The sequence below is a fragment of the Amblyomma americanum genome, chromosome 8 (assembly GCF_052857255.1).
Source record: "Amblyomma americanum isolate KBUSLIRL-KWMA chromosome 8, ASM5285725v1, whole genome shotgun sequence".
NCBI classification, from domain to species: Eukaryota; Metazoa; Arthropoda; class Arachnida; order Ixodida; family Ixodidae; genus Amblyomma; species Amblyomma americanum.
Window position 1 is genome coordinate 26,056,690 of NC_135504.1, and position 53,581 is coordinate 26,110,270.

Sequence of the window (53,581 nt, forward strand, 5' to 3'; positions counted from 1 at the left end):
CAGGAAGATCTCAGATAAGGTCGAGCAATGGATGGCTGGTCGACATCTTGGATTTACTTACTATTCATATATGCGATTTCCCAATTTAATTCCCCGGTGATTGGAAAAGAGTTCCGTGCAATAAGATTTGTCAGAAAAATTTTTTTTGAAGCACAAAAAATTTTTTTGATCCTGGAGTGGACTCTCAGCACACAGGCGTACCATCCAGTGTTGTTTCCAGCATTGTTGTGATTATCTAAAAATATCACGCGGAGAGGCCTCATCTACGATTCTCTTGCGCCCAGTCATTTCGCAAACTTTGCAAATTTCGTTTTTTATTCTAATTTTCTAAACTTTGCGCACCGAAAGTCCGAAAGCCGCAAACGTTTAAGCCTGAATTTATATGAACTCCTCTTGTAATCTAAGACTCACCGATATATTTTTCACAAATAAGAAAAATGTATGGCATAAACTGCAAGAAAGCGCGGAATCAAGGAATTTGGATGCTTGTTACGAATAATAGTATATCTTCTATGCCATGCTTTTCCGAGCTTCTGCATGTAAAGGTGGTCGAGAGCCTCTCAAGCTGTGTATTGCAATGAAAATCAATAAAGAAAAAAAGAACCGCCAGAGGAGTGCACAATATCTGGACACAATATAAAAAAATTCAAAAATTATGCTTTTGTTTAATCGCCATCCAATGTTCTTGTGATTCTGTGCTTTCTAGAAGTTTGCATGGTAACTTTTCTCTATTCGTTAAAGATCTCAGTTAATTTTATATTGGTCAGCAGATAAGTGCGTTGAACGCAGCGATAATTGTTTCTATTTATAGCTTTTTTTTCTCTTAGATAAAAGCAAAAAAAAATTGGGCAATTATTGCGAACTTCAAATTAGAGGAATGAATTTTTCAAATCGTTTAAATTACCTGCACACACTCTAGGCAGTTGTAGACCAACTGTTCAAATTTTCAGTCATCTTCTATTTATGACCCGCCGCGGTGGCTCAGTGGCTAGGGCGCTCGGCTACTGATCCGGAGTTCCCGGGTTCGAACCCGACCGCGGCGGCTGCGTTTCGATGGAGGCGAAACGCTAAGGCGCCCGTGGGCTGTGCGATGTCAATGCATGTTAAAGATCCCCAGGTGGTCTAAATTATTCCGGAGCCCTCCACTACGGCACCTCTTTCTTCCTTTCTTCTTTCACTCCCTCCTTTATCCCTTCCCTTACGGCGCGGTTCAGGTGTCCGCCAATATGCGAGACAGATTCTGCGCCATTTCCTTTCCACAAAACCCAATTATTATTGTTATTATTATTATTATTATTCTGTATTTTCAATTATTGACAACCAAAGTTGCCGGCAAACAGCAGTGCGCGTGAGTGCGGGAGTCCATCTCTTTGAGGTTAGGAATTTTTTGTGCTTTGAAATATTTTTATTGACAGAACTATTAGCAGGTGCCTTCCGTCAAATGATCAGGCAGTGAACTACAAAAATGTTAGATAAATTCAAGTTGTCGACTAGGCACGCATTGCAATAATCTTGTCTGAAATCGCCCCACAACAGGTGCATAGGCAAGCGTGCCTTCCAGAAGGCTCAGTGAAAAGAAATTCAATTAAACTCCTTGAACAGCATTCTGCAGGCCTCCATTTACATTTCGATAATAAGGAAGCGAAACACGTACAGTGATAAAGACAAAAAGCTCACGCATGCTTTAATTCTCAAATGTTTCGTGCTCACCGCTTCTAGTCTGTGCCCGTGTGCTGTGCGATGTGCAGTGCATGTTAAAGACCCCCAGGTGGTAAAAATAATTCCGAAGCTCGTCAGTGCGAACACCTCTTTCTCTCTTCGTTATTTCACTCCCTCGTGCATCCCTTTCCCTCTTGGTGCAGTCCAAGTGTCCATCAAGAAGCCAGGACCCGTCTTTCCTTTCCTCATACAACGTTGCTCTAGGCGAGTTATTTTAGTTTGTTAATTAGCACTTTAATGGCGCAGGGGCTAGTAGGGCCAAAGAGTGCCAGAACAATGTTTTTTAAAGTATGTCTGATATTAAATGGTTTGGTTTATGGGGGTTTAACGTCCCAAAGCGACTCAGCCTATGAGGGACGCCGTAGTGAAGGGCTCCGGAAATTTTGACCACCTGGGCTTCTTTAACGTGCACTGGCATCGCACAGCACACGGGCCTCTAGAATTTCGCCTCCATCGAAATTCGACCACCGCGGCCGGGATCGAACCCACGTCTTTCGGGCCACCAGCCGAGCGCCATAACCACTCAGCCACCGCGGCGGCCTTGTCTGATATTAAATGAAATTGGAGAGATCGTAATATGCCGCGTAATAAAAAACTAAAACGTCCTGTGTAAACAGTCGGAATAAATAAATATATTGTAAATACGGACAATAAATATTGTCCGTTGTAAACACGGGCAAAATTTGAATTGAAAAGACGGGGTTTAAAAGGAAGCTGGGTTTTGCCAGAGACAAGAGGGCGAGGAGTTTCTTTCCACGGTGCTTGGCTACGGGACCCTCTTTTCTGTGCCAGGGTAACCTTTTGGAGGTACCCTCTCCAAAAAATAAAATCAAACTTTATATACGCGTTAAAATTGCAATGGTGTTTTAATAATGCATGACGTCGTCGAATGGTATAGAGTGGTGTTATCTCCTAATACAAGTGAAAGATGTAACGGCATGTGGTATTGATAAAATTTTTCAAAATGAATTCGGCGATGAGTTTCATAAAATAGAGAGTTAACGAGAATATGTATCACTGAAAGCGGGGCGCTACAATTCAGGTGGCTCTGCTCCTGAAAGCAAGTATTTGTGTGTTAGGTGCGTGTGCCCAAACGTAACCTTGCGGGTATTACTTCACAAACTCGATTTTTACATTGCCGATTCTTCCATTCTTTTGTTTGGTTTGATGAGGAGCAAGTTATTATTTTGTACACGGCTCCATTCCGCCCGATATTTGGATATCAGTGCTCGCTTAACTGTCCCTTTGTAGTCCCGGTAGAGAATTTTCATTTTGCAAGGATCGCGCTCGTTGCGTTACCTGCCAAGGAGTCGCCATACTTGTTCCCTGCAATCCCAACATGTCTGGCACGTTGTACCCGTGTATCGCAAGTGTATGTAGCTGTTGGAGGATATGCAGTAAAATAGGGTTTTTTATCAATGCGAAAGCATTGCATGGCTACATAGGCGGTTTCTGTGTGGACTAGATAATCTCGGTCCTATAATGGAGGAACTCGTTGGTATATCGGAAAAAGAATGGTATCGTCGGATAGAGCATCGAAAGAGGATGAGCAAGTGACAAAATAGTAATGTTGAGTTAATTCGGTAATTAATTAGAGGCGAAAATGTCCAAAAGGGGGCGGGACCGGAGAAAAAAAACGGCGCCAAATCTGAAAACACCGGAAGCAGGCGGAGCTAAACAGTGGCGCCAAATTTGAAAAACCTGAAGTGTGGACGGAGCGAACAGAGCCGACCAATTTGAAAACGAAGCATGGCGCCAAGCCTGGAAACTCAAAGTGGGCATTGATGGAAATTGATTAATTTCGGCAAATAGGGAAAAATACGGGTGCGGAGGTGTCACTGCCTCCGCATTCCTCCAATGGGGGTGCCGCAGTCATCTCATAATTTTTTTTGTTTAGACATAACTGCGGTCATGGCACTTCTCGAGTCTGTGGAAATTGCCGTATTTTTACTGTTTTCATTGGTGCTTTTATCAACCGCCGTTTTTATGCATACAATTCGTCGGAGTACACGCTTGCTTTTGGATTAATTATAATGGCATGACTGCTTGAACCCTTCCGTACAGCAGCTGCACTCAGTCACGTGTTTCAGAGCCATCAGTGTAGAAAACTGCAAAACCACTGAAATTTTGTTGTTTCAAAGAACTTACCTTTGAGCATATCTAGCTCTAGGCTAGTTTGTCTGCGATTTTTATGGAAACAGGTAAGCGCCAACATACCACAAACAACAGAGAAAGGAACGAATGTAATAGGTATACTAAAACTGCTTTATTCCTCCGGAAACACACATACTGGGTGTTTCACCTACAGTGTTCTGCAATTTTTTAACTTGGACTTATTGAGTTAGAACAGCGCTTTTTTTGTATATAACATTGTTCATATGACCGGTGTCCGCTTCTTCCTCGAGGTGGGACCGTTTCCGAGGTCGGCTCCGCGAAGAAACCGCCAGGCCCTTCTTCATCCTTGATGTACTGAAGAAAATCCCCCCAGAGCCGGATTGCGTCCGATGGTCCGATGTGCGATGGCGGATCGATCCATGCCTACACGCTTCCAGGTCGGTGCGCGCCCAGGGACTGAAGTGCTCTCTCCCGCACCGCCGCAAAGGAAGGGCAAAGCCAAAGAACGCCTGTGCCCTCCGTTCCAGAGGTCGATTTGTTAGTGTGTGGCGCGTTATTAAAGCCACAGAAGATGTTCGGCTGTGCCTCTGGGCGGGCGCGCTGGGCAATGAAGGGTCGGGTACGAGTGCGGTTTTATGAGGTGCAACTTTGGTGATGACAGAGGCTGACCAGTTTGGACTCGGCGAAGAAAGTATCGCCTCTACCCTTCGTAATGCGTTAGGTGGGCAGGCGATATAGTCGTTCAGGGTTAGCAAAGTGGTGAAGAACGCTGCGGCGATAGGGTTGTGCGCGATGCCATGTCTCGGCCCTATCCATAGGGGGCGACGACGGATGTGCAACGTCGGCAGGGGCCCAAGAAGCGGAAACAGATGTGGATCCTGGCAAAGGGGCGGAAAGAGCTGCAGCGCGCTGCCTGGTGTGCCTTTTCGTTTCCAGTGATTCCTTCGCGTGCAGGAATCCATTTGATAACTACAGTGCTGCCCTCCTCTCGCAGGCGACGGGCTTGTGTTCAAATAGTGTTAAGAACGGCATAATATTGTCCCCCTGCCCGACAGGTGGTGTACGCTGCTTGGGAATCATTGTGAATCAGGTAGGTGCAAGGAGCCGGATGCTGTCTTTCTACTATTCGAGCAATGGCAAGGAGTATTATGGCAATGACCTCGAGATTACTGACAGTGTGTTCCTCGGAAAGCCGTTCAACTGCAGTGGTACCTGTCTCAGAGTCGTGACAAGCTATGGCAGCGCAATGTTGAAAATGAGCGGCGTCTGTGCATAGCTGGATGGCCCTTTCCTGGGCTATAGCTTGTGTGACATCTTCTCGTGACGTTTAGCGGCAGCTATGAGCCTTTGGAGATTAGCTGAACTCTTATTCTTTGGTAATGACATACCATCTACTAAATCGATTAGTTCCCATCATGCGGCAGGAGACGAGAGCGGATGTAAATTGCCAACTTTGTAGCCTAATGCCCGCAGGATCTGACGGCCAGCCGCCGTAGTGGAGAGACGGGCACGCTGGGTTTGCAATTGCTGCTCTGCCACATCCTGCAGGGCATTGATTTTGCTGTATGCGTGTAGGTACACTATTGAGAAGTACTGCGGCAAACCAGTAACCAGGCTTACATTCGCAGCGCCAAGACGAGCACGGACGCGAGGGGAGACACCACAAAGCGCCAACTTCAACAACGTTTACTGCTGCGCGTAGCGAATACATATAGAGTACAGCGGGCATGCGCAGCAACGAAAAGGAAAGTCATGTAAGATCGATAGCAGCGCCAAAGCGCAAGGAAACACATCATCATAGGTACAAGAAAGAAAACAAAGTTATATCCTAAAATGCAGGACGCAAACAAGAACAAAAAATATAATACTCTACTTAGAAATTCCTAGACACGACGCTCCTTATCACTTAACGCCGATGGGGTGCTGATACAGTAATCTCCTCTTTCTGCGATCTCACCAGCCTCAGCTATCTGAAGAACGACGTTCTGGCGGGCTAGTGGGTTCCTAATGAAGAGAATGAGTACAAACTGCGCGAACAAGACGGGACGTAAGGCACACAAAAGGACAGGACAGTTGGAAGTCTGCACTTTGTCTGTCCTTTTGTCTTCGTAAAAGTTTGTACTCATTCTCCTCAGCCATCTCCCTGGCTGTTTTGCTGACAAACTTATGAAGGACTGTTGTTCTTTTCAAAAAGGGACCACGTTACTTACACTGTTGGCAATCACGGCAGTGTATGCCTAGATGACGGGATGCCCCGATGACGCTATTGCTGTGTTCCTGGTCTTACATGCCTTTCCTTTCGTTGCTGCGCATGCCCGCTGTACTATATATATATATATATATATATATATGTATATTCGCTGCGCGCAGCAATAAACGTTGCTGAAGTCGGAGCTTTGTGGTGTCTACTCTCGCGTCCGTGTTCGTCTTTGTGCTGTGAATGTAAGCACGAAATACCAATGCAACTGATTTCAGTAACTAGGCGCATCACCTTGCGATTGACTCGATCAAGTTGAAGGTGTTGGGTCGCCTTAAGCCGCATGTACGAATATGCTTACAGGATTTGTGATGTTATAAGTGCCAGGGCATCCAGGGCTATCTTACAGAGCCCCACATCTTGGATTGCCCACGCACCGGTAGAGACGCGGAGCATAAGGTGTAAAGCTTGATGGCAACTAAGCATCGTCCTACGAAGCCAGCTTTTGGCTCCTCCATCCTCGTCAATAAGCATGCCGAGTATACGGTTTGTTTCCGCAAAATAACTGAGTCCCCTAAATTAAGAGAGAGAAGGTTCCGTTCGACCTAGGCTCGCAGCCGCGGACTGTTTATGAGAGACACGTACTCGGTTACTTCCGGAGGAATTTTCATGCCGCATTCCTTGATGTAGTCGTGGACGGCATTGATGCCTGTCTGTAGGGCTAGTCCTTGCTCTGCTGGGGACCCCGAATTGGTCCACAGTGTTATATCGTCCGCATACACGGCAGAATTAAGACCGGGCATCGACGTTAGCACTGGCGGGAGACCTGTCATAGAAATGTTCAAAACGGCCAGTGATATGACAGCGCCTTGGAGGACGCCGATTTGGTGAAGCTGTCATTCATCCTGAGTATCTAGAACCATTACTGTGAAAGTTCTGTCTTCAAGAACGGCTTTCGCGAAGCGGTAGAAGTTCCCGCCTATCCCCAATTCCTTGAGCCGGTGAGTCGAGGAGGGCACGGAATCAAACGCCTTCTTGACGTCTACCCCAACAACCCGGAGCTATGCGCAGCTAGGGTAAGCGAGAATGTCGTTATGAAGCCTTCTGAGAATATCCGGCGCACAGAGCCTTCGACGAAAGCCTATTTGCATAGGGGACAGGACATTGTACTCGTCTAAGTACCATTCAAGTCTTCTTAGAGCCATACATTTGATGACCTTAGGACCTTAGGGGTGCAGGAAGGTTTGTACCCTATTAGATTGAGCCTGTTTGTGCCAGTCTCCTAAAGTAGGATAGCTAGAGGAAGTACCGGCGTGATGGACATTCTCCTCTGAAGTTGTGCTAGTTTGCGATGGATTCCACGGCAGTTCCATTGCAAAAACCACATAGGAGAGTTCCGAAGCAAAAATGTCATGAGGCTTCGCGCAATAGATAGATAAAGGGGAGGAGGGAAAAGCAGGGATGTTAACCAGAAAGGGGTTCCGGTTGGCTACCCTGCACTGGGGAAGAGGAAAGATGCACACTAACGCTCCACACAATCTGATAGCATTAGTCTAAGGATTGCCGCTCTTTAATAATGGCGCCAATGCGCGACATGATTAAACTGGGCGCGGAACTGAAGATGATGCGTGCCCGATTCCGGGCTCTTGATTCAGAGAAACCGGTGGCATTCCTAAAAGTGGAAGCGTGTGCTTGATCACCTCGGCAGTGTGCTTGAGCTGGTATTCATCTAAGTGCACCGTGCGCGAGCGATCTTTCGCAAGATGCGTTTCTGCGCCGTGTTGTGTAGCACGGAGAGTTTGAGCATAAGCCCGATTTATCAATGCTTGCTTTGGTGCCGTCGCCGGATGCTCAAAAGATGTCAGGCATGAAGGAGCGGCAATCCTCAGACTAATGCTATCAGATTGTGTGCAGCGTTATTGCGCATCTTGCCTTTTAGTTTTAAGTTATATATGCCTTTTGTCTTCGGTAACGGCTGACTTTGTATTCGAGGGAAGTCCTCATTAACAAGCACAATCGGCTCCGAGGCTGGTTGATGTGTACTGGCAGGGCTCTTGTGCGCAGAGATCGACAACGTTTGGTTGCCAGGTAGAAGCTCGGCTTGATGCTTGCACTCCTTTCGTCGCGATACTCGGATACGACGGACAGTGTCGTTCCTCAGGGTTTTGGTACCCTGTAGCCGAGCAGGGCACTTATGGTCTGTGGCTACGTGGTAACCTTTGCAATTTCGGCATAGTGGTTCTGTCGGACAAACGTCGAAGTTGCCGTGTGCGAAGCGACCGCAGAAGGAGCATCGACGTTGGTCGACTAGTGGACATGAATTTGTCCTGTGCCCGATTTTGTGACAGGTCTCACATATGACAGATTTCGGGGGATAAGATGTTACCGGTAGGAGTATGCTGCATAGATGGACTTTGCGGGGAAGTCTGGAGCTCTCAATTGTGATGAGAGCTGTTCCATTCTTGCCCAAGGGCCTGGCGTTAATTATCTAGCACGAGTAGCACGTGAGGTTGGTCATTAGCTGTTCGCTTGTTAACCCGTTGGCACGATAGATGACACCGCGGATCACCCTTACAAAAATTTCTTTACAGTCTATAGACTGTCCATAAACTTCTGTCTATAAAGTCTATAGACTCTCTAAAGACAAAGCCTAGAGAACAGTCTATAGGCAATAGAAATCCGGTAGACAGTCTATAGACAATCTCTAGATTTATAACCATACACTTTTTGTAGACTTTTGTCTATAGACAGTTCATAGACTATGAATAGACAAAGATAAAGATCTACAGGAAGGCAACAAAGTCGATAAGAACTCTATAGACTGTCTATAGACCATTTTTGTAAGGGCTGGCAGGGGCAGAATGGTTTCATAAGCGTTTGTAGGCGTCGCCTATCCAGATACTAAGAGAGAATGTAGTCCGAGAAGATCCCTGGCATGCGTGTGCGATATGTAGGCTGAAAACTGTTTGCTTAGTTCGAAAGGCTGTACTTAAAAGCCTGAGTAAAAATGAATGTTTTGAAGCTCATCGGCAATGGCTCCGCGCAGCCAGTGTGTGCCTAGTTGTCCAGGTGAGGTTAGCTTAAGTATCAGTGTATTTAACACTGATTCGATTGGCAGCTGTAGCTTTGTTCTTTCTCCTAACAGGCTGTCAATCATCCTCTTCACAATGGTCATTATAAGCAAAGTGATCGATTCTGCCCGACGTGGCTACCATGGGCGCCAAGGCAGAGCCCCGGGATCGAAAATGCGCATCTGTGCATCGAGCACTTATAGCTGTCAGCGAGCCGCCGAGTTTTACGCCTTGTCATTTTTCGCAAAGCTAGCGTTTTCTAGAGCTATCTGGGAAGTGCCTAACCACATCCTAGGTTGCTTGGCAAATTTTGAAAATGAAAAAGTGCAAGATCCTACCTGAGGAGGGTTGGTTCAAGGCATGTTTTCCGTGGAAAGGCAGGTATCGCAGCAACCACTTGGCAGGAATCCTCATCCGCCATGCTTGCGTCGGCGTCAAGCACAGCGATAAATTGCGCCGCGTTATCTGTGCCTCTGCGCAGCGATGCTGTCGCAGCGTCTTGCCGAGGCTGTCCGGGAGCCATGTTGGCGGCATCGGCGGTGGGCGTATCCGATGTATCGGGATGGTTTCCTGGGGTAGTGTTCGTAACGGAAGCGTTGAAACTGTGTTCCACAGCTGGCGAGGAACACGGTGGTGGTGGAACATTAATTTTTGGGCGCCTAAGCCAAAAGCGTCCGGGCCAAAAAGCTTAAAACGTCGGAGCGGTGCGAATGTGCGTCTGGTCGAGACAGCTGCTTGCAGCGCCTCTCTTCTAAGATTATTTTAGCATCATATACGCAATTTCAGGGCAGGTACAAATGAAGAGTTTTAACTGAAAAATTCCGTTAGTTGTTGTGCATCATTGCTCGACGAGAAATTATAAAAATGCCTGAGGCAGTGCTTAAAAAAGTTACTGCTCTGATGTCTTCACGTATAATCTTTCTTTTTTTCTTCAAGAAAGTTAAAGCAAAAAACACAAAAAATTGATGTTGCGAGTGTGGTCCAAGAAAATTAATGCGAACATCCATCAAAATTTATGATGACGGTCTGGTACAAAATCTTAATGCAAAAACTCATTAGGAATTTATGATGGGCTGACCAAAAACACAACGTATGTGGGCTTTGAGATTAATTGTTGATGACTCGCCACGATTTTATCATCATTATATCAAAAATTCAATATCCATATCTTCTCGCGGCAGCCACCTTTCGGTTGTCCATTCCTACGCTCTCGCGATGACAGGTGGCGTTTCGCTCTGCTACGACATGCCAACACGCCACCTGTCAGGCTTAAAGCTGTGCTTTAAAAGCCTATTTTTAAAATTTTTTTTAAAGAATAGCTTAGGTGAAACACCCGGAATATCTATACAATGCACTGAACACGCATGCGCAAACACAATCAACAAAAAGCCCTTGTAATGCACCCCAAAAATAGAAAGCTAACGATGTCTCGGCTCAAGAAATCACACTCGACTGCGCAAACAGAATTTGTACTGCTAATGGACTCTTACTTCTTACCCTGGAAAGTGCCTCCAAGGTCAGCCGGTAGTGTTCGTTTTTACTTCCGCCAAGAACCGACGTCTTTAGTCACAACGCACTGCACAATTGTGGCGAGCCGCTCGTAAATGCATCGACTTGTTTGCCCGATGTATATCTTTAGACATGATAGAGGGAAGGAACACACCACTAAGACGGAGCAAGGGGGACAGTTTGTCTGGTGACTCATTTCGCAAAAACGCCTGCTATCACGCGAGTGCAGAGGCAAAGCTTTGCAAGCTTATGTGGTGCAGAAAACGCAATATAGATGGCGTGCCTGCTTGCAACTCTATGCGAAGGCAATATATTAAGAGTAATGAAGTGGATTCCTAGGGATGGCAGGCGTAACATATGGCGGCAGAAAGTTAGGTAATCTTATAAATTTATGTTATATCTGAAACATTAGTTTAATTTTGAAAGTAAACATTTTTATAATCCTGGACTTCTAAATGTTATTATCATGTTAAAAATTGATAAATAATGTTTTTAGTTGTGTCATAAACATTTTTTAACGTTTCAAGTATACATTGTTTTAATATAGCCTTTTAACATTTTTATAATGTTTGAATCAGAACTGCAACACAAAATAACCAATATACTTTAGCCACTGGGTTCCAAAACTTTTCCTACTGTTTTTACGGTGAACCTGTTCTTGAACATGCACCACTTTGCGACCAAAAAACTTAGATTGTACCCGCCATAGATTGCGTGCACAGCCCCATCATTCTGTTGGAAAAACTTTGCTTACTATTCGTTCACCACTATCACTCATGATCGACACACCGTTTAGTAAGTGATATATAGGCTTGACTCCATTGCAACCTTTCGGAGGTGAGTGTATACCATGTACGAGCTGCATGTTGTGCTGTATTGTGGAGATGAACTGTCGCCCTCATTTCTGGTGCTTGGAAAGCGCTGATGAAATTGTGTACCGTACCACTGGCGGGTCTGCATGCCCGTGCAGTGTTGCTTCACCATTTTCGAGAGTGTTACATTTATGTTTTTTTTAAATGTTTAATTGATGTAAGGAAAATATTAGCTCAAGATTCATTTGTAACAACACAAAAGCGTTAAAGAAAGGACATTAAGAACATTAAAAAATATTTGAACAAACCAAAAACGTAACTTTGTTGTAATTTTTGGGTGCTTCCTGGGCTAAGTGGTAAGAGATAAAATCGCTGACAGCAGTGTCTTTGATATTTATTTTAAATGAATTAAACTGGCCGCCTCTGGTCATCCTATAGTTTCGATATTAGTTGCTTCGGCTAAGATAACCAGAAGAAAATGTTATATTCAAGTATAAGACCAACCCAGGATGTTTAGGCCAGTAACATAAATCAGTAGTCTGAAGTTTGAAAAGAGCGTCGAAGGGCGAAAAGCATGGCAAGAGCTTTAATTCTTGTGTGATCGAGAAACCTGCCTGCTCCAGTTTGCGGCAATCTTGTGTTCTAAATGCTACTATAAAGTCATAAATAACGCTATATGCCGTACCACAAACATTAGCTCAACACTCAAAGCAAACAAAGTGGTAATGCTCTGATATAATGTCATTAGTGTTAAAAATCGCAGTGTTGTATCCCGTATTATAAACATGAGTTTAACGTTCAAACTACGCATTGTTATAATACTGCGTGTTAGTTTCGCAATTATATTTTAAGCGTTGCGTCCGAGCCGTTTTCCCACCGGTCTTGCGATAAATGTTTTTCAGCTTGCAGTACTTTGCAATATATCTCTTAGAATTGCCTGCCATTGACTGCATGCACAGTGGCATTATTTTGTTAGAAATCTTTACTCATTACCCATTCACCACTACCTCTCATGGGACACATTTATATAGTGAGTCTTGTCGCCATATGCTATCTTTCATGAGGTGAATGAGCTGCATGCATTGGTTGTTGTGTGTCGCAAAACACAAGTGTCGCCCTCGTTAGCGGACTTGAGAAAGCGTTGATGAAGTGATGTACCAACCCAAATGGCGGGCCTACATGCTTTTGCAATCTCACTGCACCATTTTATAGAAAGTTGCATTTGCGTACGTTGTTTGAATTTTTAATTAGCGTTAGGGTAAGGTTACTCCGACGTTTATTTGTAACATTTCAGAAGCATTGGACAAAAATCTGGAGGTAAGGACATTTCATAAACGTTTGATCGAAACGAAAATGTGACATTTTCGTAACATATCTATCTTACTCGGGCTGTAACCACCGCGGCTCTAACGGATAATTAGTATATGCTGTATCAATTCATTGTATAGCTGGTGTATTTGTGCTGAAATTTCGCAGAGGTGGTATTTGTCCGGCGAATGAGCTTATAAGTATGACTTGGTGAGGTGCTTAAACCAATCTGTCAGAATGAATTGTGAATCAACGTAATCTACGGTGATGCCGGAAGAGAAATAATTTTTCGCAACAACCTGGACACAAATCAACTGCCGACATTCAGGCGCCATACGCCAACTGTACTAGCAGCGCCATCTATCGATGACGGCAGTACAGGGAAAGTAGACGCGCCAAATAGTACGAGTCCTCCCCTCTCTTTGCTTCAGCCGGGGAGGCGACGCTGCCACCACAATTACGGTAAACATTTTTTTTAATACAGCACTCATTTTGACCTAATCAGGCAAATGCCCCAGCCGAGCGTAGTAGTAAACAAAACAGACCACTCAAGGTCGCTTCACTAATGAGCGACGCTACAGTTAGTAATTCACCCAGCTGCTGCTTTTCATGAAAGATTGAGGACTATGGTATGGATATCGGCATCTAGTGAAGACATCAGCGAGCATGGTCTTTTCTTTTTTTTTTCATTAACGATATGGAATAATGCAAATCTTGCAGAGTATTAACGACGCTTACCTTTAGTTTGGTTCGTACTGCTTACACCGCAATACATTTCATAGGTGTGTTTCTTGTCGCACGTTATGTTAAAGGTGTCGCAGAACGTCTTTGCAAAAGTTTGACTTTGATTGAAGGTGCATTAAGTATCAAAAGGGACGGGGACAGAGGCCGAGTCGCCTCACAGACACCGCGCCCGGAGTTTCGCCTCGCACAGCGCGCCTGTCTAAGACCTGTGGTCACGCCGGAAGCGCCTCGATCCGGGGGTCTATCACGTGGCGGCGAGGGGCCTCTTCACGAGGCCCGCAGAACCCCGCGCGGCTTTTTAGGGCCCCAGGGGCAAAGTGACCCCGTCCCTCCCAGGGGCAGAGGTCCGCTTGACAAACCCGGCGCCTCGGGCAGCGGACCCCCCTGTACCCGCGTTTTAACGCGCCGGGTGAACGCGCGGCCGGGACTCGACAACGCACCGCACTTGCCGCGCGAGCGGGGAGTCGAACCCACGACCTCCCGATGCCGAGGCGGACGCTTCAACCCTCTAGGCCACGGCAACGGTGAGAGCTGAGCCGGTTCCTAGCCGTTGTCATATCTGAGTATCCCTCACCACCCTCTCCGAATGCCTTCCTTCTCTCTTGTTTACGCAGCGCCCCGCCCACAGCCCATCGTATTCCTTGTAGTGCGGTCATATCTCTCGGGAAAAAGCTGGCCCACTGTGTGAGCTGCAGTGTGCCGACAACTTTCAAGCTGTTTTATTATTGTCTGGAGCGACTAGAAAACGCTTTCAGGGTGTATACTCATCGCATTATGCTACTATCGTTTCGGACGCAATGTCTTCGCTGAATTTCGTGTGCCAAGCGCGATGTTTCGATGGTGCTTACGGTGGCACAGCTCGCTTGTGTAACAAAACGCCAGGGAAAACCAACGCTATTCCAAGGTCTATTTTTATGTCCAATCGAGTGGTGATAGCTGGGTCCTCCTCATTCTTCACTCAACATCCAACAATGCAGAGTAAGACGCAAATCAACGTTGGGAACCGACCTACAGACCCATCGGTAGCCGCTGCCTCAAACACCGGCGCGCCGCTTTCAACAGTTGCAATTCGCGCGCTCACCAGCGCTCGGCCAATCGCTGCACAAATGACACCTAGAGCACTCTCAGACGGCCAGTGACGCAATGCCATACTTGAAAGGCCGGCGGCGATGACAGCGTACCTGCGAGCAAACCGTCGCAGATCGTTGAAGCAGAGCAACTCGCTTCCCGACAATTTCCGACTTCAAGCCGTCGGACCCGTGTCGCCTCCCTGTGGTCAAAATTTAAACTGCTATTTGTTCAGTTTTGAACTTAGTCGCTAGGAGGGCTGAAGTCGTTTGCTCTCGTGAAGTGAAGGTGTCGGTAATAAGGTTGAAATTGCATGGGACGGGATAAGTACCACTGTTGAGGTACACGAAGGATTAAGGTGGGGTTGTTCTCTATCACCGCAGCTGTTCATAATTTCTTTGATAAATATTGCCACGTGTGGTGACGATGGTTTGGCAAGCAAGAAGACAAAGCTTCGTTGTGAAGAATTCTCCTGCTCAAACTACTGGCCGATTTCGTCTCACACGCTGACGACAAGGTAACTTATGGAGGTCTACGTTTGTTGATAAGTAATTTGATATTGAAACTTCCCAGCATTGTCCGGAACCGGCGAGAAACTGCAGTCGACTGCGTCAGAATTTTTGCCGGAGAGAGCGGAGCAGCCAATGTGAAAGGCTGTGCCACCTGGCGACCTCTGCCGCAACCAAAATCCGAGCTCGGAGGGAGGGGGGGGGGGGGGGGGCGTTCTTGCGGTTCCCCAGATGGCGCAGGCCCTCAAATCGGCTGCTCCACTCGCCTCAGGGCATGGAGGAAGGGAAAATTAGAAACTTTATTTGCCACAGCTGTCTGGAATTAAGGCGCTCGCCTCAGCAGAGATTCTACCGCAGCTAACAGCAGATTTTAGTGCCTCGGTGAGTAGTGTTTCGCCGATTCCGCAAAATACAAGCAGGTTTTGACGTGAAATTGCTTATCAAAAACGTAGACGAGTAAAAACTGCCTTGTGGTCGATGTTTGAGCCCAAATGGGCCAGTACTTTGAGCATAAGAATTTGCTAGAAACTGGACCAATAAATACGGAACGCGCTGTATGCACAACAATTGGGGTTTGCACGGTGCCGCTCTGATACCAAGTCTCTCTTGGGTCAAGTTCCCCGATTCGGCAGATGATCTTGTACGGGCCGAAGTAGCGGCGCAAAAGGTTTCCGCGCAGTCCGCGGCGGCGAATGGGTGTTCACAACCGTACACGGTCACCGGACTTGTATTCCATGTTGCGTCGGCTAAGATTGTCGCATCGCGAGGCGGTCCGCTGCTGGTAATCCGTAATCGGTCGCTGTCGTGCTTCTTCTGCAGGCTGAGGATAGGCGTCGACGTCAATGTTGTCGCCATCGATGACGTTCGGCAGCATGGCGTCTAGATTGGTCGTTGCCTTCATGCTGTGAACGAGCCTATAAAAGCGTAGGCGGCCTCTTGCATTGAAGTGTTATAGGCGAAGATGATGATGTCCTGAGGCTCATCATGAAGTCAACACAAATAAAGTTTGCTCTTAGCTGCTTGATCAATTATTCGCACGAAAATGAACATTTATCCACACGAGGCATTAAAATGCGTATGCATCAAATCGCCTCCACGAAATCTCCACTTCTGCTTCACAGCATGCAGTTCGTAACGCACGAAGGGGTAGGAAACTCCGGTTAGTTTCGGTTTCTAATTGACCCGCCGCGGTGGCTCAGTGGTTAGGGCGCTCGACTACTGATCCGGAGTTCCCGGGTTCGAACCTGACCGCGGCGGCTGCGTTTTTATGGAGGAAAAACGCTAAGGCGCCCGTGTGCTGTGCGATGTCAGTGCATGTTAAAGATACCCAGGTGGTCGAAATTATTCCGGAGCCCTCCACTACGGCACCTCTTCTTCCTTTATTCTTTCACTCCCTCCTTTATCCCTTCCTTTACGGCGCTGTTCGGGTGTCCAACGATATATGAGACAGATACTGCGCCATTTCCTTTCCACCAAAAACCAATTATTATTATTGCTACTTCATCGCCCTTGGTGACTGGGAGAACACGCATATAGCTCGATAAGGCTGCGGCGGTGGCTGAATTGTCGGAGGGACCGGGATACAAAGCTCCTTTTTTTTTTCGCCTGCGGTAGATGAAAGTTCACTCTCGGGGATGAAGATTTTTTTCACCTGAATACCGTTGTCATGACAACGATAAGACGCTCCAGCTGGTTTTCCTGCTGCCGTCAAACACGCAGGAGCACGGAACAGTCGACTCGATTGCCACCTGCCGGATGAAGAGGCAACCGACGACGCTGTTAGGTGGATAGGCGAGTTGCGCGGCTACTTTCAAAATTAGTGTCTATTCTTTCGGTGTTTTTTGTTCAATTACAGGAGTGTTGCCGACAAAAAAAAAACTTTTTCGTAGAGCGTAGAGCTGGGGACAAATTTAAATCATGCTCCAGAAGCACCCACCTGTTCCACCAAATATCTATTCGGTGAGTAACAGCTAACAAATGGAGCGAGGTGGCTTATATTTCGAAATTTATCGTTCTTTTCGTTGTGCCATTACCTTGTAAAGAAATACCGCTTTGGAAAGACATTACCCCCCAAAGGTGGGCACTTAATTGCCGATAAAGAGACACAAAGAGATAGCATAGCCGCTCGCCATAGACACCCATAGTGTGACATGCTCCCATAGGCGCCCTTGCATGCCTTTGTTCGACTCTTGACCAAAGGCAGGTGCATCTGGCGACTAGCCATTCTGTGCTATATCTCACGCCAATTTGAACGCGATCAGACCCGTACCCGTCTGACAATTCGGGGGCCGATAATCTTTGCCCCAGAAACCACCACCTTACCGAGAGTAACGGCGACACAACAGCAACACAGGGAAAACGACTCAGCGGGCTCCCTATGCAGTAAGCAAAGAGGTAAACTCTTTGCTTACTGCATATCGCATTTCACTTTGGGTCTAATGCACCAAAGTTTACCGTCTTCGTTTTGCTAAGGAACCGACGATGCTAGGGAATTCAGAATATGTTTTGCACCTTTTGAATTCTATCACTAAATCAGCTTTTTCTATGCTGAAGAACGTTTCCCTGAGAACGTTTTTATTAACTCAATAGCGCTAAAGAGCTTGCGTCGCAGAATAGTCGACGTCGATTACCGCGAGCAAAAATTCCAACAAAAACCCCAGAGAAGCAAGCTAGACGGCAGGTGGGCCTCCTAAGTCCTGTGAGCTTGTGGCATCATCAGAACCTGCCCACTTTATTGTGAGCAAACTGCTCACTGTGGCAGGTGGCAGTTAAATCAATAACTGGTGGCGAGAGGTGGCTCGGGGAGAGCAACCTGCTTCGCACAAGCCCCACCTATGGCAGCACCTGCCATCAGTGGCGCGTCGCTTAACAGCTGCATCACTGCGCCAGGAGTGGTATATGAGGACTTCCAGGGATCTGTGCATTTAAAGGGACACTGCATGAGGAGAAATTGAAGTTGGCTTGTATCCATAGAATAGCAGCTCCTGATCACAACAAGATCACTCTTCCTGAAAACAAAGCTCTTGTAAGGTAGAAAATAGCAAGAACCAAAATACAGGTATCGCCGCCACAGGCCAATCTCGCAAGTTCAAGCGTGATGACTTCCTAGGACAAGAGGCGCCACCTTGGAGGAATTTTCTTTACTTCATGGAATAACGAATCTCTGAGGCTTGCAAAGGAAGGTTGCACACCGCACCGCTAGCCGTCGGAAATCACGGAGTCTGCGTTTACGTCACGATTCACGTCACTCCGTTCTGTGACGTCATAAGAGTTGCCGTGGCGTCCTAAGAGTTCCCTGAGTTTGAATCAGAGGGGCGGGAAAAACTTTTTCAACTTCGAATCCAAATTTCTTTGAAATAAATGCATCTTTCGCGCCCGGACAAGCGGCAACAAAACCATGAAATGCCGAACTATCAGATTTTGCTAACAAAAAAAAATTGATAGAGTTCTCCTCAGTGTCCCTTTAAAGTAGAGAATTACCAATTTCGCATATATGGCCAGTACCCTGTTAATGTAATCGCGTTATACTCTTAACGGGGAAGCATAAGTGACCCCTCCAATTTATTTCTTCGCTTGTTTTAGCTCTTATCTCTCGGACTGTTATATGAATGCATTTTTGTCACTGCACCTGTTTCATTGTTTGGTTACCAGGCGGTCGCACGTTTATCAGAAATTTCTAAATTTTCAACTTTAACATATAGTTACTGACCACGAGCGTTGTGACATTCCTCTACCTTCCGTATTCCAGACTATCCGGACTCCTGTTTTCCATAGCATGAACTTTATGTTTTCCATAGCATGAACTTTATGGAAAAATCAAGTTTCCAACAACAACAACAAATATGGAAATTTTAGCAAATGGTAAGATCCAAAAGCTCTTGGAGTGTTCAGTTTGCTTAGCCCATGCCAGGTTCAGCCTATGGAAAGGCAGAACTTTAATATATAATAGTAGACAGGTTACAACTTAGGCACTGTATTTTATTAGTATTTCGTATTTCAAACGCAGCAGTGCGGACAATAGGCACAATATTTCCTCACAGCACTACCTTATAGTTCACCTTACAACGAAAACATGCCGTGTCTGAAGTAATACGTCTAACTCAATGACGACACATTGTGCACAGCCTTCACAAGCACTCATTTTCTTGCACAAATCACAACTTATAAATTAAATTAAATATAAATTAAATTTTAATTGACTGCAGCCTGGTGGTTAGTTTTCATAGCTCTTGCGCAGTTTACTGAAGTTTTCTATTAATCAGTGCCTACGAAGTCAGTATACTGTCCTCTACACGTGAACGGCTAGAGAAGAGGCTGCAAGATCTTTCTCTGGTTGATGTAAAGCGCATAACTTTCTTATCCAGCTGCGAGACAACAAAACCAGTCGTCCAGGCGTCAGCTACTTGGCAAGACGTAATGGTTAAAGCCAAGGCGCGTTTTTTTATCGAATCTTGCTTACCCCTGGAGAGTCAGGGTGGTTCCAGTCAATGCGTCTTGCGAAGTACCCGAAACCTCAATAACAAGAATGGCCATAAAATGAAGAGCATGCCCTGCAAAAGGATCGATGCTACGGTTTCCGGTGCAGTGCAAGAGGCTCAGAGCGCATAATTCAGCTGCAGTGGTCACGTGGCATTCTCTATCCAGATTGAACTCGAGCGTCGATGCCGGCAGACTTATGGTTCATTATTCACATCGAAAGCCTCGTGATTTCAGATCGGGGCTCATTAAAGCACCGTTTGTACTGCCGGCCAGCTGCTGCGGAAAGGCTCTACCTACGAGGCCTAGTTGAAGGGTTAGAGAACGGATTCTGTTCTGCGCCATGCGAAAGTTTAGTGGGCTGTCTCAATAATATAGGACTACAGGTGTACTTTACTAAACAAAATGTGCAAAAATAGAAAATAAAGTGGAATGCCATTCTTGCTAAAGAAGTCTTGAAGAAAAATAAATACTAAGCTCTTCATGGCGCCGCCATATTGATTTCCTGACTATTATGTTCATCTTCTGGTAACATGTATAAAGCTGCAACGCGAGCCCTCTGAACCGGTTTGCAACAGCCCAGAGAGCAGGTATTTCGAAACCTGAGAGTACAGGGTGGAAAAGTCTATATTTTAGTACGGAAGCGAATGTGTTCCGAGTTCCACGTGGAATGTAATGGCTGTCCGTCTTTCTGGCGAGGCGCAGTTCTTCTAAACTTCGGCTTACAAACTACATTTCTTGCTTGTATGCTGCAACCCACAGCAGAACCACGACATGCCAATTGCTAGGGACATTCTTGACAGTATACAACCACCCGCGACATAAATCTCTGGCTTCGTAGCCCACAAGGGCATCATGTGTTGCCTCCCTTTAATTGCTTAGTTCTTATCCTATTAACACGCGGCCACTCAGAAGGATGGGCCTTCCTCACGGAAGGCGCGTCGCTGACGTCACTCATTCGCTCCGCAGCTCATGCTCGGTCATCCGTTGGCTCTTTTCGTCAGCCCAGGTTGGCGGCCCTCCAACCTGGAACGAGAAAAGACTTCGTCCACAGAAACAACCTAATGGCAGGCATGAAGCTTGCGCTTGGTCATGTAGTTTCTCAAAATTCCCTGGAGGAAAAAAGTGGCGCTGCAGTAGTTCTTCAGCAGGAGAGGAATGCCCAGGAAAGGCGGAAAGGTGCGATTTCGCTATTGGATTGGATATTGTTGGGTAGAAATCATGGATGCAGTCGTACTGGCACTACTATTCTTAGAATGCTGTGAAAGATCCCATACCAGCTTAACTTGAGCTTTGACTTGCGCTAAATTTAACTAAGAAGTAAAAAAATACACTCATAAAATAATCTAATCTCAGCATTTAGGGGAGCATCGAGGCGCAGCTACAGATTACGATGCAGACTCCACGTTTTAGGAAGAGCACTAATCCAAGCCAAAGACGAAACTACATCTTCCAGGCATTCGCGCGGTGGATGAAGTGCTTTTGAAGAAACTCGCACAGACTGTGAGGCTCTAGGTAGGTTTGAGAAACTGCATGCAGTTAGCACCTTTATCTTTATCAATCACTGTGCTTGGTTCCACAATCACGAACTAATTACGGTACAGTGATGACTCAACATATGTCCCCAACATTACCAAATCACTTCGCGCACAACAAACTGATACTGAAATACTGTCACACAAAACAGCATTGAGCTCTTCATAGGAAAATAACCTTCCGCTATTAATGCACCAAGATTAGCATATTATCTTTTTTTGTTACCTAGATTACGGATTTCCGGTGAAGTATTTCTGCACTGTAGGTTGTTTTCATAGCAGGCAACCAATGATGGTTAATGGGGGCTTAGTAACGCCGCGAAACGGCGGCTTGTTGAAAATGGAAAATGGCGTAGTTTCTGTCTCATATATCGTTGGACACCTGAACCGCGCCTTAAGGGAAGGAATAAAGCAGGGAGTGAAAGAGGAAAGAGGTGCCGTAGTGGAGGGCTCCGGAATAATTTCGACCATCTGGGGATCTTTAACGTGTGCTGTGCGATGTCAGCGCACGTTAAAGATCCCCAGGTGGTCGAAATTATTCCGGAGCCCTCCACTACGGCACCTCTTCCTTTCTTCTTTCACTCCCTCCTTTATTCCTTCCCTTAAGGCGCGGTTCAGCTGTCCAACGATATATGAGACAGTAACTACGCCATTTCATTTCCCCAAAAACCAATTATATGAAAGGAAATGGCGCAGTATCTGTCTCACGTATCGGCGGACACCCGAACCACGCCGTAAGGGAAGAGATAAAGGCGGTTCTTGATCTGTTTTTGGTTTACGGTAACACGGTACACGGTATGCTGAAGATATGTCTAATACCGCTGACGGGCACGGATATTGCGGATGCTCACCATCAGTCTCCTCCAGCCCTGAGACAGCTTGACGAGCAGCTCGTCGGACTCCATGACGTAGGCGAGGCTGCCCACGGGCTGCGACGCAGACGACCGCAGGAACGAGGCGGCGTCCCTCCAGGCCACCGTCTGCCTCGACATGGGGCCCATCTCGGGAGGCGCGGCTGCTTCGTCTCCGTAGTCGGGTTCGTCGTCTGCGCACGAAAAAAAACGCTCGGGTGCTGACCGCCTCACACGGCGCCGTACTTATTTTATTATTACTGCTTATACATACTATCATCATCATCATCATCATCATCATCATCAGACTGACTACACCCACTGCAGGACGAAGGCCTCTCCCACGTCACTCCAATTAACCCGGTCCTTTGCCAGCTGCGCCCACCCTATGCCTGCGAAATTCCTAATCTCATCCGCCCGCCTAACCTTCTGCCACCTCCTGCTACGCTTGCCTTCTCTTGGAATTCACTTCGTTACCCTTAAGGACCAGCGGTTGTCTTGCCTTCTCATTACATGCCCTGCCTAAGCTCATTTCTTCCTCTTCATTTCGACTAGGATGTCATTAACCCGCGTTTGTTCCCTCACCATAACAGGCCGGTTGCGTATGTAGAAGCACACATACTTGAACAGAGACAAAGCAATATGAAAGTTTATTTTCTGTGCTCTTCAAACACGGTTGGCGATTCCTGTGAAACTGCGTCGCAAGACTATTTCAGTCAACTGTAGTTGGTGGCAAATCATCATCATCATCATCAGCCTGACTACGCCCACTGAAGGACAAAGGCCTGTCCCATATCTCTCCAATTAACCCTGTCCTGTGCCAGCTGCGGCCACTATATCCCCGCGATCTTCTTAATATTGACATGTGAATATAAAATAGTTATTTCTTCCATTTTCTTGTTTTATAGTCTAAGCCCAAAATATAAGTACCAAATATGTTAATATTTGCTATTTTGGTAATTATGAGCTTTTGCACGGTACAGAGGCCCTTGCGCCCGACGCTTAATTTTTGTATTTGTTTAACGTTTAGAAATCCTTCGAAGAAGCGCTCTCTGTTCAAGCGAAGCAAAGGACGGAGGAAGCGGTCCCGTTTTACACATGTTCGCAACATCCCGAACAGTATGTAAGCAGTGCAAAGGCTTCCCTACAGCATCTTCGATAGATGCTCAGCTACCGGTACCCTTCTAACACTAACACTAACAACGGTATCCTTCTAACACTCCGCATTTTCACATTAGACCACGTTAAAGTGAGCCCAGCCAGCTCGCCAGCGATACTCCTTAGGTGTGACGAATGAAACACGTAATCTAAAGACTACGTGATAAAGTATTGATATTTAGCCTCATTTCTCTCTGAGATTACGAACAAAAATTGGAATTTGACATCCGCGAGAAGTCTTATTACGTTACTTTTTGAAATACAATCGTGCTCTCCTGCTGAATTGAGCTGGAGCCGAGAAGCAAGCAGGAGATGCGCACCCTTGTGTTCCTCGAGAATGCTCTTGGTAGCGTCCACCCACGGCATGGGCAGCCCTGGTGCCCCCGGCGGCCCTGGTGGTCCGGGTGGGCCGCAGTCACCCTGCGTCAGTGGCCAAAGGGCGCACAAGTCGGGTCTCGGAAGTTGTAGGATAATGTCAGGGCGGCCGCACTGGTTAGACCGTATCGAATCTTGGGGTGTACTCAGTTCCATCGCTGTCCTTTAATAATAATAATAATAATAATAATAATAATAATAATAATAATAATAATAATAATAATAATAATAATAATAATAATAATAATAATAATAATAATAATAATAATAATAATAATGATAATTGGCTTATGGGGAAAGGAAATGGAGCAGTATCTGTGCCATATAGTTGGACACCAGAACCGCGCCGTAAGGGAAGGGGGAAAGGAGGGAGTGAAAGAAGAAAGGAAGAAAGAGGTGCCGTAGTGGAGGTCTCCGGGATAATTTCGACCACCTGGGGATCTTTAACGTGCACTGACGTCGCACAGCACACTGGCGCCCTAGCATTTTTCCTCCATAAAAACGCAGCCGCCGCTTTCGGGTGCGTTTTTATGGAGGAAAAACGCTAAAAAAATGGTGCTTGCGGTGAGGAAATCGGCAGCAGTAAGACGTTCCAGAGGATTTAATCCGGTCAACAACCAGTGCATTAGGAAAGGTTGCATTATATCGAACTCTGCGTAATTCGAGCAAATTTACAGTTGGTTTTTCAGTTAAAGGAATCAATACTACACTATATACCAGAAGTGGACAAGAAAGCGGATGAGCAATTTGGAGCGTTGGCTGCCGTTGTTAAGCATGAAAGGCTTTCACCACTGCTCGACAAATGAGGGCGAGCATTGTTCGGAAATTGCTGCGAACATCACGCCGAACATGGAGAGATTCTAGGACAACGCCCAAACTATTCTGTTCCATCGTGGTCCTTTAATAAATGGTGCCTTCGGTGAGCAAATCGGTGCCAGTAAGACGTAAACAGATGCCTGAGAGAAAACAGCGCTGTGGAGAAACATGGGAGAAGGAACGAGACAAACTGACTTCCAGTGAACCTTGTTAGAGAAAAAAAAATTGATTATATAAATGAAGAGGGACATGCCTTTCTTTATATATTTTTTAGCGCACCGTCTATAGTAAAGTTCATATAGCAGAGTTCGGTGGAAGCCACTCAATTGGTTCCTTTCCTACGTCCCTGTTCGTGCACAGAACTATTTTCTGTCATGGATCTCTGTAAGTTGCCCATCATCTTCTTTATTAATCAGATGTAAACAAGCATTGCAGAAAATTTCAAAATGAGGCAACTTATAGTGGCCAAGTCTGGAGTTGAATGGCACTGTATTCTCGTTTCACTGAATAGAAATACGGTTTCACTCGGTTTTGGTGTCGACACAGCACGCATACAAACGCGGGTGGTTTTGTCATTTCGAGTACTTATGAGTTCCGTCCTTGAGCTGCACTAGCGTTGAATAATTCGCGAAGCTCTGAATATACGTAAAGGTGCCGCTCGGTACCGGAGAAGAGCCGCAAGCTATTGAGAACTCGCTTTTTGGATTTGAAATAGAACTCCCGAAGGTTGACACCGTCAACATGAACATTCATCGTCATCATCACTTTCATCATCTGTTAACCCTTTATGTCCTTTGGGTGGGGTATAACGTAAGAGGGGAGGGGTGGAGGAGAAAACTACAGAATTACATCATGGTCATTTCACACTACGGTAATGAACAAGACAGCAAACATAATTTCATATAGTGTATCATTATAAGGGAAAACCAAAAAGGTACAAGTACATGGCGGACCTCTACAGCTATAGTAATTAACAAAAAAATATCAACAAAATCACAGGGAAGAGAACAAGAAATAACGCTGAAAGCATGTGAATGAACATGAATCAAATGAGAAGGAAAAGGCCACAAGCATTAACTACGGCTAATGACAAAAGTTGTGTGCTGGTAAACATTTTTCAGCTGTTGTACCTTTTGACCGGGAGGGCCTCTTTCGTAGCGCGGGGGGTGGGCTAAACTCTCGGCCTTCAACGCGGGCCCCTGCGGAAAAGAAGTGAGCCACAAGAGCGCAGAAGATTCATTCATGTATTCAAGAAATAGTTCATATTCATAATCGCACGGGTGCTTACCGTATTTTATTGCTCAGTGTTGATTGGAACTTGCGTAAGCACCTATTAAAAGTGAGGTTTCTTTATGCAATCTCACCGTAGAAGCACCTCCGCATGGATGAATACTAGCATGAATGCATTCTGGATTGGTATCTACTCCACAAGCCGAGCCGTCGAGAGACTACTGAGTAGAAAGAAACCACCAAGATAGCAAGTATTCAAGTGCAACATTTTTAGATCTTTATTTCAAGTTTATTTTTGATATATGAACGTTCTAGATGCTCACTGATAGCACGTCACATATGAAGTGCACAGACTCGGTTTAGATTTCTGGGCTCCTTGTTAGTCAGTCCCTACGACGCCTTGAAATCGCTTCTCGGTTAACAACAAAAAGAGGAAATGGAACGTATCTTAAGCAGTTGAGCGGCCATATTTACCTTTTGCCAATCATAGGCCCTTCAGTTTGGCGACCTGTGCAAGGCCGGCTGTCGTGCAGAGGACACCTGGTGTCCATAATTAAAAATCTGAGCACAAAAGCATAAGCATAAGAGGAGTCCATAATGGCTGCTTTCAGTTAAAAGAGATAACGCTGGTTGCATGCCACTTGCTTTCCAAGCAGCACATAACATTGGCCCAATATAGGGAATATATTGGCCCAATGTTGGGAATGCATTGGCCAACACCGTTCTATAAGGAACCAGCATTTGCCGACACACTTCCAATATTGAAATTGACCGATGTCTAGTGCTGCTAGGGTGCTGTGAAGCCAGTGGCAGTGGCACACGGAAGGGTGAATAAGGGGAAAAAGTACCGGCGGCCCGGGAGGACCAGGTGGGCCCGGACGACCCCTCTTCCCCCGACGACCAGGATCGCCCTTCTCGCCCTTCTGCAAAGTGGGGCGAGCACCAAGTCAATGCTACTAATGGCGCCGGCACCGGAAGAGGTTTGTGGCATCTTGCTCTCTATCGCGCTGCTTTCCATATATGCGCCAGACCACCGAATCAGTTGGGTCAAGCAGGCAGCGATAGAAAAGGAAAATTCTCTCGCAGCATTGGCGTATAAAGATGATGGTAGTTGATGATAGTTTATTAATGTATTTGCTGTTACGCATACAGGAAAAACGAAGGGAAAGCTAAAGACTTCCAGCCCAACGAGGTCTTCCCTCCGCATACTGTTGCGGCAGCATTAGAGTAAAATTCAGAAAACACATTTGTAGATAGAGTCAATACATTTCTGTGTCATGCAGACGCCTCTACATATAGATATGCACAAATGCATACAATAGACTTATTGCCGTGGAGGAGCAAAGGAAATAAACACAGATGCAAAGCTCAGTCGTCTTGACGAACGTGCATACAGATAAAGAAGGTGACGTCAAAAAACAGAAAAATGTGACTGTTTGCAGACGCTATAGACTCAAAAAAAAAGAGCAATGTCGCTGGTAGCGAATTGGTGGGTAATGACCCTGCGTATTGAATGGCGCGTTCAAAGGCCTACGCCATGAGGAAATTCAACATATTGTTGATTGCGCAACAGCAGTTTGTGAACTGATACCAAGTTGGAAACTGGTTATACATGCTTGTTTCAGCCGCCAGTTCAAAAATGGAGAGGTGCCGTCTCCGCGAATTCAGGTCAAGAGAACCCGTGGGTATTTATCATTGGTCTACTGTAATCACGCTTAATGGGACGTGGGGACAATAATGACGTGGACGCACTTACCTCCGGGATGAAGTCCTCCCTCCTGAAGGACACTCCCGGCTCTCCTTTCACTCCCTGTTCACCCTTGTCACCCTGCAAAAGCAATACCCACTGTTCCAGACTCGTTGCACGGAGGTAATTTCCTCAACGAAGTGTGGCTGCTTAATCTTTCGACAGAGTTGCCGGCCTAAAGTGCCATATTGAAAGTGGCGGGTAGCTTTTCCGAATTGCCTTCATGCGATGGCACACCTGCCGCTGTCTTAGACACTGGAGCTACAATATAATTATAATTTTTGCTAATATTAATCAGTCACGACTCAAAGGTTATTTGTATAACACAGTGCAGCTATACCCAACGATCGACGAATGAAGGGTCATAAGCTAATGCACGTGATCAGAGCAACCGCATGCCGCAACAGAACCACAAGACATTGACTGTAGATGACGTGTGTTCTGTTAGCCTGCTTACCTGTCTTTTTTGCTGTGCATATGTTTCCCTGCATGTGTGTAAACAAAGTTCAGTCGGAAACCAGCTTTTCATCTGTCTCTCGGGTTTCTCATCGGTACCGTTTCTTAAGCATTGTGAAGTTGGTCACACCGACCGTCTCACAGAAGTGTTGTCAGCATCACGTAGAGCACAACTCACCTTCAGACCGATCAATCCACGTGGGCCACGAGGGCCTTCGTCACCTTTGTCCCCCTGGTGGAAGAGCGAGAAGGTGTAAATGCAACTGGCAATGGCGGCCATCTCAGTTTGCACTTAAAACCTACACTGCGCTTCGGGAACGAAGATTATCTATCGGCAAGCATACGGCCCTTGCAGAGATCGTAGAACGCAGCCAGGCGGAACGAGGAATATGCGCTGCCTTAAAGATTCATCGGCTATCGATTGTTGCCTATGCATGCTACTATAGGCACTGCTCGCGCTGGCCGCTGGTGCCTGGGGAAAATTAGCTGCACCGCAGGCGATGGGGAGCTGAAAGGCCAACTTTACGTCATATACAGTCATGCTTCAACGCACGAGTGGTGCACGTGGAACACCGCTCTTCCCAGAATATATTTTGGTGCCTCTGAGTTGAAAAAGAAAAACAGTATATCCACAAAAGCAAGCTCATTCTTTAGGAAACAGGTTGCAGCAACGGCAGGGTTGTCGTCGATGATGCCGAACCGAGCGGCTTATTCCTGGGTCCCTTTCCTCAGCCAAAGAGCGGCAAGAAACCACGTGAACATAAAAAAACCAGATCAGAATTGTTATATAATGTTAAAGTGCTTTTTGTATTTGCGTGCTTATGCATCCCTTTAAGTAATGCCGTCAACAGAGGGTTTTTATGGCTATTTTCTATAAAGAAATAAAAGTTACCCATCTCTGATTCCCAGTTTATGCCGCGGACATATAACGAAACCTACAAGAAAGGCGGTATAAATCTATAATTCATCTCACAAGTCGTCTGTAACACCGTGGATACTACAGTGACCTCAGCCAATCGGGAGGGTTCGCGCTCAACAACGTGTTCATCTGCACCCGCCATTCACGTACTGGTGGCTCCATCTCAGGTCAGGAGGGAGCACCAGTATCCAGCTGCATCTTCGCAGCAAGTGGCTCTTAGTATCTCTTTAAATCCTTTTTTTCGATGCGATGCGATTCCAGCACTTTCAAGGTTAACTGTTTCAACTGCCTGCGGAAACAGTGCACTTTCGACGCACTGCTGTCAGATGACGCGATCGACTCGGCGGACGTTGCGAATGGCAGCGCACCACTTCCAAGCAGGCCTCTGCGTAGCTGCGTTCATTGGTCTGTTAACTTAACATGATATTGAAGCGCTCACTGAATTTGAAAAACACCACCGCTAACTAAGTAGTCCTTTATCGTACGAATTGTTCGAAAATAGCTGTAGACTTTTACTGTATTCGACAGAATGATTGCTGCGTTCCTAAAGTCGTATTTGGACGAGAGAGATGCAGGTCCCGCACTGATGAAAACTTCCGAGACTGATTAGCTTTTTCTTTTTGGCAGCACAGGCAGATTTCGTGACAGTCAAGCCTAGTGTCGCTCTGTGCGACTACTGACGCCCCATTTTCTCGAAGTGTGGCAAACCGGGCAGACGCCCTGGCGAACATCTTTTCGTTACCTTCTATGAGGCGCTCGCACAGTAGGAAAATGATTCTTCTACCAGGTGATGTAAATTACTTAGAAAATATAGGTTTTCCGAAAAAGCCCAAGAAAAGAGGTAACTTTTCTCTTGACAAGAAGTTTACAAACTGAAATTTGGGCATAAATGCGCCGTTCTACACCCGAACGCAGTTTGTCAGTAAAACACCTCATATTATATGAGCCAGTGCCCTCCGGATGTTGGGCAAAACAACACGAAACTGCGAAAATGAAGAGACATCTGTAAGCAGAAATAAATGAGAGAGATCTTGAGCAAATCGCTAAAAGATTATCACAAATGTTTTACTGGAACTTTATGCGAAAAACAACCGAAAAAGAATGATCATACACTCCAGTAGGCGGCCGCACGTGCTGACACAAAACCACATCAGGTGGTGGTAGAAAGCAGATGTTTAGAATTGTTAGACATGGTTTTGCGCCAATGTGACAAATAACTCTAATCGCATAAGGAAATAAACCTAAGGAAACACTGTGCCAATGTGCCACGATTTTCTGCGTTTTTGTTCTTTCTGCGGCATTTTCGGCAGTAGTTGTGTCTTCCCCGCAAAACCTATCAAAGGGGTAAGCTTTCCACTTCATTGAATTGCTCAACTTCATAGGTACGACAGGCAAAGCATGCGACAGGAGGGGTGCCCAGACCTTCATCGCTGACTCGGCCGACCTTTTCCAGGGTTCAGTCTCAGCTGCGGGCTTGTCTTGGCTGCTGGCTGGCTCCGTATGCTCCGCCCACGGCGCGCCAGGGGCGTCGCTCTGCACGCGGTCATTGGAGGAGAAAACAAGCATGTTCCGCTCAGCGTGCACAGTTAAGGTCCGTGGCAGCCAAAGCCAAGCACTTTCGAGGGTTATAGAGCCAGCAGTGCTGGCCCTTTTTATGAACGAAACCGATTTTGTGATGCATTCGGCCATTGAGGACGGTACAACGGCTCCGCCTCATGGCAGGAATCTCTTTCTTCAATTCTCGAAGCAGATATGAGTACTTACATTCATCACTAAGATTATTTAGATGCACAGCCTTGGTAAAAAATCTTAAGGCCAAAGGCTACTCGCTTCAGCCGCATAACAGGGGCATTACGACACTATTGAAGACCCAGTGACTATGAAATGCTATCAGAAGTTTTTTTCATGCGGTAGAGAAGCTTCCTGCTTGACTTGTGTTTTGAATGATCGGCTACACGGAGCATTCTAAGGACATTCATTTCGCTGCAGGTGAGCGCTCTGGCCTTGGGACTTTTGATCAAGATTGTACGTTGCCTGGCGTCATAATTACTCGGAGAACCCTAAACCAGCCCCCACCGTCAGTGCGTTAACAGAGGTCAAATTAATTGCTAAGAGCTATTCGGAAGTCATATTATTTCTCCTATTCCTCGTATTTGCTATATCCTCGTATTTAGGGAAATCTGCATGGGTTGCTTTTTCAGGGAAGAATCTGGAGAACAAGAGGACCAGAGATAGCTGGGCTGCAAACGTCCCTGTCTTACAATTACAGCCTTTGTGAAAAGTTTAGAGTCCAGGGATCCTTGCATCTAAACTCTATACGCAAATTATTTTCTATGAGAATAAAAAAGTAAGTAAGCTATTCTTTAGCGCGCTCACTTTTGGGGGATATCCTGCCTAAGTCCTGCGGTAGATTTCAATCACTAAATATACGCAGTGTTTGCTCTTGGCACCGGAGGTATATGACCGCTGCAAAGCATAGTAAGTTCATGCAGTCAGCAGTGGAAGGAGGATTTCAAACGCGACACTGGAGGTCTTGAGGTCAGCAAATAGAGGAGACCGAAGCCTCTATAAAAATGTTCACAGTTGCTATAGAACTTCGCATGTTTCGAGGAGGGAATTTGTTTCCGTTGCCAACCGTAATTATTCCGAAAATATTCCGTAGCTAAGTCCTTATGGGAGCAGACGAAAAGATTTGTGTGTGAGGTCATGAAGCTTTTGACCTTAAGGTAGCGTCCCACCTCTTGCTTCATTCATGGCAGTCGGAAAATATGCTGGAAGTGCGTTTTACGGTCAAAGAGCGCGCACCAAAAGAATGTTTCTCCTGTACGCGAAAGCGTTTCTGTAGCCCACCTGAAATCCCAACGTGTTCTGGCACAAAGGCACGAGGACAGGAACGCTAAACAGTCGCAGCGTCTGGATGCGGCCCTGCAAAGCGAAAAAAAGAAATTGAGTGTTCCCACCAAAATTAGGAATGAATTTACAGGTGAACCCAGACTAAAGCATTTTTACGTGATATTTCTCAAAGTGCATTTACTGAATGTGTGTGGGATATAATAGTAGGGTCAAGTTTCGCTACAAGGTTTAAATTTTTCCGCCAAGTGCTTTGAAAAAAAGCAGTGACATGAATGTGCTCCTTCATTCATTATATATGGAGCGCTCACCGAAGACACACAGGCCGTCATTTTGTTATGGAGCACTGCGAAACGCCGCAGGCGTGACTAAACATCATTAACAGACCGGATCGCGGGCGGTCAGCGAGGACCGTCTACCACATGACCCAAACATCACTCCTATGAGTGACCTTGAGCGTGCTGCGCCCAATCAGACTCGGCGCAAGACACTCACGGTGCCTCAGAAGAGTGACGTCTGCGCCACGTGGTAGGCGATATGCACGGATCATCCGCTATCTAGTCCGATCGCCTGAAACCACCTTCAAGCGGATTACCCTTACAACAATCTCTTTAGACAGTCTGTAGGCTGTCCATAGACTTCTTCTACAAAGTCTATACACAGCCTAAAGCCAATTTATAGATTTATGCCGTACACTTTTAGTACACTTTTGTTGTCTATAGACAGTCTATAGACTATGAATACACAAAAAGAAATATCTATAGGAAGGCAATAAAGGCTATTAGAAGTCTATAGACTGTCTATAGACCATGTTTGTAAGGGTATATCGCCTCCTGTTCAGGATCGTGATATTGATGCTACGCGCTAGATAAAAACATTGTGCAAACGGCGCCAGTGACATCACGTGATTACCAACTATTTCTTGTTCGTTTGCGTATGCGCTCCTGCCTCTTGGTCAAGTTATTTATCGCCAAGCCGTTATTCCGAATACAACTTAAAAGTTGGCGTCCGTCCCGTTTATATCTCTTCGTCCTCGCATTGTGTCACGCTCTTTTTTTTTTTGCCAACAGCAATGAACTACATATCCCAATGGTGTGCTTCGCTTTTCTGCCTCGTGTTGAGGCAGTATCCCCGCCAGTGGAAGGCAGACAGTTAGTGCGGAAAGGCGAGATTGCAGAGTTGCAGCGTACGGGTTGAGGTGAGATCAAGTTGCTTGAGCTATGACCACCCAAGCAAGGTATTGTTTCATAAATTACAGGCATTACCCTTTGACATACTCTGTGAAAAAGATATGGCCATTACCATGAATACTGTCCTCAGACACAACCATCCTTTCCATGCATCATTATTCTGCTCCTCATCCCGCACCACCAGAAATGCGTTGGGGCTAACCTTAAAGGGACACTGAGGAGAACTCTATCAATTTTTTTTGTTAGCAAAATCTGATAGTTCGGCATTTCATGGCTTTGTTGCCGCTTGTCCGGGCGCGAAAGATGCATTTATTTCAAAGAAATTTGGATTCGAAGTTGAAAAAGTTTTTCCCGACGCTCTGATTCAAACTCAGGGAACTCTTATGACGTAACGGCAACTCTTATGACGTCACAGAACGAAGTGACGTGAAACGTGACTTAAACGCAGACTCCGTGGTTTCTGACAGCTAGCGGTGCGGTGCGCAACCTTCGTTTGCCAGCCTCAGAGATTCGTGGTTTCCATGAAGTAAGGAAAATTCCTCCAAGGTGGCGTCTCTTGTCCTAGGAAGTCACCACGCTTGTACTTGCGAGATTGGCCTGTGGCGGCGATACCTTTATTTTGGTTCTTGCTATTTTGTACACTACAAGAGCTTTGCTTTCAGGAAGAGTGGCGTTTTTGTGATCAGGAGCTGCTATTCTATCGATACAAGCCAACTTCAATTTCTCCTCAGTGTCCCTTTAATGTACTTCCCACAAACAATGCGTACGGGGATCGGCCACTTCAATTTAGGGGCACAAAAAATGTAGAATAGCTTACCATTAGGAGTGAAAACTGTACACAATCTTTTCGCACTAGTGAAGAAACATTTTATATCCTTGATTTCTGCGGTTTAAAAATTATAACATCCTGGATAAGTGTTTTAATTTACATGGTGTATTTCTCATGCATATACAGTGCTATACTTATACTGTACTCATGTATGCAATATTATCCGTTGTGAATACCTATGTACCTCTTCCTCTTACGTTTTGAATATTTTTGTTTGTATTCTTACATATATACAATGCCTGTTTCATTACACGTCTGAATTGGACGCATTTACTAGTCGTTGGCTAAGGGTCCAAACAGTTCTTTTGCCCTTTTGTACTGTACGAGGCACCAAATAAACCATGAATTGAATTGACTTGAGCCCCAAAAGCGGTATGAAGCCCGAAGCGAACACTAGTTGCGTCGTGCTGGGACCACTCACCTGGAAGGCTCCGCCCAGGATGGGTCCGGCCTGCGCCAGGTATAAGGTGGAGGCGTGATCGAAGACCAGCTCCTTCGGTATACGCGTCACGTGCTGCGCCAGCCGGACGTCCTGCAGCGTGCTGCAGTTGAGGAGCTCCAGCCGTAGCTCGTTGCCCGTAGCCGTCAGGCTCAGTCTGCACTCGTGCCCGAACAACTCATTAGAGGGACATTCCGTTCGAATATATCATGTTCAAGTTTCTCATGCAGCCAAATATGAAATTGGCTGCGGCTTAACTACTGCTGAATCGGGTTAGCGAGCGAAAGCTGTGGTGTATCAGGCAAGCAGATACGGCTGGGCGTCTGTAACGTTGAGTGCGTTCCGGACACCGGACAGGCAGCGCGCCCAGCCTGCCAGCCTGTCAGGTGGCAGTTAAATTAATGGTTGATCGCGAGACGTTGGTCACCCAATGTACGCTGCGGCCTAATCCAAAGGTCAAAGGTCAAGTGGTGCGACACCATGGTGGACCACATATTGTAAGGCCTATAGCCTCACTTGACCTCTGGCTCACTTGAAGGTCAACCGGCAACGCACGTCGAAATCGGCTTTACCTAGCGTATAGTGAAGCTTTCGCTTCAAAAACGAAAACTGGCAACGTGTACGTTAGGTTGCGTAAGTCGCGATACTAATTGATAGCAAGCGTAAACGCCGTCTGTTTTCTAAATATCTGTCCCTATCACGGTTTTCCTAATCCCTCCATCGTCTACGGTGTAGTCTAGTGGGTGGCGTCCGCCCACTGGAACACACAGCAGCGCGACTGTCAGCGCTTCTGTCAACGTCGTCCTTCGTCTACTCTGTCCGTTGTTTTTGTGCGCTGGTCCTTCGGGCTTCATGGATAACCAACTAGCCCAACAGCAAGTGCGACTGTCACGTGCTCTCTGCCCGCTCGCCGTTACCAGTCGGGCGCTGCGAAAGGTCACGTGACAGGCACGCCTGTGTGTGACGCGTGTTCGTGGGCGTGGCTAACGCTTTCTCTAACCGGGTGGTTTCGCTTTCACTTGTGCGTGGACCCAAAATGTATTGCGCTGCAGTGGCGACGAGAGTGGAAATTTCGAAATTCTAAAACTGTCAAGGATATTTCCTTGGGCTACAAACTAGCTCTTAATAAATAGAGCGCCTAACAGTAATAGTTAAAAAGTTGGCCATTGGATATTGGTTAAGCAGCCAGCTAATCAGTACATCTCAGCTATATTCTGACGCACTACACCGGTGACATTTCTATGTCCCGAAAAATTCTCTTCTAACTCAAAAAACCTATTTTGAAAAATTGCTGACTGTCTCAGATGAAACACCCTATATAGCTCTCACTGTAAAAATGAAATGTTAAATGCTTGGCGCTACTGGGAAAAACAGGGGGATGTGATAATGTCCTTGACCATCGTCAGCTGCACTGTGTACACTACAAGATTACTGCAGGCACCCCCAGCTGAGATGGCCGGGGCCACCGCATATCAAGGCGCATTTCCTCACTTCATCACTCCTTCTATTTGCCTGCCTCCGTCTGGAAAATTTTCCCTGGCCTGCGTGTCCTATGCGTCCGTCTAATGGATCACTAGTCACTGGTTTGACGCAATGCGTACCGTGTGCAAGTCTGCTGCTTTCTCTTTATCTGAGCCGAAGCACCTCCGGCCTTTCGTGCTTTGAACTCGTGCTCTCTTTGCCCCTTAATGTTACGCCTGCTGTTGTTCCCTTTACTCTAATATCTCAGTAAAGTTGCTTCGTTTTGGGCACTAAGGTCTTAGGCGCTGCTATTTGCAGAAATGATGTTGATGTAGTTGATGTCAGGACGTCGCGAAAGGGACAAGGACAAGAGGTGCACAAGAACACAACAGGACGGGGCAGGCGAGGCACAAGAACACAACAGGACAGGACAAGAGAGGCACAAGAACGCAACGGGACAGGACAGGCGAGACACAAGAACGCAACAGGACAGGACAAGAGAGGCACAGGAACACAACGGGACAGGACAGGCGAGGCACAAGAACACAACAGGACAGGACATGCGCCTGTCCTGTTGTGTTCTTGTGCCTCTGTTGTTCTTTTCCCTCTCGCGCCGTCTTGACATCAACTACAGCTATGAACTGACAAGCCCAAACCAAAGCACTTCATGATGATGATGATGAGGTTCTATGTTTGATGCAACAACCCCTACCTATGCTTTCTTGTGGTAAGTCGGGTGGTGGTTATGAAATCTGCATTGCTTTTTATATACACTGTGCACGCTCTCTCGACAACATTCTATTTGGGATAAATATTGTGAGCAATCTAAAAACTCATACACAATGCGCTCAAAACATGTACTGTCGGTATGAAAAGAAATTCTATACAACAGCGGAGCGTGTAGGTGCCGCGCTGTTCGCATTTGTTTTTATAGCGTGTGCACACAGATACTGCGGTGGTTAATCATGGTATGCAGCATAGTCGCGGTGAACAAATAACTCGCCGCGGTGGCTCAGTGGTTAGGGCGCTCGACTACTGATCCGGAGTTCCCGGGTTCGAACCCGACCGCGGCGGCAGCGTTTTTATGGAGGAAAAACGCTAAGGCGCTAGTGTGCTGTGCAATGTCAGTGCACGTTAAAGATCCCCAGGTGGTCGAAATTATTCCGGAGCCCTCCACTACGGCACCTATCTCTTCCTTTCTTCTTTCACTCCCTCCTATATCCCTTCCCTTACGGCGCGGTTCAGGTGTCCAACGATATATGAGACAGATACTGCGTCATTTCCTTTACCCCAAAATCCAATTATAATTATATGAACAACTAGCCTTCACTACGGCTGTGAACTGAAAATGCTGTGTCGGATGCAGGCGCGCTCTCACACAGCACTTAAGATCTTCCCACCTGATCCATCCGTGCGGCCCGGTGGCCTGCTTGGGCAGCCGGAAGGTGGCCAGCCGCTGCGAGCCCAGGTGCATGGACACGTCCGTGTAGTACAGGGTCACGTAGGACGCGTCACGAGACACGGACAGTCCGAGCTGGACCAGCGTCTCCGACGGGTTGACCACGGCGAACAGGAACTGCTCATCCTGGGCGTCCTCTCGGCCCACGCCGGAAGTCGACGGGGAATGGTGAGCAGGCCTGAATACCGCCTGCGGAGCGGAGCATTCTGTGAGATCCTTAAGGGCTGCTGATTTCCTTAATATTAAGAGGCGTGTAACCCACCGTAATTAATAACCATATCAATTTTTTTTAATTTCGAAAAAGTTGTTAGCCTCGACGCTGCGGCCAAAAATTGAGTTTTTTAACGAGTTAAGTGGAGCGCTCCGGAAACCCTCCACTTAACTTATTGAAAAACTCAATTTTTGGCCACAGAGTCTTGTTCGAACCCGACCGCGGCGGCTGCGTTTTTATGGAGGAAAAACGCTAAGGCGCCCGTGTGCTGTGCGATGTCAGTGCACGTTAAAGATCCCCAGGTGGTCGAAATTTTTCCGGAGCCCTCCACTACGGCACCTCTTTTTTCCCTTTCTTCTTTCAGTCCCTCCTTTATCCCTTCCCTTACGGCGTTGTTCAGGTGTCCAATGATACATGAGACAGATACTGCGCCATTTCCTTTCCCCCCAACCCAATTATTATTATTATTATAACAAGTTATGTGCACTGAAGATATTGCTTTGCCGGCGAGCTTCTCGAAAGCGCATATATTTTGGCGCGATGTAGCCAAACTTTGTTGGTCCACCGCGCCGAGGGTAATCGCTTTTTCGCAATTATAAAAGTTGATACGGATATTGCTTACGGTGGGCTACACGCCTCTCAGTAATTAAATAGCCTAAGAGTAATAGGTAACAACTCATTATTGTTTAATCAGCCTTCTAATTAGCATGTCCTATCTGCACTCTGATCTATTACACTGCTGACAATGTTACGCTGAAAAATGCGCTCTTATAACTCGAAAAGCCTATTTTTAAAACTGTGGAAAGTCGTAGGTGAAACACCCTGTACATGTCGTGTGGTCTTTCACATATCACGGAAACAGCGTCCGTGTCTGCGCGGACAAGAGGAGTCGCTGACAGGACCCAGTAATACTGTCGCGTCATGTACTTGAAGGCGTAGCCTAAGGGTCCCTCAAATTTCTTTAGAGCTTCGTATTCAAGCTACGCATCAACTTGAGGCACAGCGTGTATTGCATAAAAAAACTCCCCGTCCGCATGGAGCATTAAAAAATAGGAGGAAAGTGACGCACGTGCAGGGCGAAGTCCTTGAATAGGGCAGCTGGGAGCACCAGGCGGTAGGGAAAGCGAACGTCCGCCCGCGGCCCGAACTCTAGGGCCAACGAGGGCCCGGACTCTGGGTCCCCGGCGGCGAAGCGCACCGTGTCGGTAGACACGGTGTCGACCCCGGGCTGCACGCGCCGCAAGAGGTCCACCTCCGCTGCGGGATAGCCTGCATGTGAGAGAGATACAACTTGATGGCCTCTTGCTCTGTCCTATTCACCTGTTGTTGTTATCCTCATACTATGGCACATACCCACATAGGGGGATTGGCCAAGAATTGGGGGTCACAGAGAGTTTTTCAGGTAAATATTTCCTGGACGAAAATAAAATGAATGGTAAGGAAGGGAGAAGCAAACAAAAAGGAACAAGGAAATGAAACGGGAAATACATAGCGCACGCAGGAGATCGAGACTGATGTTTATAGCCGAGTAGTTAAAGGATAATGATAATTGCAAGAATAAATATAATAAAAAAAATTAGAAAAAATTTAAAAATTAAAAATCACTTCGTGATTTGTATATTGTAGCGGTGACGCCGAACACGAGCCGTAGTGTGCGGGACAGAGGAGGAAGAAGTTAGTTCGCTGTACTTGTGCTCATTACTTACGTCGATCGGGTTTTTTTCTGTCCAACCTTTGTGAGTCTTGCTGCGAAATTGAGTTCATAGATCACTATTTCCTCTTTTGCCGGCGGTTCGCATCCCTCCGTAGAATTTAATTGGAGAAAACCCCTTGCTCGACTATGGCTTCCTCTATCTATTCCGCCAAGGGATATGCCCTGAAACCAATATGCGATTATATTCACGACTATATAATTGCATCAGGAAGATCCCTCTGCTAGAATGAGAATCCACTGTTTCTTCTTTTTCGTTTTTTTTTCAATTTTTTTATAATAATTAATGATTGGTTTTTGGGGAAAGGAAATGGCGCAAAGTCTGTCTCATATATCGTTGGACACCTGAACCGCGCCGCAAGGGAAGGGATAAAGGGGGAGTGAAAGAAGAAAGGAAGAGAGAGGTGCCGTAGTGGAGGGCTCCGGAATAATTTCGACCACCTGGGGATCTTTAACGTGCACTTACATCGCACAGCACGTTAAAGGTCCCCAGGTGGTCGAAATTATTCCGGAGCCTTTGTCCAAATTTCAATCTAGGACAAAAAAAATTTTTCAATTACTCCACTCCTTGCCCATGACTGCGTTTGTATCCGCAATGCACCCTGGCCAATCCCCCGCCGTGGGTAGGTGCAATTAAGCCTGAGGTCATCATCATCATCATCACTTGTTCTCTGCGACATTATCTTTATTTGGGGCCAACCAACCAATCGGCACTACATAAATGTGTCATTACTCTATGAATGTGCAATACAGCCTGGCAAAACCCCTACTGTTGGTTGCATAGACACTGCGGCCAACGAGCCAACTACAATCACATCCTGTGGGTTCGTAAAATAGAGCCATCTACGGGTGATCTAGTTACCGCGCTACTTCTATCGAGCGATAGGGGGGGGGGGGGGGGGGGGCTGGCACTGACTCCATAACGCAAGTTCTGGCGGCGAAGTGGGCTGACAGTGTCGTTGAGGGTTATGTGCTTTCGACCACCTAACGCGACATCTTACCAGGCTCTTTCCGGCGAATAAAATGTTTTACAATCAACCCCTACTGTGGGTATGTGCCACTCCTATACAGAGGCCATGGCCACAACAGCAACAACGCTGTCGTCTGTTGCTGTTGGTGCCGTGCGTGTGAACCCAGTTAAAATACAATAAATGTGGTTAAGGATATAAGGGCATGAAAGATTTATGTGTTGCTGCCCCAACCAACAGCGTGCCTATGCAGTCACAACCAATACTTCCAATATCCAATACAATCGCCAGCGAGTAGACGGCGAAGCCGTTCTCTTGGGCAGAGCATCCATGCGAAGAAGTGGAAAGTTTAGATCGCACAGCACACAGACGCTAAGGCGCCCGTGTGCTGTGCGATGTTAGTGCACGTTAAAGATCCCCAGGTGGTCGAAATAATATCCGGAGCCTTCCACTAAGACACCTCTTTCTTTCTTCTATCACTCCCTCCTTTATCCCTTCCCTTACGGCGCGGTTCAGGTGTCCAACGATATGAGACAGATAGTGTATCATTTCCTTTTCCCCAAAACCAATTATTATTATTATTATTATTATTATTATTATTATTATTATTATTATTATTATTATTATTATTATTATTATTATTATTATTATTATTATTATTATTATTATTATTATTATTAAGTGACAGTGGTGTACTTGCCTCCAGACCCTGGGAAACATTCCGTCACGAAGCTTTTATGGATTACCCTTGCGCATAGATTGACCAAAGGCGGTGCACTTTTCGAACGACTCTTATCAGACGATTTTATACAAATATAGTTATCGTCCGCTACGCCAACTCGCAGATCCTGGCAATAAGGAGGGCATGAAACCACTTCAGCCAATGATCGTCCGACGGGGGTTAGAATTTCCATAGGGTTGTCTTAAAATCCCAACCAAAGCGATAAGCGATAAGCGGCTATCATTTATCATGGATAAGTGATAGCCGCTTATAAAGTCTACTGTGGTTAGTTTATCCAACGGTGACGTTATTTTATAGTAATGGCAGGAAATAAGAAGCATACCAGGTTATGTTTCACAAAGATGAACCCGGGCTCTTAATAATAACGGCATAATCACAATCAAGAGCAGCAGCAACCGCAGGAAAACGTCCGCTGCAAGGCACAGGCTGGTGCTAGTGCTTTCCTATTACCCACAGCAGCCTGTCCCTATAGAAACTTCGTAATCTCGCATAACATACCGATTTTCTACAACCCCCAAAACCAAAATCAATGGTTGCATGATCTGCACTATAAACACGAATAAGCCTACATCGGAGTACTGTGATGAATGTGTGCGTAGATGGTGTCTTCCGGAGTGGAGTACGTTATACTGTGAGTGAATGTGTGTACGGATTGTGCCACTACAGTGGCCTATGTTCTACTGTGACTGAATATGTGCATAGATGGTGAGTTCTGGAGTGGACTGTGATGTGGACTGTGTGGATTGATTGTGTGCATATATGGTGACGGCGGGATAGAATGTGTGCTATTATAAGAGACTGTGCGCATAGCGGGGTAGATGCGACAGGCTTTAGGACATTGTTAATATAGAAGGGACGCTACGGTTGCGCAATTGCCGGCAGATAAAGCAAGGCTAACCCCACCTGTAGCATTCAACACCTCAACTCAAGAGGGAGTGAGAGCAGTCTCTTTTAGAGGCAAGGTACGCAGCCCAAGTTCCGGGGTACATTTCGATCAATAATATACGGAATGCTAACTCCTGGAAACGGAGGTATGTTCCCATTGCAAAGCATCGTAACTTGATGCAGTTTACGATGGGTGAAGTATTTTAAACGTGGCGCCGGATGTCTAGAGTTAGCGATAGAGGAGATTGAAGCCTGTTTTAAAATCTTCGTAACTGCTACAACTTCGCATGTTTTGTAGAGGGAAATTTGTTTCCGCTGATACCCTAAATATTCCGTATTTTTAGTGATTGAATTTTACAGCAGGGATTGGGCATCATACCCAGCGTTTGTCGTCCTTATAGTGTGTCTTGTTTGTTTAAGCACAGCGCGGTTTCTACACGATGAACCACCATATAGCACCTGTAATTGCTCTCTTATCGATTTCCCTTATGTTTAGAGTGTAAGCACATGCTAAGACGCTCTCGTATCGACACGACACGACACGACAGATTACGTCAGCCTGTTCGAGAATTTCTTAAAAAGGCACTGAGCAGAAACTGAAACCCGCCTGTATAGATTTATGTTACAGCGTTGTAACGGTAAAGATACTTCTTCCAGTGAAAACGGATGTTTTCAAAACAGCAAAAGGTCAGTAAATGAACACATGAAATAAAGTTGTCGCTGTCATCGGCCGATATCACGTGTAAACTACGGAGCGTCGACGTGTTCTTTAAGGGCGGATCCCAGAGGCTAGCCTAAACCATCATTCACTTCATCAGCGATTACGGAGTCCTTTTCGTTGTAGACGTCACGAGTTAGAGTTGAATGGCAGGAAAATTTTCGATGTAATTTTCTTTTGAACAAATGTGTCTTTGGCTAGCATATAAATGTGAACGTACTCAGAAATGGCTATAAAATATATATTTTTTACGGTGAATAAAAGTTTATTGAAGTGGCCCACAGTGTTCCTTTAATAAACGTGAAGATAAAGTGAAAATAAAGACACTCACCAACGGCAGCCGAAATGTCGCGGAGCGGGAAAGGCAGGGTGCGCTTTGACTTCTGCGGAGACGCCAAGCCGGCGGCCATTATGCAGAGAAGCAGCGCGTATCTGTAAGATAGAGAGAGAGATCAGGTGGTCGATGCAAGGCATGTCTACGCAAAGCAGTGTCAGTGTACGTATCGTTGCTAGAAGAAAGAAGAAGAAGCAGTCGTGGTGGCGATTCTCATTTGAGGAAGCGTCTTCTGCAAATTTCGTTTCATCAACTGGGCTTACCTGTGTCTTCAGCGGTTGTTCTTTCCATTGGCGCTTCTTTGATTGGACGAAGCGACAGGAGTGTGCGCTCTGCTGTGCAAAATTTTCTTCAAGAAGCGCAGCGCCTCCCATTCTAATTTCTTCTTCCCGCTCTCAGTCAGTACGACATTGAAACATTACAGACATTGTGTACTATTATGCACATTAAGCCATTGTCCCGTCTTCGATCTCCAAGTTAACAGGACACCTGTCCTTCCGTCTCCCATTCTATCAGACTACATCCTATTACCACTCCTTTTCCCGTCGAAACTTTCCTGTATCCAGCAATTAACCGTTTGTGTCTTGGCCACTCCCCCGTAGTGGGTATGTCCCAGCAACGTCTGAGGCCTTCCTTCCTTCCTTCATTTCCCGGCCGCACAAGACAGATTCCTCAGCAAAACCAATATCAGAAAGGAACTTCGCTGCTACCATTGAAATGAACGCCCGAAAAATGGTAAGGCCTGAATTGTTCTTAAGCGTCTTTCCGATCCAAACAGGAAATAGTGACTCAGATTACTTACAGCAACCGCGTTACGTCTCTTGTCGAAATGGTCACAAACTGAAGACACTACGATACACCAGCCGCATATATTTGTTTAGCATTATTTTTTCCGCGTACCATTACACCATAAAATGTGGGTTCCCGCAACGCTGTGGAGTTGCTTTATGATATTCTGTGCACCCCGCTGTAATGTCCTATAAGAATTCGGTTATTATAAGAATTACAATTACGGCCCTGTGGAAGTAATACAGAATAGACGTATTCATTGTACCTGTCGCGGCATGCTATTGCGTCGCGACTTATGGCGCATTCACACCTGCGCGTAGCGTACGTCCCGCGTCTGGGTTTAATAATAATAATAATAATTGGTTTTGGGGGAAAGGAAATGGCGCAGTATCTGTCTCATATATCGTTGGACACCTGAACCGCGCCGTAAGGGAAGGGATAAAGGAGGGAGTGAAAGAAGAAAGGAAGAGAGAGGTGCCGTAGTGGAGGGCTCCGGAATAATTTCGACCACCTGGGGATCTTTAACGTGCACTGACATCGCATAGCACACGGGCGCCTTAGCGCTTTGCCTCCATAAAGACGCAGTCGCCGCGGTCGGGTTCGAACCCGGGAACTCCGGATCAGTAGCCGAGCGCCCTAACCACTGAGCCACAATGGCGGGTCGCGTCTGGGTTTGCCCGATCCGTTATCGTCCACTCCAGATGTCCTACTGTTCCGGAACCGCTATGGATTGACCGAAACTGGTCGCGGAACATCTGCGAATCGCAGATGTGAATGTCTCCTTAATAGTGACACGAAGGATTTTGTACTCATTCATGATCGCTCCCTGTGTTTTTCTCTAAATTGCGGATGGGAATCAGCAAGCTACCCCACGCATCTTGTAGTGCTGTAGCAAAGTGTACTCTTGTGATAAAAACATAACAATCCCCGCACCCAGCACAGTGCTGCGCATAGCAACCTTTGATTTTTTGCCTCGCTATCCACACCCGGGTTTGTGTAGAGTCCTTTCGAGCGCATGGGTCAAAGTGGACTCGATGCCAGATATATCGAGCACGAAGGAGAACGCGTAATGTGTAGATATATTGATAATTAGAGATAAAGAAGAGGCCAATAAATGAGCTCATCCGTAACCTACCTATCAGTAACGGTGGCTTACATTTGCATCCAAGCCGCAGTGAAAGCTGCTTTCTAGTGGTCACCTATCATTAAAGGTATAATGCTTCTGCCGAAATATTAACAGAATAATATCGCGCTGAAATTCAGTGCGGTTGGTTTGCACAAAGCCTTCGGTAGCGAAGCAGGTAAAGCGAGAGCCACCAGTAGCCTCCGGTCTGCAAGGCTGACTTCACCGCATAACAGAAAATGTACTGAATGCAGGCTTTTTTGCATGACAGCAGTGTGTCGCGGGAGAAAGTGGTACGCCAGATAGAAAACTACCAGCAACATCACCCTATGTTCCCCAGTTGCGTAGTTTAGCAGCTTGTTCGCATGGCTAGCGCGGCTAGAAGGCGTCAGAGGCCTCGCAGCCGTCCAGGTTCCGCTAGCTAAAGGTGATAGCGGGTGATCGCACGCCGTACGATGTTTAATAATAATAATAATAATAATAATAATAATAATAATAATAATAATAATAATAATAATAATAATAATAATAATAATAATAATAATAATAATAATAATAATAATAATTGGTTTTGGGGGGAAAGGAAATGGCGCAGTATCTGTCTCATATATCGTTGGACACCTGAACCGCGCCGTCAAGGAAGGGATAAAGGAGGGAGTGAAAGAAGAAAGGAAGAAGAGGTGCCGTAGTGGAGGGCTCCGGAATAATTTCGACCACCTGGGGATCTTTAACGTGCACTGACATCGCACAGCACACGGGCGCCTTAGCGTTTTTCCTCCATAAAAACGCAGCCGCCGCGGTCGGGTTTCGAGCTCGGGAACTCCGGATCAGTAGTCGAGCGCCCTAACCACTCAGCCACCGCGGCGGGTCTTAATAATAATAATAATAATTGGTTTTTGGGGTAAGGAAATGGCGCAGTATCTGTCTCATATATCGTTGGACACCTGAACCGCGCCGTAAGGAAAGGGATAAAGGAGGGAGTGAAAGAAAAGAGGAAGAAAGAGGTGCCGTAGTGGAGGGCTCCGGAATAATTTCGACCACCTGGGGATCTTTACCGTGCACTGACATCGCACAGCACACGGGCGCCTTAGCGTTTTTCCTCCACAAAAACGCTGGCGCCGCGGTCGGGTACGAACCCGGGATGTTTCCCTGGACAGGAATTCGATACACGCCGAGAATAGTCCTATAATTTTGAGTGGAATTTTTGAGACCACGTTTGGACTGTTGGATGTAAGATACAATTCTCTATTTCCCTGATCGTCTGTTTCTCCATGTCATCACAGGCGGCAGAGGTCGTGTGCGCATTCACTTCGAAGAGCGCTTTCGCTTCGACAGTTGATCAAGGAAATATTGGAAATGTTTACTGCATTGGAAACTGAAAGGGCATATCGCATGGACTTTGAAACTGCAGAGTAATGAGGCTAACGCTATCGGGTGGCACGCTATCCTGCAGTAGAAATGCGCCCTCGCATGCTCGCGCCTCCCATCACCTTATAAGCCGATATAAAGTCAGTATATTGAGTTATTATAGACTCGATTGCCTTTTTATAGATATTTCTTTTCGTCAATTCATAGTCTATAGACTGTCCATATACGAAAGTATATTAAAACTGTATGGCAATAAATCTAAAGATTGTCTACAAATTATCCATAGGATTCGTATTCGTATTATCTATAGAGTAGTCTATAAAATTTCTCTACAGAAAGTCAATAACATACTGACAAAAATCTTTGGGCAGTCTGCAGGTTTTCCAGAGAAATTTTTGTAAGTGCTGCCGTAGTTTTTGAACAGCACGCCTGTTAAACCTCTGCCTGACCTTTTTCATTTATCAGAAAAGCACTCGGGGAGTGCTCATTGAAATGCTTTAAAAGGACGCTGCAGACGACTTAAGCCATTTTTTGCCAGTACAAATAATTTGTGTGGCTTTTTCTGCTATGACAATGTTTGTTCAGCAATAGCAAACAGATTTCCTGCGAACAAAATCAAATTTAAAAAGTTTCCCGATACTCGATTAAAGCTCATGACGCCCTCACTGAAAAGGACTCCTGATCACCGTTGTGAAGGTAATGACGATGTTACCTAGCCTCAGAAATCCGAGTAAAAATATGTGTGAATGCTCCGCAGGTCGTTCGTGAAGACGGCCTAGAGTGGAAACATTTTCATTTCATTTTTTGAACGTTTCTATGCGTTAAAGTACCGTGGCGAAATGAGCCTCTTTGTCATTAAAATGTTGTGATCTATTTGCCCACGGTGGTGTTAAAAGCTATAAAAAGACCATAAAACAAAATACATGTGTCGCCGCCACCGGCCAATTACGCAAGTAAAATGCATGCGTTGATACCTATTTTCTGTCGCGGATCCCAGAGGCCACGTTACATCAACATTAACTACAAAACCGCGGCAATCCCGTTCTTTTCGGTAAAGAATCAAGAGTTTGAATCGAGTAACCGAAATCTATTACAATTCCATTTTCTCGCAGATAAATGCCTCTTTGGTGCCGGATAAACGTCATCATAGCCAGAAAGAGCCTCGGAATCAATTTTTGTCAAGAACAATAATTAGATGGAGTGATCCCAGGACCTTATTAACTCACACGGAGGGAACACCGACTGCGATCAACAGATTTGCTTCGCCGCCAGTTCAAGCGTTTAAACATTGGCATTGAAGCCTACTTGGCTTGGGTGCGTGCTGAACTCTTCGCGACTCAAGACGTGACGGCACAGATGAATCTCTGTTTGAGCAAGTTGATTCATAGCGCAAAGATAGCAACAGCCAACAAGAGACGGCGCACGCAGACGACTCTCAACCCGAGGCTGACTAACAACTGACCCTTCATTTGATCTTACAGCGCATTGGCTCTTTTCGGCGGTTGCTATCTTTCCAGATGGTGGTAATTGTGGGAGATTGTCTCGATAACAGTTTTAGGACATTCGGTAAAGCTATTCAGTGCATGTAACCTATTCATTTTTTTCCCTCACCGTATGCCGAGGTGTTGTGTGCATTGAGGGACTGACACTCGTCAGGCATCCGTGCCTTTTTCTCAGTCTCTTAGACAGACATGTACTTTTGTGCCTTGTCTTTCTCAAGTAAGCATTCAACTCAATTCGATTGCTACGTGACACGTGCAAATGGTCGAAACACGGTAATTGTCGATCGACAACGACTGTCGTCACCATCGGAATTATTCCGATCTGGCCTAAGTGAGCGACTTTCCTATGCAGAGCTTGTTTCATGTTTCATGAGGGCAAAACATCCCGTGTAATGATCTGCAGGACGTAAAATGCACGACCGAACGATGGCGTATAGCTGTCGTTGGCGCAAACGAATAACCTACCTCGATGTGACTTTGTAGTGAGACCTATTTAGGGGACATCTTCCATCCACGACCACGCGTAGCTTTTCCCCAGACCTATGTACGCAGTCCTACTTGTTTCGCGCCTCTTGCAGACGAGCCCAAGAAATCTGGACAAACGCACCTAGTTCGCACGGCTGTCACCACTCCTGGCGTGGCGCTGAAATCACTAGAGTTACTGTATAAGTACGGAGAGTTGCGCGTAGGTCAGCCGAGTTGGAACAGAAGGCATCCAAGTTATGCGGCAAAGCCGCGGAGTGAGAGAAGATTTCTAGCCTTTTACTCGCTCGGTATAATTACATAAGTCAGGAGCGTCCACAGTAAATTATGGGGAATGGTTTTGACGAAGCTAATCGCTCGATGTTTTCCCCGTCCGAGTTGCGCCGTGTAGCCCCTCCTGCAGACGCGAAGTGCGGCTTTGCCGCACAACTTTTATGCTTTCTGCTGCAACTCGGCAGACCTAAGAGCAACTCAGGGTACTTAAACAGTAACTCGAATGTACAAGAAAGCTGGGAACGCTTTCTTGTCTACCGGATAGAATGCGCGGTCGTTAGACGGGCGCTAAAATCTTCGAAACGCTTCTCGGGTGGTCTGTGCGCGTCTGCGCATAGGGGTTATTAGCAGTCATAAGGAAAGACGGGGGAGCAGTTTTACTCTGGTTGGACATCTGGACCATACCGCGAAGAAAGGGATTAAAGAAGGAGTGAAGCGGGCAGAAGGCTTGAAAAAAAAGAAGCAGACAAAATTTACGCCCTCTTTCGCCGAGCTTCAAGATTAATGCAGCGTAGTCGATTTTCAGAGTGTGCTTAATAGCGGACACAGCTTGAAGCTTACCTGAAAAAATGGGATGGGCTCCACATAATTGGCCTGAAATGCTGGCAGTCAGGCAGCCTTGATTTAAGATCTGGGCAGTGAAAAGGGAAGTGAAACAGGAAAAAAGAAATAAAGGTGACAGAACTCTCACACTTTTCGTAATATTCGGTGCGAAGAAATTAGAAAGACGCAGCTGCACTGGCTGACGATGCGGTGTTCACGCTTACATTTCATTCTTTCCAGAAGCTCGAGATCTTATCATATCTTTAAAAGAGCCGAGTGCTACTTTTCTTCTTTTTGTTGTACTTGCATTTTGACGAAACACGCCCCTTTCAACACAGATATACGGTTGGTAAAATGGCTTGTGCGCACGTCTGCGTCTACTGCCGTGGCGCTCGCAATTCTGAACCACACGCACAACTGTTTCATGGGGATTGCATTAGAAATGTTTAGAGTGCAGGTTAACATATTTCTAGTCGTGCGACGGCTGTGAGACATGCGCCACAGCGCATGCGTGGAGGACTACTTTGCGCACATCTGCACGCGTTCGCAAAGATGTCTCCTACTCCGACCAGCGATCTTATGTTCGGAAAAAGGCGTTCTCACAGACCACGCACCGAACCAGTTCAGAGCGCTTAACTTCGCGACTAAAACAATCCGTTCTGAAAACATATTGAACCTTGGAAAATGCATCTGTACGAATTAGGTTACTTCAAGCAATGAGCTGCGTTTAGCTGGTTTCTGAATGCACTGTGATTTTGGCTCAGGCTGCCTTTCAAGTCAACCCATGGTCGAACTGTTCGGTTCATGGCAACGCCAAGCGTACTTATGCGAAATCAGCGTGAGGTAGGCAAGAACTTTGAGCACGCGATTTCACTTCCTGCGGGATTTTTTCTTTCTGCAGGAATAGCCGCACATCGGCCACAGAGATAACAGTGTATGATTACGTACGCTTTCCTATTTCGCTTGTGCCAATATAAGCATGGTGTCTATCCCTTCGTCTCCTAGTAGCATCATTTGTAATGGCAAGAAATTGAGATCTTCTTAGTCTGGAGCATATTTCAGACGTATAGTCCAAATGAGAACTATTTCATAAGCATAACTGTAAAGAAAAAAGCGAACTGTGTCGCTGTCAGACTGCAAAGTGATGCAAATAGCACGGACAGCGATGTCCGGAAGCCGAGTATTAGCAGCGCACAGCAAGTGCACGGGGGATGGCATCATCGCTTCGTACCTTTCAAGAATTCCTCAAGCAACATAAAGTGCAAGTGAGGGAAGAGTCATTACGGTTATAAATCTGGCTAGTTGTTACATCATGCTTATTTTCATAGGATGCACTTTAAGTTACTGTAAATGGATGGCACACAGGACAAGAAATGCACACAACACATGCGCGCTATCAGGTAACTTCGTGACGAGTCGCGTCCGCTGTTATTAGTGACTAGAAAATGCAGTCGAAATAAACGAGGGAATAATCGCCGGTGCACAGTCTTTAGCGCGAACAGTTAGAAAACAGTCGCCTAGGATATCCGAGCGACAAGACACACAACGCGCCCCAACTCGCCTTTTCCAAGCGGCGTTTAAACGCTGTGGAGCTCCCTCGAAGTGCGGGCGACCGGCACAGCGGCTGGTACAGAGGCGCACGCAGAAGCCTCCCCCAAACAGCGCCGGTGTCCGGCGGCAGACACGACCGGCGCCTCCCAGACGCGACTGCCCGTCGGCGCATGCGCAGAAGAGGAGACGATCCGCTCCCGCTCCTCCTCTCCCTTCCCGCGGCCCCAGAAACCGTCCCGCGCCGGGAAGGAGAAACGTCCCGATGCGAGGTCGCCCGGTGCTCCCCCGTCGGCCCCTCCATCATACACCAGTTCCCAGACTCCGCATCGTCATCGGACCGTCTATGTCGCGTTTTTTTTTTCTTTAATGTACAGACGTTCGCGCTACCTATTATGAAAAATCTGACAAACACGAGCGCCAATTTTCAGCCATTTTTATTAATATGCAGCGCTTTGGAATTTTTTCGAGCGCCCAGAGCTACAAGACGACACAATCAGAAAACAGGGAAATTTAGTCGGTAATTGCCGTACTACTTAAAAATAACTAACTCGGTCGATCAGTTTTGTAACCGGCCCGTTTTAGCTCACAGCTGCTTCTCACCACCAAAGTAGACGCCGCTTCCCACACATCAAAACTGCTGGTTCGATTGGGCCGCCTTGATCCCCCGCTAGCCTGGGCCGCACCCGTCATTTCATACCCTGTGGAGAGGACGCCCGAAGATCTTTATTTTTTTTTGCAAGTGGGAGTGGTATGATGATTGCAGTGCGCAGGAAGTGTGGCGGGCTCTGCTTAATCGCCAAAGCGCTGCACAATGACTTGCTTGTAGGATAAGCGTGTTTCATTTTTTTTTCCTGCGATAGGTCGAGGAAACAATATTTTTCTTGTTACTTGAGTGCACCAAACTCGGTTTTATGCCAATCCAGACGGATTTCTTCAAACTATCTAATATAAGGCTTTTAGCGTCTCAGTCGCTAAACACCTAGAAAAAGAGTGTCGCGGAGCATTGTTCTACTGGCATTCGGTAAGCTTCAGCTTAGCGAAATCCGGCTAGCTATTAACGTCGGTTAACGTCGGAATTTGCTCCAGGTCACATTGTTTGAAAGACAAACATTACCACATCCCAAGACTGCCAGCGTCATATAAAATCTACAAAGGTATTTTGCCTTTGGGCCTGTTCCCTGAAAAGACACTCCCGCGTTCATTAGTCTTACGAAACAGTCTGAGCAAGAAAGGCCACCCAGCGCACTGACGTGGCGAGGAGTTCGAATTTGGAAATGAGAGGCACTAATCAAAGTGAAATGTGATAGTCAGAAAACTGCGAGCGCTCTGTAGCTAACTAGCCACTTGGCCGACTACGATTTCAACTTCCAAGCAAAATGGATTCTGAATTATGGCGTGCTCTCTAGATCTTAGCCCCAGATATTTGAGTATAATTCCTTCAAACCTGTTCAATTCTACCGCCTTTCTCTTTCATAATTCAGTTCGATCAGTGACTCTCATGCTTCTTGTTAGGCACCTTCTCATTCCAAGGAGATCACCATTCCTTGAACTACACTCCTTCACTTCCGCAAGGATCTGAAACAAATCACAGCGGGTAATTCTTTTCATTGTCGTAAACCTCAACTAGAATGTCCACGAAGTGGGTACATTTTCTAAGGTATATTTAATTCTTATAACTTTTTTCATATGCAATGATGTCAAAGAAGCGTTCTTTTTGTTGACGAATGATTCAAATTCAAAAAACCAATTTAATGAAATTGAACTTCGGGTACTATCTTTATAGTCACTACGATTATAAACATCGACATGAATTGGAAAGGGTAGCAAATAAACGCAAATGGGCAAAAGGCACTCTTGAGCGCAAAAAAGCTTAATAATGAAGCTCAGTTTTTTGTTCGTGGTGTTAGCGCAGCACATCGCACACGGAAACTGCACGCCGCCACACTGGCGCGCGGGCTCTGACCGGAAGTGCCCTGGCACTCAACCATTTGTCATCCACTTTCTGTACGAGCATTGGCCAGACAGCTCGCACAAACAAGTTTGAACGTTTCATGTTTTATACATTTCAAAACATTCTCCTGCATTCAATGAGCAAGCACTGGAGATTTAGGAGTGCTCTGAAAACATGCCATTCGGAAGGGCATTCAATACGAAAAAAAGGGTGGAAAAGGAAGCCATAAAGTGCCAGGCGTTTTTATTTGTTTTTTTCTTTTATTTTCTTTCTCCGAAAGACTCCATCTAATGGTTAAGTCGATAACTTATTCCTGACATCCATCTCGAAGATTTGTCTCAAGAACGCGTAGTGCTATTGGATGCAAGTTGGTGGTTATTGCCTAGATGTCTGTGCCGGTCGACTTCTGATTATCATGGACCCACAGAAAATGGCCCTGCTACAAGACGAAGCGGAAATACGTGGGGCACCCTATTTGCCTTGTCGGCCCCAAGTGAAACATTTCACAGAAAATAAACCGCACGCACAAAAAAAAAACTAGAACCTGGAGAGAAGCTGGCGAAAAATTCCAGTTAAGTAACAGGGCTAAGTTCGCTTCTGTATCAAGGAGAATAATTCCGTGAAGAGTTGTTATATTTGCTATGTCTGGTACTTTTCAAATATTCTCGGTCTATCGCTGATGGCGCGCTGCCTTATCAGTGTGCATTGCCGCGGGAGGCTAGTGGTTGGCAGTATTTCCAAAGCACTTAATTCGGCTAGTTGGTTGCTATAGAATCTAACGTGTGTCTTGTCTACCCTCTGTGTGCTTATTTTTTGTGCGCTAGCCACTATGTCCAATTGTTGGCAGTACTGTCGCTATGCACAGGATTATACCATTGTGCAAATTTCGCACTCTGGCACTCCTCGTTCCGTGTTTGAAGCATTCGCTGGAAAATTAATAGTCATTGCTATATATAGTGCGGCCCAGAGGCGACGGTTTTCTTGTCCTGATGGCTGCCCAGTGATAATGAAAATCAAATCAACCCTCGATTTCAAGGAAAATAAATGGCGCAATAACTCTCATATCTAGGTGGACACCTCTACCTCGTCGTGAAGCGTCGCATAGAACACACCTAGCGTTAGGCTCAATGCATCAAAGTGCAGCGGCGATTTTTTTTTTAATTGGTTTTGGGGGAAAGGAAATGGCGCAGTATCTGTCTCATATATCGTTGGACACCTGAACCGCGCCGTAAGGGAAGGAATAAAGGAGGGAGCGAAAGAAGAAAGGAAGAAGAGGTGCCGTAGTGGAGGGCTCCGGAATAATTTCGACCACCTGGGGAACTTTAACGTGCACTGACATCGCACAGCACACGGGTGCCTTAGCGTTTTTCCTCCATAAAAACGCAGCCGCCGCGGTCGGGTTCGAACCCGGGAACTCCGGATCAGTAGTCGAGCGCCCTAACCACTGAGCCACCGCGGCGGGTCAGCGGCGAATTGAAAAATTGGTTTTTGGGGAAAGGAAATGGCGCAGTGTCTGCCTCACATATCGGCGACAACTGAACCGCACCGTAAGATAATAATAATAATTGGTTTTGGGGGGAAAGGAA

General features: G+C 46.2%; 1 protein-coding gene across 2 annotated transcripts; it reads right to left on the reverse strand.

The window, feature by feature from the left end:
• Window positions 1–18,941: 18,941 nt before the first annotated feature.
• On the reverse strand, window positions 18,942–50,172 carry LOC144101179 (uncharacterized). 2 transcript variants are annotated; one of them, XR_013307948.1, is made up of 16 exons: window positions 50,055–50,153; window positions 48,512–48,581; window positions 42,410–42,510; window positions 38,124–38,323; window positions 36,785–37,032; window positions 33,906–34,080; window positions 31,466–31,540; window positions 30,038–30,148; window positions 27,875–27,928; window positions 27,250–27,321; window positions 26,342–26,416; window positions 25,394–25,462; window positions 23,393–23,492; window positions 21,915–22,108; window positions 19,368–20,554; window positions 19,013–19,251 (listed from the first exon to the last, which is right to left on the reverse strand). XR_013307948.1 is itself a non-coding variant. In XM_077634230.1 (15 exons), the coding sequence occupies exons 2-15, from the start codon at window positions 48,535–48,537 to the stop codon at window positions 20,483–20,485; spliced, it is 1,572 nt and encodes a 523-aa protein (XP_077490356.1). In that variant the 5' UTR covers window positions 48,538–48,581; window positions 50,055–50,172; the 3' UTR covers window positions 18,942–20,482. The 2 variants fall into 2 exon arrangements, 1 of the variants encoding a protein (XP_077490356.1); XM_077634230.1 differs by having other exon boundaries at window positions 18,942–20,554; window positions 50,055–50,172.
• Between the last annotated feature and the right edge of the window lie 3,409 nt (window positions 50,173–53,581).

What these genes read in the sequence shown, in the direction of transcription:
- LOC144101179 (XM_077634230.1), bottom strand. Translation starts at nt 48,537, where the DNA reads ATGTGGAGCCCATCCCATTTTTTCAG. An exon ending in CTGGTCCTCCCGGGCCGCCG is followed by an intron (nt 25,463 to 26,341) that starts GTACTTTTTCCC and finishes TCTTTTCCGCAG; the next exon opens with GGGCCCGCGTTGAAGGCCGA. An exon ending in AGGGCTGGAGGAGACTGATG is followed by an intron (nt 20,555 to 21,914) that starts GTGAGCATCCGC and finishes TTCTCGTTCCAG; the next exon opens with GTTGGAGGGCCGCCAACCTG.